Below are 60,948 nucleotides of genomic sequence, written 5' to 3' on the forward strand. Positions count from 1 at the left end.
GGCGGGGTGGGGGGTGTCTGAACTATCTTAAAAGCTCTTAAAAAGATTGTTCTTTTATGACACCATTAAATGCTGCCAGGGGCCTTCCCCCACCAATACCACCATCCAGCTAAATAAAGGCCACTGTACTTTTTATGCATCAAATTACGTTTTACAAAGGCATTTGGTCTGAACACCTTCATATATTTAAGCCAATATTTCACTTGGTTTTGCCCTCACCTGCTGTAATCAGTGAAGGGCAAATTCAACATTTAACCCTCCTATGCAATTATACATTCTGTTTAAAGTTGTCCTTTCAGTCTAATTCTCACAAGTGACTGTTTTCAACAGTTAAGAGCTCCCAGCCCTTATAAAGCAGGATTGACTGGCTGTGACTGTTTATGTAACTTGATACAGCTTTACTTTGACTGTAGATGATTGATAAGACAGCTGTGCCTACTTCCTGCCTGCTGTTGTCTGATGACTGAGTTTGACTAGTCACTTGCTAGCTTGCTTGAAATATGATCTGACTGTTGGTGACTAGCTTAGGTAAAAAGCATGGCAGAGGAAGAGGATTTGTTTTTTACTGTCTGTGACCGTTGAAACAGTAGGAGGGTTAAAATTGAGAAAGCGTGTCATTGTGAAAAACCTTACATTAAAATTACACCAACCTGACGCAATTTCCATCAAAAGTCTCTACTACGTAAACTATCAATTAAAAGGAATTCATCACAATGAAAAGTGACCACAAAAATATACAATTGCTAAAATTATAACAGCTTTTAAATGCTTTGTTTCATAAAGTAGAAAAAGCAATACATTTAAATGTTGCTGGATCAAATATTAAACTGTCACTTTCAAGAATCTAAATTTTTCGTTCTAATTAACAATGGATGAATTATGCATATCATGTGATACTTCAGTCTCAAACGACAGTATGGATTACGCCTTCACCGACAGCCAGATACTGATACCCCACTGTCACCCTGATGTTGGGTTATTCCAAGGATCAGGCACCTCCTGTTTTTAACTCTATGCTGATTACAAGCATCTCGCCTTTATGCCACTGCATTGCTTAAGGGTCTCGATCCAGCCGAGTCTCTGTACTGCTGAAGAGCTCATCAGAAAATATCACTATCAGAGCTGAATCCTTGATCATCTATGCCAAGTTCTGCTGCAAAGTTTCAGGTTCGGCAAATTTATGCAGAGTGACCAACAGCTCAAACTAACCCAGGACATACACAAAGCTGCTGTATTAGATGTCCCGCTGCAATACTTGAGAATAATGAGCCGAGTCACTGCCATGCAAACGAGCTCAGAAAACATTATCAGAACAAAATCATCGACATGCAGGTATTCCATGTTCTGCTGCAAAGTTTCCAGCTTTAAGCAGAGTCTCTGCAACATCTCTACGGCTCAAGAAAACATGTCCACGTACAGTTCTTATTGAGCTACTTCAATGGCAGAATCTCTGATGTACAAGCACAGCTGCGATTTACATCATCTCTGGCTTTGAAGTACATGTATCCTAGGATACAGACATCTTTAAACGGCCAACTAGATGCTTATCGGTTACACCGTTAGTGGAGGTTCGGCAGGATTACCGATGTGACAACTCGGGGAAAAACAACCATCTCACTAGGTGTATGTACAGTTTGGTCTACCCAATTAGCTGTAAGCAAGGGGCAGCTTGTACTACTTGCAATCACTTCAGGCCTAGTTGAGTCTGCAGGTGTTTATGCCAAGTTTCTTGCATATAAGATTTATCCTGGATTTCTAATACTGCAGGTGTTCTGCTGCATAATACGGGTAAAAGTCGACCAGGATCTGATGAGCTGTCACTGTCATTTCCCTGCTAACTTAAACTGTACGTGAACAGCTCTGCTGTGTTTCTTTAGAGACAAATATTCCACCGTGCATCAATGCCTCGTGTTGATCAGGGATGGCGCAAAGTTCACCTATGATCGTTTCCACTGCACTGTAAACTTGTCACCCTGAGATCGAGACCCTTTTTATTATCAGGTACTAGCGACTGAGTCAGTTGGACCTGGGGATCGGCACGGGAAGGGTCCAAACTCCCTGAAGAAGCAATTGCAATGACACAGCTGCATTCACTGCTTATTAAATTACTCTTTAGAATCCTTGCCGGATCATACATGTTCACATTTGCATTTATTTATAAATCTGATAAATTTGGCTTTAACAAGGGTAAAGTTTTTACACCGAAATAAACGCACAGTCATATCATGTCTTGGCACCAAGATGCAGGAAGTAGTGGCTTACTTTTGGCACAAAAGCCATCTTGCCAATAAATAAATAAATGTACGGCATTGCACATCAATAATGTGTAATAATTGTATCTTGCACACACCAAGGAGGTCATCCTCTTAAATATGACTTGGGTGCCAATGCTATCCCACTTTTATTTTCAATGTACCCTGCATTGATCACGGTATAACGTGTACAAGCAGTGAATGGGCAGATGGCCTCTGGTACAAAATTGGATCAATATTGTAAGACTCCTGTTGTGTGGGGCGTGGTGTTTTACCAAGACCAAGTGCTCCATGGTACCTTCAGCTTTGTGTTTGAGTGCCATGCATCTTGAGCAATAAATGCCCCACATGAGTAAATACACAGTATGGCATTGACATGCTGAGCTATACTGGTCAACATACAGTTTGAACAATTTCCCTATTTGTAAAAGCAGACTACTGTATGTTTGCATACTTTTCATTGAAGAGTTTTGTCATTACTTTTTGTCCTGTAAAACTGACACCAGGAATTCTGGTGCAATCCACTTCTAACATTCTAACTGCAACATACCCAAGGGCTGTTACAATTACAAGACCATACTCTTACACCAAGCCACTACAATTGCAAACATGTTGGCTCTCTTTCCATTCATCATTAGAAAAATTACACTTTGTCAGTATTTGACTTTTGATGGAATTTGCATCAGGATAATTTATATTTACAAATAATGAATGTTTCACGTTCGTGCAATGGTAAGAATAATTCCATTCGGTGACAGATGAAAAGTTCCATTCCACTATTGAAATTATTCTTACCATTGCACTCACAAACATTCATTATTTGTATACTATAATTACTGGCACTGTATAATCAGTGCTTTTCAACAGAAATTAAAACCAAGAGCAAAAGCTATCTTGAAAGGCCAATAGTATCATTTGCAATTACAGAAATGTAAATAAAATGGCTGACTTTTCAGCTCAAGTGTCATGTATCTTTTAAAGATCATGAACACAATTTGTGCTTTTATTAACAGGTTATTTCAAAAGGCAGATTTTTGAGTACTTGCAAATGATCCTGTCAAGCCATGTTACTTCCAACCTACATGTAGGCCAATGAGGCCTTTACTTTTAAAAGATATGCCAGGCCTGTACAGAGCATTTTCAAATGAGTGTCATGTACCGTTTCTATCAGAGAGTGTTCATATCAAGTAGCAAAGACTATTCATAAGATAGAATTTGCATCAATATTAGGTTTTGTCCTTCATCGACGAACAAACACTGTATACTCAGTGTGTTCAACCTGAGTGAAAGTCAGCAAAAGCACTCGGGTGGGAATCGAACCCACAACCTTCTGCTTTGTTGAGCAGACGTCTTACCACTCGACCACCAAGCACGTGAGGTTGTTTAACTTTCACTCGGGTGTAACACACCGAGTAGACAGTGGTTATATGTCGGTGAAGGGCAAAACCTAATTATTGCAAATTGTAAAGACTTAAATTGTGAAAGCAAAATGTATGCAAAATATAAATCACACAACAAAAATATGATTTAGCTAAATAACACTTTTCAAAGGTACATGTATTAGCACCCATCTCTGGTGCAGGCCTGCATATTTTATTTTAACTTTTAGTCACTGTAGCGCCCAAAACTGCCCTGCCTGTTACTCACTGTAGCACCAAAACTGCCCTAGCACTCTTAGGGTACATTCGAGTACAATGTACATGTAGCTCACCCGGATCGATGTCTCAGGTTAACCCCTTGCTGTTCAATTCGCTCCAACGTCTCGAGTCAGCCACCACAGAAACTGCTCAAGGACCAAACTCAGTGGTGGAAACAGGTCCCATGCATACAAGTGTTGTTCATTTCAAGAAACGAACAAATTTGGCGGCTAGACAGTGAAAATGTCGAGCGGACCCAAAAATCAACTTATTTCAAGCAAAAGGGTAATTATTTATTTAGTTAATTTCAACTTTAGAGGCTGTAATTCCAGCCCAACATTTTACTTTTGCAACTCTCTAAAAAGCAGTAAATCTCAAACTTAACACCCAGTCTGAAATGGGCATTTTGTACGGACATCACGTGAGGATCGTGATGGCCCATGGTTGAATGTTTGATTAGTCCGGCTGTCATAGCTAACGTCTCCCTTTACAGAGTCGATCCCAGTGAGCTACTTAAAGGCACCCTATGATTAATTTTTTCAGTGAATAAATACACTGTAATAAAATACAGACCAAGATGCTAATGGGTTAATTATATTGAATGACAGATATAAAAATCATCAGTTAAAAAAAGATTGCTCAGCCATTCGGAAGAACATAAATTGCAATTGGTCTCAAATTAAAGCTGATGGTCAAGTGCATTACACACTACCAAAGCTTGTATCATCATAGTTCCTTGATTGTTTATTTAAGCACAGTTTTGTAACTGATGCATTTTTTATGCACACCCTGTGTAACAGCTATTTAAAGTGCTTTTGGGCAGCCAGGGGAGAGTAGGATTCTCAAAGGGAAGAAAATGGCGTATATCGCATTTTGGAAATACACTCTTCATATGTTCATACACCACACAACAAACATTTCATATTACAGCTTTAGCTAGAAAAATATTCTCACTAATAGGAAATTAGATCTTCATCATTCAATCCTAACTATGAGGTGTTTTACGTGAAAAATAGGGAGGGGGACTTCCACAAATGACTTCTTTTATCAAGTGGTACTAACTTTTCTTTCTTTTTGTTTTTAAGTTGTGCACCATGTTACACAATTGTTAAAAACCCGATTAAAAACTCTTTTCTTTTTACATTCTTGCAATGGTTGACATGTACATAGAACTCTCTGAGAAGTTGCAGTTGTATAAAAGAGAAGAGATATAAGCCACAGAAAAATCACTATCTGATAATGCTTGTCCAGTAACTTTACAGAAAACGTTGTTGCTGACCAAGATTTGGTCAGTGACGGATGACATAGTTTGGTTTGAATTAGCATTTTAAAGAGATTTTACACTTCAGATCAAACGTTTGTTTGAAAGTGATATTTATGGGAGTATGCACTCTGTATGCCTAACAGCAACAGTGACACCTTCCCTTGAATATGGCCACATTTGGTCATTTTGTCAGGCAACACAACCTACATAATGACACACTAGCAGGGCAAATTCATCAAGGCAACAGAAAGGGACACAGGGGAAAAAGTGGCCTGAGTGAATCAAAGAGGACCAAACTCTCGGTGAAAGATTGATTCAAACAGGAAAGAGGTACAAGCATATAAGGGCAGCCAGCTTCCAGACTGGACAAAGTGCTGGGTGGAAAGGTACATAGTTTACGATGGAAAAAATATCATGTTTTCACTGTTAACATGCCAACTTAGTTGGCAGGAAAATGAACGAACATAGATATTGACTAGATGCATATTGTGATTTGCAATGTTTCAAAGTCACGACAAGTAATCCACAGGACCAAGACAATTAATCCACAGGACAAAAACAACTTTACATGAGGGCATTCAAAAGTAGAGGCCAACAAGCACTGTGTTATTCAGATAAGTTGTCACCATGGGAATTACACATTTTTCTTGCGAGATATTTTCTTTTAAGAATGATTAAAAAGTATGGCACAGTCTTACCTAGCAACTGCAATTGGGACAAGTTCGTGTTTCCATGACTCCTGGTCTCCATTCTGTGCATCATCAGTGACAGGAGATGCTAATGAGACGAGAGAAGCTGGGGCTATCCTTGAGGGCTGGATGACTCCTGACTCCTTGGCTATGGAGATGCTCCTCACAGAGTACAGTCAATCATTACTGCTCCTCCAGTGAAGGTAAACGAAGCAGGTCTATTGTCCCTGGGCCCAGCACAGGAGTAAGATGCCATGGGTATAGAAGACCCGTAGGCTTGCTAAAGTCAGGACACATTGCTATGGGTGCCGAGTCCTTGGGTATAGGTGACCCATCGGACTGTCCAGTGAGGATGGGCTAAAACATGTCACCACCAGATGTCGATATCTTAGTGGTGGCTCAGCCATAGGAACCAGTGTCAGCTTGCTGCCAATAGATCCTTGCTGGTGCCAGGTTGGGCAGTTTATCACTATCCCATATTTGCCAAGGGATCTTTATTCACCGAGTCCCGTAGGTGATGTCTTGCACTTCACCACATTCGCAGCAGATTCTCCAAGTCTGCACTTCAGGTCCTGCTTGTCCTTGTGGGATTGTAAAAGGCTGTGAATACTGATTAGTGTGCCCTTGTAAAATAATATAGCAACCGCCAAACAACTGGCCAGTGGTAAGGTGGTCTTCCAACTGACATTCAATTTGGCGTTTGGCACTATGCTGAAGTTTCATTGGAGTCAACATTGATTTGAATTTGTTGACTCTCAAGCAATTTGATCGTCAGAGAAAGCAAATCCCAACTTAAGTGTCCTACATGTATATATTAAGACCTGTTCTGTATACCAATACTCTAATATAGTAAAATGCCATTTTTAATATATTTTCAAAGAGTATGGTGGCATATTGATCTCATCTAATCAATGCTCGCAGTAGCGTTAATCCTTCATCATTACCTTCAGTATTATTCCCATGCAATATTCACATGCAACTAAACTTTCAAAGTTAAGCTGATGAGTATAAAGTATTGACTCGGACATATTCAAGTTGACTATGAAAGGACAATAAATATTACCATATTATGCTATGAATTATCAATAACATATATGCGTACGAGTAATAACTTGAGTACTATATTATTCAAACATTTCCAGAGTTTTCTAATTTAAAAGAATAATTTCATATTTTACTGGTATTTTCAATGGTTTTTGATAGTCGGTAATTGAAGAAAGTAAAATATTTATGGTTAGAAAGTTGGCACATGATCCATATGTGAGAAGAATTAGATTACCATTTTTATTTGTCAAGGTAGGTCTATATCGTGTTTAAATGAAATAATCAGAGAACAGTTTCCAAATTACATTTTGATGAAACACTGAGGCACACAGAGTATGGTGGCATTAATGTTAAATCTATTTTTGCAGTAACATTACCCCCCCCCCTTCATTGCCAAAGGAATTATTCCAACGAAATTTTTACATCCATTTGTTTTATTTGCAAAGTTAAGCTGGTGAGTATACAGTATACATGTAGATTCCGACATATTAGAGTTGACAACTACATATAAAGCATGTGAAGTGCTGCTATGAAGCGCGTCACCTTTTCAGTTTGGTAGCGCACGATCATTGAGGGCGTACTTGTGGGAAAAAGAGGCGTTGCGCATTAGTCTGTTGCTAGCCAGGGAACAGAGTGCTGCATAGACTCAAATCGGGGTAATAGCACACCAGGCCCGTCATTTTTAATCCTTGTTCTGTTCTTTCAGTAAATTTTACTTTATCAAGAATGTGGTGATTTTGTGATGTGAACATGTTTTTTTTTCTTGTTTTGTTTTGTATTATAGTGCAATATTGTGGCACATGTATCTTCTGTGCATAGTTCTTATAATTTACTATTTCACTGTATTGATGTCCTTTATATTATTATATTGTTATTGTTACGTGTGTGTCACTATTTATAGCTATAGCTTCCTATGGTTGTGAGTCCAAGGGCAGACTAGCGTAGAGTGGATGCCTTTGAGATCTGGGCATACAGACGCGTTCTCCGAGTGTCGTGGATGGAGAGGAGGACCAACCGCTGGGTATTGGATACCACAGGGAGTGAGTTGATGCTGAGACAACAGATGGCTGTGCGGAAGATGCATTTCTTTGGCCACGTCATGCGCCGCGAAGGAATCGACAAAGAAATAATCCAGGGATTGGTCTATGGGAAGGGATGTCATCCAACAACATCATGGAACCAACATAAAGCAGTGGACCAGACAGGGACTTGCAGCAGCATCAAGATCAGCAGTGGATCAAGATTGTTGGCGTAGACTAGTAATGGCCACTGAGCGCAAATTGCGCCATCGGACTGAAGAGAGAGGGAGGTACTTGACCGTGATTCATTCATGTGGTATCCCCCATTCAACATGTGGTATCCCCCCTTCGGCCACTACGTTCACTGTTTAACCAAGAAGAATCGTGATTTCATATGGGACGAGTAGTGTGACAGCTCTTTCAACACCCTCAAGACAGGATTGCAGGAGGTCACTATCCTGGGTTACTCTCAACTGGAGGGCCAATACATACTCGATCTGATGCCAGCAGGGATGGGATCAGTCAGTTCTCTCGCAAATTTAGGAAGGGAAAGAAAGAGTTATCACCTATGCAAGTCTGGCATTGTCCGAACCTGGTGCCTACCTATGTTGCCCAATACCTACATGTTCCACAACCCTATCCCTGGAAGCATCTGCATCTGAGGCCTTTACTTTTAAAAGATATGCCAGGCCTGTACAGAGGATTTTCAAATGAGTGTCATGTATCGTTTCTATCGGGGAGTGTTCATATCAAGTAGCAAAGACTATTCATAAGATAGAATTTGCATCAATATTAGGTTTTGTCCTTCATCGACGTACAAACGCTGTATACTCAGTGTGTTCAACCCGAGTGAAAGTCAGCAAAAGCACTCGGGTGGGAATCGAACCCACAACCTTCTGCTTTGTTGAGCAGACGTCTTACCACTCGACCACCAAGCACGTGAGGTTGTTTAACTTTTACTCGGGTGTAACACACCGAGTAGACAGTGGTTATATGTCGGTGAAGGGCAAAACCTAATTATTGCAAATTGTAAAGACTTAAATTGTGGAAGCAAAGTGTCTGCAAGATATAAATCACACAACAAAAATATGATTTAGCTAAATAACACTTTTCAACGGTACATGTATTAGTACCCGTCTCTGGTGCAGGCCTGCAATGGTGATTCATTCATGTGGTATCCCCCATTCAACTACTATAGTGGCATGGTGGCAACGTTGGAAACATTTCCATGCACTTTTCAGCTCATAAAAGGACTGGTCACAACAAACCGCCGACTTTGAGTGCTACATTTGGACTTCCGACCCGGTGCATCATTCACATACAGGTGAACAGCTAGCCAGCTGATACTACAGCTGCGTAATAACACTAACTTTCAGTTTTTACCAACAAGAGTGTCCTTACCCTTCCAATCACCATGGCCAGTTCACATCGAGCAACAAAACAATGGTGTTTGGACAAGAATGAAACTGTCAACTCCTTCGACATCTGGAAACACAACCTACAATACATATCATTTCAAATATTTCAAGCTTCCTTGTAAAGTTCACATGGAACTCCACCGAGTAAATAAAACCCAATCCTGAGCTTATTTGGCCAAAAACAAAAACAATGAACACGTTATATTCAACCTATCATAAGCTATCCATCTCCACATCAGAGAAAACAGCCCTGAGTAAAGATTTAAACTTTGTTCCCACTCCGGCCAAACCACTACCAAAGACGAATGAGAATTGCATACCTCATGCAAAACAAACCCTTCAAACATACAAAGACCATTCAAACCTTTGTGAGGAACTTTTCAAAGTCTTCTTCCTACTGGAAGAACGAGATACACTCACTACAAGCACGGCCACTACGTTCACTGTTTAACCAAGAAGAATCGTGATTTCATATGGGACGAGTAGTGTGACAGCTCTTTCAACACCCTCAAGACAGGATTGCAGGAGGCCACTATCCTGGGTTACTCTCAACTGGAGAGCCAATACATACTCGATCTGATGCCAGCAGGGATGGGATCAGTCAGTTCTCTCGCAAATTTAGGAAGGGAAAGAAAGAGTTATCACCTATGCAAGTCTGGCATTGTCCGAACCAAGTGCCTACCTATGTTGCCCAATACCTACATGTTCCACAACCCTTACCCTGGAAGCATCTGCATGTAACCCTAAGCATCTAACCCTAAGCATCTAGCCCTAAGCATCTAACCCTGAGCATCTAACCCTAAGCATCTAACCCTAAGCATCTAACCCTAACCTAAACCTAACCATCTAACCCTAAGCATCTAACCCTAAGCATCTAACCCTAACCTAAACCCTAACCATCTAAACCTAACCCTAACCCTAAGCCTAACCCTGAGGATTTTGGGGAACATATATAGGTATTGGGGAACAGGTATTGGGGAACATCGGGTAGACCCCGTCCAAACCCAAACCTAATTACTGTGTAACAAGGCGTAATTGCGAGCTGTTGTCCAGCTTCCTCAAGCATCGAACGCAACACCTCTAGGGCTGAGTCACCAGTAGAAGAAGCCATGCAGGCGGGATGTGTAGAGCCAATCAAAACATGCAGAGCCAATCAAAACAAGTGAGGCCCAACTAAAGAACGACACCATAACCTGGGTTCTGAAGGAGAAAAATGCAGCAGTCGACCATACCAGAGTGCCGTATCAATAAATGGTCCAGCATCAAAAACTTACTGGTCCAACTGGGACCAGTTCGGGTGAGCTGGTGCCAGACATCGATCTTGAGGAGACATTGAGCTGGACTGCTACCAAGATGACAAAAACCTTCATCGTCACCAAGTTTCAGCCAGCATAGCAACCAAGATCAGAAAAGGATGTGGATGTTTGACATCATCTTCAATGCCAAGCTTAAGAAGAAATGAACCATTAGGTCCCAAATTATTCTTTCTGAGTACCGCTCCCATTAGAGACGTCCCATAATTTAAAAGTGTTATTAAAGTGCTCTTAAAATATTGTGTATAAGCTTTCAGGTCGGGACACCCTGGCTTAATTAAAGAGGGCCCATTGTAATGCAAATCATACATCGCTACGAGTGTTGCTATGAAGCACGTCACGTGAACAGTTGCATAGTGCGCTTTCATTGAGGGCATACTTGCATGAAGAGGCGCAGCACATCAGTCTGTTGCTAGCCAAGGCACGGAGCACACGAACAGTTTACCCGATGGTAAGTCTACACTACACTATGCTACTGTCAGAATTCCCCTTAGATTTGAAGTGTTTTATATATTTCCAAATGTGCTTGTAGACTTCTTCATGTTTATTCATTAACTTCTGACTCTTATTTACACAGGGCCATGGATTTCTTTGCCAACATGTAAATAACCTACTATTTTGTTTAGCAATACAGGACTGACAGGAGCAGTAGAATTCTCTTCCTTTGTGTTACCCATACCAATAGCATGTAATGCCTTTTGTGTTTAATTGAATAAGCTTATCCAATTCGTCCTCAATCTTTGTGTTTGAATTCCTTGAGGTTGTAATGAATGAAGCGGAATGTTAGGTATCACGGTTGGTTTGCAGTGATTGCTGGTATAAGAGAGATTTTTGGGTGTGCCACGGCAGAGCACATTTGATTTTTGATAGACATGGATGTCAATGTCATGCTTTGATCCTCTGAGCCGCGCGCTTTCTTGCAAGCCGGTATAGCTGCCGCATTTGCTGCAACTTGCAGAAGCAGATATTACAGACTGCTTAAGGGCAAATAGTGGTGTGGAGCTGAGACCAAGAGCGGCTGGATCAGCGAATCCAAGATCGTGAATGACAAGGAAACCATGGCCCTTGGCCCTTGTAGCCTGTAGTGCAAATTTGAGGTAGATGGTTGATGAGCCGGGATGCTCAAGACGTGGATTAAGCAGTAGCAACCGTCGAGTTTGAGGTAGAGTCGCAGAGACGACAGAGGACACCGGAAGGGCTGTCATCTCTAGTGTAACACCACTGAGAGGCTGAAATCAGCAGCAGAACACCAAAGTTTTAAAATACGGTGAACTGTATTATTTCTTATTATTTGCAATAACATTTAATTGTTATTGAAATCTATTTAGATAGATTTGTTTGATCATCTTGATTTACAAGACATGTTTTTTTTGTGATTTATAAATTGAAGAGGTATTTTTTTGGCAAATTTGACTGGAAATTGAATTTGGAAGTAGTAGTTAACTGGTCATTGTTGTTTTTTAATAGATCCTTTGGAAAACATCCAAAGTTAGTATACATTGCTTTTTTTATGACTTAGTGGACAAACGTAGAAGTGGTTTTGAAAGTATCCACACCTAGCGTTCTTGTTTGAGTTTAATTTGTTCAGAAAGTAAAAACAGATATTCCTTTAATTACTATTTTTTTGGTTGAGTTGTGTTTCAAGTTAAGAGTTTAAAACTGAGAAGAAAGAATACTTATAGTTTATTTTGTGAGATATTTTTGTTGTTTTCCGCATTAATCATCCATTTTATGACTTAAGAGAAATTTATAATCCTTTTTATGACTTAAGGAGAAATATTGTAAATACTGCAAGAAGAAGTGGACCTATAAATTAAATTGTAAATAATAATTGTGTAAATAGAACTGATCTTGTCCATTGTTGTGATTATTTGGTGTTTGCAATCTAATCATTTTATCTTTCCAGCCACAGTCCCTAAAACAAAAGGGTAACTGTGACAGCTACGAGTCATACGCTGCACTGTGTACAGCTGGAGGTCCAGACTGCACCGCCATATCAGTGTGACGAGCCGACATGCTTATTGGTTGGGCCTGTGACTACACATTTTCATTATTTAATGCGTGGCTTGGATGCGCTGCATAGCGAGCGCTGCATTGACTCAAACTAGGGTAGAAGCACATACTGTGGAGGCATGCAATCGTTTTTTTAGCGTTCATTATTAATAAATGTGTTGAATCGAGTAACTGCTGTCACTGTCTCTTTACTGCATTGTCCACTGACTCATTCAGTTTTCTTGCCTATAGATGGGGATATGTTTTCTCTAAACGGTGAGGATTACTGGTGAAAACACCATCATTCTTGTTACATGTGGATGGGTTTGCCTTCTCTGACCCCAAATTCTTTAAAAGATCAAGAAATGTCAAATGACACCAACAAATTGCCTATCAAAAAGAATCAACAACAAAAAGTAACACAAATTTGAAGTTATAACAAAAAAGGATTGAAAACGTTGAATGTATTTAAAAAGTAGAAGTAATTTTTTATCAAGTATCAAAGATTGAACAAGTGTTGCCATGCTGAGTCACAAAGTCATTGGTTAGGATAAGGGTAGGGGTGTTTTGGGGGAGGGGGGTTTCATAGACTTTTTTTTTTTTTTTTTCAAACAATTTCTAATTCAAGGGCTCTGGTGAACATGTTTTCAAAGGAAGTGACAAAATTAAGTGGTTACTCACCATATGCATGCATGTGCATTACGTGTGTGGTCGTCCACATAAAAGACAACTGGTGCCAATGGTTTGGCTTTGCATGATTTACCTAATGTGGGTGATGACCTGCTTGCAACAGCAATACTAGCATCCAGTACAATTAATTGAAATAAAATAACGTAAAGGGCTGTGGCTTTCAGTGTGAACTTTTACCCAATTTTCTGTATGACTAAACAAATTAGCAAGGGATTACTTTGAATTAATCTTAACCTAAAAAAACCTAATGAACTAGACCTTCAATCCAGCCATTGACTTGAAGTTGAAGGCAACTAACTGAGGTTAGAACTAGAATTGTGTGTCTAGAATGGGAGTGTACATGCCTGGCAAGGAGGGTTGATGCATGGCAGCTTTGATTGGAATAACATTTTGCACGTAGGACAGTATCGGTAAAGAAGGGATGTAATTATGGCAAGTGATGGCAATAGGCCTAGAGACATTAGACAACATGGCAAGAATTATCACTTTAGGCAAGAATTAATTGGCACTTTAGGCGAGAATTGGCACTTGAGGCAAGAGTTAGCACTTTAGGCGAGAGATGGCACTTTAGGCGAGAGATGGCACTTGAGGCAAGAGATGGCACTTCAGGCTAGAGATGGCACTTTAGGCAAGAGATGGCACTTTAGACAAGGATTGGCACTTTAGGCAAGAATTAATTGGCACTTTAGGCAAGAATTAATTGGCACTTTTGGCAAGAAATAGTTGGCACTTTAGGTAAGAATTAAGTGGCACTTTAGGCAAATATTGGCACTTTAGGCAAGAAAGTGGCAGGCAAGACAGGACAATTAACATAAGGCAAGAAAGGGCAATTTTTGTTCACTATAGAATGTCAAGTGAGTACATGTACATGAATGTTACTTACAGAGCTGAGTTTTGAGGACAGACACCCACAGACAAGCTAAAAGGGGAACTAGATGTTAACTATTGGTGGAGTGAGTATTGGAGGCCTGTGGAATATTGAGATGCTAGCACAGCAAAGGACTCCAGATATCACTGATGATGGAACTGATGTCCTGCAGAAAAATCCTGTGCCAGACATCCAAGGCCTTTCAGACTCGGCAAGGATTGTGGCACTCAATACTTATGATGAGGTGCTACCGATCGGTAAAATGCTGAATTATCAAAAATTTCCTGCAATCTCCCCAAAGAACCATGCGCCTTGTGTTCATGGAGTCCAGCGCTAAGATCCTCACCGATGTACCCAATGCAGACCTTTCTGTATTCACAGGTGTTACATCAGGTTAGGTCTCAGAGTCTTACTCATCCTTGTAGGCTATTGCAGATCATGTTAGGCATGGAAAACCTAGATGCCAGTGTCATTCAGGAAGGACTAAATGCAATAAGAGCTGCCTATGAAGGGAAGTGTAATGGACCAGATGAACCTGATGGGTAGACTTTGAGTATACGAAACACTTTAGTCAGTGAAAGACTTCGGATCAAGTGTCTCAACTTGATGTACCCCAAATCGGTCGTGTTGGATTGTTGCCTTGACATAGCAAAGTTGTCGCAGCAAAGGATCGTGGTCAATGATGAAGGATTGCCAGACAAGGGTGCCAATGACTGATGAATAGATCCCAGGGCACTGGACAGATTGATTGTGGAGATGCCTATCAATGTGTGGCTCTCTGATAGACAAAAGGGCTGAGAATACTGCCAGACTGCCTGGAGGCCTCAATATCCAGGAAGAAGATTCGATCCAAGGTGAGCCAGATGCTGCTGTGTGTGAACCAGCTGAAGTGTCTCAGGAACTGCTGGAGGTACTGTGCTGTGTGATAAAATGATGAAAGTGTCATCCACAAACTGAAGATAACTGTTGCTCTCAAATCCACGAAAGCTGTACAGAACTATATGATGATATTGGCCAGAACTGGAGATGGGGTTAATCCTGTGGAAGTTCCAGCTGACTGCTTGAAGAATTGACCTGTCCACTGGATGAAGGACGGCAGGATGTAGATGGGTAGGAGATCACAAACCTAATCCAGAGAGAGGGTTTCACACTCACACAGCTTGTCTTCATGAAGGTTTCCTGACCGAGACCTTGAGACATGCCTCACCCATGGGATTGGTGATGAATACCTGGAGTCTCCACTGAAGCTGCACATGGCTTTGTTGGGATCACAAGTAAAGGTTTTCGCAGCAGCAGCAGCAGCAGCAGCAGCGCAGCGCAGCGCAGCGCAGTGCAGCAGCAGCAGCATGATGATGATGGTGATGGTGGTGGTGAGGGTGAGGGGGGTGGTGGCGGCCGCCAGTGGGGGTGATGGGGATGGTGAGGGTGATGATCCCAATGACACCATGAGCGCAACCTCACAGTGTTCCCAACGACACCATGGTCAACCCCGATGAAGGCTACCAGATATTCACTGCCATCCCCACAGGCTACTCATGCCTCGGTGCCAAGGGGGACTCCGACTTGACTACGCCCTGCAGAAATATGAAGCCCCACACTCCAAACCAGGTTCATGATCTGCGACCCACCTACATCCTGCTGTCTTTCTTCCAATGAACAGCCAGTTGTCCAAGCAGCCTTCTGGAACTTCCACAGGATCAACTCTATCCCCAGTTTTAGTCAATGCCTTCATATAGGAGTACTGCCTTCGTAGATCTGAGACCAAGAGTTTGTCTTCAGTACATGGATGAGACTCTCATCACTTCATCATACAGCATGGGACCTCCAGCAGGTCCTGAAAGACTTCAACTGGATTTACAGCAGCATCTGGCGCAGTGAGGATCAGGCGCCTTGAATCTCATCCCCGGATGCTAAGGTCTGAAAACAGTCTGACAACACCCTCGACCCCTGAGTCTATTAGAGATGACCGACAGACACTGACTGGCAACATCGACAACCAATCCTTCCTGCACCCGGAAATCCAAACACCAGTCAAAGAGCAACCTTGTCCGGGAAGCCTGCATCAGCAACCACAATCCTGGCCGGCAACAACTTTACCATATCAAGACAGCACTACAACACAACAGATTCAAGGCTCATCCAGTCAAGACGCAAGATCCAAAGTCTTTCACCTACCAAAGGGTCCCCTACACCCAAGGTCGAACCCACTAGGCTCACCCCGCCTATTACACAGCCCAACACAGGCAGTTCTCATCACATCCAGTACTTCCTAAATGACAAAGGTATCCGGGCTTTCCACACCCACAAGATCCACAATAGCCCACAGGACAAGCAAGCCTCCAAGACCGAACCTGATGCATCCCCTGCGAATGCAGAAGGTGTACACTGGGTACACCAGCAAGAGAACTCAACGCCAGACAGCACAAACACAGAGCACATGGCAGATGGGGAGAATTACAGGAAATCAATGAACACCCAGCACTCACCAAAAGGGACACCATCATCATGAGTATCAAGCAGCTACATCCATGCTCTGTCCGTCTAGCAATGAAGGTCAGCAAACAGACGATAGCTCTGCAAAACTTCAGCATCACCATCAGAGACATCTGTTACCCTCTACATGTACGTAGTAGCTCAAACATCCACAGACCTCCAATTGCCTTCCTCCTCCAATTTCTTAGACCTCCTCCTCCAATGTCTTCTAAGGATGTGACGTTTCATTTTGTAAATGTTTAGCAAACATTTAAAGAACCATCTCAATGTTGAGCCCTTTCACAAAGACTGACGACTGCCCATTGTGCAGACCAACATGATCGACACAACAAATAATAAATGAGTAACATAATAAAAAGAGGGCTGTCATTGAAAACAATAAAAAGATGAGCACGTAGCCTGAAAGTAATCTAGTACTGCAGTTCTCCTTAGCTTTTAGCAAATTGAATAGGTTTGGATTATTTTTGTTATGCATGCTCAACTCAAAGGAAGATAGCGGAAAATAGGTTCCTGTTTTTAAAATTTGAGTTTTGTTAAAACTTTTGGAAAAATACGATTTAGAATTTTGTTTATTATTTTAAATGTTTAAATGTGTAAATGTCACATCCATAATTTCCTCACTCCACCAATACATAGTTCCCCTTTTGCCTGTGGATTTCAGTTTAATGTTTACACTCAGCCTGCAGAGGACAAAAATACTTTTTGATATCAGATTTTATATATTTATTGAATTTGTTAAAAGCACAAGTAAATTAATATGCACAGTTTAAGTAGCTAAATTAAATTTATGATATACATCTTTTTTCAAAGTGGATTTTTGTTAATTTTCACCTACTGCTTCTAATTGTTTCAGCTTCTTTTCAAAAAATTAAATGTACCCACTGACACCCTATAGTGAACATAGTTAAACAGTACAACTGCCAATGCATCAACCTTACGCTAGAATCATTCGTGGGTTTATCTCTATCCTAAATGCTGGAGATAGTTTATCATGAATTTCTTCCCGCATGTACACTCCCAGCAAGTTTTTATTAAAAAGGGGCCTATGGGTCATTCTTCAGTATCAAGTGTCTACTTTCATGTCCCGACACTTTAAGGCACTATAATTCGAAAAAATATAGAATGAAAATTAGATTTTTGAGCAGTGAAATTAACTTTAACACGACTCCTATTATGTGCAGTGTTAAAAACTCTTTAACATAATGGACAAGATGCTCATTCTTTACAATACTCCCTCAAAACCCCCTCAAAATGCATGTCCCCGTGTATTTCTCAATATGTACCTACTGCCATAATTTGTAAAGTAAACAACTTGAAAAGGTAATTATACTTCCAAAAGCCAAGTAATATAATAATTGTCATTTCCGTCACAAAAGGTGTGACGGATATGACTTTTGCATTCTTTTCACAATCAATATTTCTTTGGGTCCTATTGAAAATAAAGGAACCCAGCATTAATTAGTTCCTGTAGAAAACTACTTCACATCACCACTCCAATACAATAGAGACTAAAATAACAGAGAGAGAGATATGTTGCAAGGATGAATGAAGTCCCTGAAAGCCATCAGCCCTGTTTTTGGTACATAATAATTGTCAATTATCAGATTGATCTTCGATCAGGCCAATTAAATATGTTGAACACTTCAAGTTATTCAACATGGGAAAATGCACATGACGAACGTGAGAAACCACTAGCTTAACTGTCACTTCCTTAACATGCTCAAAATCCAAAATGTTTAAATAGGATTATGTGAAAATTTTAGATCTACGGTTTACGGAAAATTGTACGTTGATTCGATTGCAAACCCCGCGCTTTGTGAATGCACATCGCCATGATCGCAACCTTGGTAATACGATTCTTTCCCCGTTAAATACTCACGACCAGGCCATGAACTTCTTGCAGTTTTTCAGGGGTTAAGAAAATCGAGTTGACGGCGGACACACTGAACCAAGTACCTCACAAATTAGCAGAGAAACAACCATAAAAACATCCGGAGAAAGTGACCCAACATGGCGACGACACTTGCGAGACGGGCTTGAGTACAGGGTCTTTTCATTGTGACATGTGCATGCAGCACTGACATGACAACAAACCGCCACGTGTGAATTCTAACCATTCATTTTGCACCTGTCAGTGTCACAAAACAACACCACCTGTATGCGCCCTCACGTGGGCAATACGTCATACCTTGGGAATTTTCGTAAACATTGGTTTCGTTTGAAAGATTTAGCTTTGACTTCCAGCGATGTTATTTTGTCACTTTCGGGATATACTGGTATCGGTCTTTGTTTTGCTTTGAACATTTCTTGTTGTTGACAGCCCAAATGTTATGACATGCTTGTATCGGACATGTAATTAGTTGTGGAAATGATTACGACACTGAGCCGAAGCTAGTCCGAAATTTCAAAAACGCCACTCTCAAAGATTTGTTTAGAGGGCGCTGTTAAAGTTACCGGTAGAAACTTTTTAACATAGACTTGGTGGCAGGATTACCCCCAGAGAGATTGACCCCTGAATACCAAAAATGCTACCTCAAAATGAAAAGAGTTCGAACAAAGTTCCTTAAGAACGGTGTAAAGATTATGTATGTTTTTTTGTGTTTACTTATAATATATGTATAATATCCTGGGCAAATGGCAGAGCTGCAGCTCAGTTCATTATTTTTTACCAGATTGGGGTAAACGCAAGAAATGTGGCCTACTGAACCGAGATGGGCTAAGAGTCATTTGAGGGTACTCACCCTCAGATGCAATTCTACCGGGGGGGGGGGGGGGCAGGAGCGCCCAAACTTTTGACGAGACCCCCCCCCCCCATTAAAAAAAAAGAAATTCCTTACAAAAAAAAAACGGTAGCAAATGTTAGAATTAAGGTGATGTCACATTCGAACGGTCTCCCCCCCCCCCCCCTAAAAGAAATAGTTGTGAGCAGGGGCCATGAATTGTACCGTACACTATTAGGTAATGTGCACGATTGTAGGATTTTATCAACACTCCCCTGGGCACTCCCCATTGAATATATGTACAAGCAAAGGAAGATACTTATTATTAAATTTGGGTTTGATTATTTTGCTTGAGTATTTTCCATTAGCCATGATATCTACTTGGAAAACATTGGGATTCTGTAACCAAGAAATTAAGCGTAACACAATGAAATAAGCCAGAGGAAAAAAATGGTCAATCTTTCACACACAATAATTTGACTAATTAATTAAGTAAATTCGGTCAGATCTACATGTATTTAATATAAAATTTGCCAATGAAAATACAATTTTATTAAAAGTTCAAAAGAGTTAATTTCTAACATCATGTTGCCAGAAAACTAGAACATTTACAAAATAAAAAGTCTGATTCACTTTAAACACCGCATCCACTTTAATAATTTGCCATTGGAAATATAGTTTTTTGAAATATGAAAGAAGTGACGGTTAATTTTTAAAGCAAGTCACAAAAATCCAAAATTTACAGCACAGTTTAATAACTATATGGTGTACATGTATTATAAATGACAAACACAATTACATGTACATTAAAGTAGGTGAATCCTATCCACATCATCTACGTTCATACCAACATCCATGACAGAAAACCTTATCGCATTTGCATAAATAATCTCAACAAGGCAAATTTGCACTTCACTGTAACACACATTGTTTTGATGTTCAAATGTATTTCACTCTCGAAGGTTATACGAAATGACAAAAACACTTCTAAATTGTATATAAATTCTTTGGAAGATTTGGCAACTTAAAACAAAGGGAATACAAATTCATCTTGATGTTTTCTAATTACACATTGCACTCAGATGAATACATGCCTTTCATGATTGCATGTGCTGTCCAAATCTGGTCTCAGATTATCATGATCATGACTAATCCTACACATGCAAGAGTCATTTGACTATTCAAAATGTTCACATTTGATGTTTCCCATTTACCATCAGAAGCAATGAAATACACTTCTTGTATAATCCTAATGACTGCAACTTTCTTAAAAGGTACATATGATTATTTGCTTCTTGTGCCTTTACTTTCGTTTGAAGCAACAAAATTGCTAAAAGTCTGAAGCAGGGTGCATGACAACTAACCTGTTGAAGGCTGATTGGATAGTATACATTTAAGAAAACCGAGGAAATACATTCACTTTTTTGGGTGTCTTGTAACTGGATTCCATTGCTAATGCATAATGTTAAAATGTGCCGTGGACACCCTCTTTCAACACCACCTCAGTTTTCATCCACACGAAACAATTTCAGCTGGAATATTTTCAAAGGGTATTTGGTACCACTCCTATCTTGACTTTGAGCAGAGTTTTGTCATTAAATCAATGCTTCTCCAGGTCATTGCAAATGATGCACATGGCTTTGAGTTAACAGTGTTTCAATTTTATCTGTGAATGTACATTGGTCCAGTAAAATAATACTTTCAGGTACTGTTGTCCACAAAATTTTCACACAAAATTTGAGCCCTGCTAACGAACTCATTGCACACAGTAAGATGTGACAATAGCTTGTAGATTGACAACTAGTCTCTGTGGTTTCAGTAAAATATATAAAAAACATGTTTACATAATAAAATATGTATATTGCATTATTAATTTAGAGCACAAAATTGCATCATGACAAGAATTTAAGAGTACCGATTTCAACAATGAATTAATCATTATTTTTTTTAAATATAACACTGTCTCGTTATTTTGTTACAATTGTTATATTATAATAATGCAATATATTTCATAATGCACTAATCATCGGTTTCCCTTTTTGGTTTATTGGAACATTTGTTTGTTTATTTGAACAATCCTTTGTACTGATCCAGTGTAACCGGCACAAATTTGGACACCATGTATTGGTTCAGTTGAGCTTGCCATTTGGGGTCGAGATGCATGTTGAGAAGATGCCTGGTGATAGATGTCTTGAGATCCTATGAGGAAAAAAAAAGAATATTCAAAATGAGACGAGCAAAATGGTGGTTAATCTAAACGCAGACTCAAAACGGCAGGTTCTTGCAGGCCGTTTAAAGTCTGATACTGGCAAGCGCGTAGATTGTCAGATCGACCTATGATGCAGGGTTCAACAATATTTAAATATCTACAAGCGTACTAAATATCAGAATCATGAGGCCCTTGTATGTCCTCATGTACACGTGTCAGGTCAGATCTTCTGTTTAAACGGTGGTCTGACTGTCTGAGGTACTTTCCTCTTCCACACAACAAATATCTTTACGCAAAGTATGTACATGTGTATCACTAATTTTATTCAGTATTCATAAGATGGAATTTTGCGTCGGGGTGATGTAAATCAAATTAGGTTTTGCCCTTCACCGACGTATAAACGGTTGGTATAAACGGTCAGTGTGTTACCTCCCGAGTGAAAGTTGGAAAAAAATCACTCGGGTGGGACTCGAACCCAAGACCTCCTACTTTCTAGTGCAGATGTCTTACCACTCAACTTGAATCGAATCTGATGTACATAGCAGCAGGTATAGCATTAACTATTCATAAGATGGAATTTTAGTTGGGGTTATGTAAATCAATTTAGGTTTTGCCCCTCGCCAACGTTTTTTTCCCAATTTCACTTAGGAGGTAACACACTCATACAGTGTTTATACGTCAGTGTTTATACGTCGGTTATTTGATTAGAGTTTTATTCAGCATGCAGAGTCCTGTGGTCAAAAGGTTCCTGTGTTTGACTCATGCACGATGTTATGTTGAGTCAATCTTGACAGGGGACACGGTGCTGGTGTTCTTGGGCAAGATACATTACTACAATTGCCTACATGAGTGCTATATGAACACTGCACTATGATCATCAAATATCTTAACATCAGCACAAGGTGTTGGGCGACAATGCGTTCAAGAGTTCCACCTAAACCTTTTCTTAAGAGGGATTACTGGGCAGTGTTGTAGGACTCGAGTCTAGGACTCGGACTTGAGTTGGACTCTAGTCACATTGGAAAATGACTCGGACTTGACCATGACTCCTCGAACTCGATGACTCGCGACTCGAGTCACGTAATTTCATCAAAAGTAAAAACCTAACGTAGGGATGGGAAAGGATCATTGAGGAATACTGTTTGGATGATCAAACATGGAGGGAAGGGTTGGAGGAAGATTTTTTAGGGATGGGAATTAAAAAGAAAACACATTTTGGCTCTAAACAACATGTATCACACAACTATATACACGGGATTTACTTAAAAGGCAGAATGGAGGATTAAAAAATAATTTTAAAAAACGATTAGTTCGGTGAACAACTAAGAACAAGTGACTTGTGACTCGGACTCGGACTCGAGGCTTGTGACTCGAGACTTGGACTCGGACTCGGACTCGACGTTGGTAACTCGACTACAACACTGGTACTTGGTCACAGAGTCCACTGTACCTACCAGGTAATTCTGAGTTGACCACCCCAGGGTAGACAGGCAAAGGCCCCCAAGAGGTGACGACATGAAGCTTGTCCCTCAGCTCAGGATGGCCCTTCATCTGTAAGGCCAGGGTGTTGGAGTTGATGCCTGTACCGTCTGCTGTCTTATTAAGGATCATCTGGATGGACTTCAGATGGGAACCTGGGCAGGAAAAAAAAAATTTATGAGATGTAAATTAACCTTTTTTATATTTGATTTTTGTTTGCCCTTCGCTGACATATTTTGTAAACACTGTGCACTTAGTGTTGTCCGAAGGCTTAGGTGGGACTCAAACTAATGACCTCCTACACAAACAAAGTTGGGTTAAGCGCTGCTTCATCAGACTCCAAACGGCCAGCTTGCCACAGCAAGCTCAGTGGTCGAGTGGTTAATGTGTCTGCACTAGGAAGCAGAAGGTTGGGGGTTCGTGTCCAACCAGAAGTAAGCTTGTTGATTTTTTTCTTGCAAACCCTCGGAAAAAACTCAATGTTTACAGTGTTTGTAAAATACTTCAGGGAAGGGCAACAAAAAAAATACATATATGAAAAAGAAGATCAAATATTATATGGATGAAATCGAATACAGTTGATTCCTACTTTCTAATTCACAATTTCGAATTTCACAACTATGATCTATCCATATAGATTTGAGATGCAGACCAATGCAAATGAGTCTTCACAGATGTTTGTCTTACCTGACTGGATAATTTTACCGAAGAAACTGGCCTTGTTCTCTCCTATCTTTTCGAGTCCTCGATGGGTAATCCCAAATCCGCTCAGTGAATGGACGTAGTTGTAGGCCCAAACAGATCCAGGTAGGTCCTCAAACATTTGATATCTATCATTGAAATATCATCAATACAATTATGATTAGCATTGAAATATTTACATAGAATCAGGGGCGGGGGGGGGGGGGGGGAGGGATGTCAGGGGAAGAAAAGGGGTTGGGGATTATATTCCCCCCCCCCAAACAAAAATGGACAAACACACTTTCCCCTTCCCAATTGTCACATTTATGGAAGACAGTGTTCTAGTGAAGGTTTGCAGTTTGCAGTAACACCATGTAGGCATGCAGAGTCTCTTTTGGGAAGATGTGTGGATCTGAAAAGAACCACACATCTTCCCAAAAGAGACTTCTACATGGTGGCATCGCAAACCTTTACTAAACCATGCCACTACGTAGTTAAACCAAGTAGTTAGCTCTTGCAAATTGTCTTGCAAAGATGTTCCATCAACACAACTGAGAATATGACAACATCAACTTGATCGTCAGGCAAGGCAGAGACTGATTGCGAATGACAACCCCAGAAAGTGAAGAAGAAACTCTGATCAGATGACAACCAACATTTGCCCAGGAAAGAAAAAAAAGGCAACTGATGAACAGAAATCAAATTGTGATTTGTGAATAAAAACTTCCATTTGACATCATTCCTTATCAGATCAAATTGAATATCAAACAGAAGGGAAGTACAGAATTGTTGTATGGGTAAATAAATCAACATCCAGGGGAAGAACACAATTCATTTTGGGGAAAAAAATAACAAGGATTGATAGAAAAGAAAATCTCCTCTTTTTTTGCTGTTGTTTACATCTACATATACCTTTGTACAAAGTAATATTAGTGCTTAAAGATGATTTGAGTGAATGTTACTTTCCGTCTTCAGTAACATGACCAAATTGAAACCAACTACATGTACCAACTACCTGCTCCTCCTTCCAATCACATCCATATACTGTCACTATCCCCAAAGGCATTTTCAGGATGTATTCATCAAGTTTATTCCCACGTGACCGGTTGAACCAACTACAGGATGAGTCAAAAAGAAAGTGACCGAATTTGAAAAAAATGTTTAAAATATTTGGCTCGTTCTATCTTAATAAAAAAAAGAAGATAAAGTACATCTAATCAGACTTGTATGACTCGTGACTCGGACTCGAGTCCGACTCGAGTCACATTTTTAATGACTCGGACTGGGACTCGAGTCACTTTGACTTACGACTCGGACTCAGACTCGGGGCTACGGACTCGGACTTGGACTTGAACTGACTTGTGACTCGACGGAAATTACCGCACTGCACACACGCACATACCGGTATATAATTCGATCGTTTTCTTTACTGTGCAATACATGTACAGGGCGCTCGATGTGGTGCGTGCGTGGCCGTGGCCGGTTACCGATATACAATGTACATGTATTGACTTATAGAAATCAATGTACTGAAACTTGTACCCTGCCATCAACACGCAATACTGCATGGTGCAAGATTGATAGGATAAGGTACCAGACTTTTCTTGTCAGACGTCCTGTCGTTCACACGCATATTGCTGTCGCATCGCGATAACGCGATATGAATAGTCTGCTGATCTGCCCGTTTCGGTAACGTTACATGAAGGTCCGTCTACATGAAGGTCCGTCTAGCAATGAAGGTCAGCAAACAGACGATAGCTCCGCAAAACTTCAGCATCACCATCAGAGACATCTGTTACCCTCTACATGTACGTAGTAGCTCAAACATCCACAGACCTCCAATTGCCTTCCTCCTCCAATTTCTTAGACCTCCTCCTCCAATGTCTTCTAAGGATGTGACGTTTCATTTTGTAAATGTTTAGCAAACATTTAAAGAACCATCTCAATGTTGAGCCCTTTCACAAAGACTGACGACTGCCCATTGTGCAGACCAACATGATCGACACAACAAATAATAAATGAGTAACATAATAAAAAGAGGGCTGTCATTGAAAACAATAAAAAGATGAGCACGTAGCCTGAAAGTAATCTAGTACTGCAGTTCTCCTTAGCTTTTAGCAAATTGAATAGGTTTGGATTATTTTTGTTATGCATGCTCAACTCAAAGGAAGATAGCGGAAAATAGGTTCCTGTTTTTAAAATTTGAGTTTTGTTAAAACTTTTGGAAAAATACGATTTAGAATTTTGTTTATTATTTTAAATGTTTAAATGTGTAAATGTCACATCCACAATTTCCTCACTCCACCAATACATAGTTCCCCTTTTGCCTGTGGATTTCAGTTTAATGTTTACACTCAGCCTGCAGAGGACAAAAATACTTTTTGATATCAGATTTTATATATTTATTGAATTTGTTAAAAGCACAAGTAAATTAATGTGCACAGTTTAACTAGCTAAATTAAATTTATGATATACATCTTTTTTCAAAGTGGATTTTTGTTAATTTTCACCTACTGCTTCTAATTGTTTCAGCTTCTTTTCAAAAAATTCAATGTACCCACTGACACCCTATAGTGAACAAAGTTAAACAGTACAACTGCCAATGCATCAACCTTACGCTAGAATCATTCGTGGGTTTATCTCTATCCTAAATGCTGGAGATGTTTATCGTGAACTTCTTCCTGCATGTACACTCCCAGCAAGTTCTTATTAAAAAGGGGCCTATGGGTCATTCTTCAGTATCAAGTGTCTACTTTCATGTCCCGACACTTTAAGGCACTATAAATCGAAAAATATAGAATGAAAATTAGATTTTTGAGCAGTGAAATTAACTTCAACACGACTCCTATTATGTGCAGTGTTAAAAACTCTTTAACATAATGGACAAGATGCTCATTCTTTACAATACTCCCTCAAAACCCCCTCAAAATGCATGTCCCCGTGTATTTCTCAATATGTACCTACTGCCATAATTTGTAAAGTAAACAACTTGAAAAGGTAATTATACCTCCAAAAGCCAAGTACTATAATAATTGTCATTTCCGTCACAAAAGGTGTGACGGATATTACTTTTGCATTCTTTTCACAATCAATATTTCTTTGGGCCCTATTGAAAATAAAGGAACCCAGCATTATTTCCTGTAGAAAACTACTTCACATCACCACTTCAATACAATAGAGACTTAAATAACAGAGAGAGAGATATGTTGCAAGGATGAATGAAGTCCCTGAAAGCCATCAGCCCTGTTTTTGGTACATAATAATTGTCAATTATCAGATTGATCTTCGATCAGGCCAATTAAATATGTTGAACACTTTCAAGTGCTTCAACATGGGGGGGATGCACATATTGTGACGTACGTGAGTAACCACTAGCTTAATTGTCACTTCCTAACATGCTCAAAATCCAAAATGTTTAAATAGGATTATGTGAAAATCTTAGATCTGCGGTTTATGCAACAGGATTGGCACAATTGCGAATCCCACGCTTTGTGAATGCAAATCGCCATGATCGCAACCTTGGTATAGGCCTATGATTCTTTCCCTGCTAAATACTCACGACCGGACCATGAACGTCTTGCAGTTTTTCAGGTTTTTAAGAAAATCGAGTTGACGACGGACACACTGAAACCACCTCACAAGTAGAGATACAACACGTTCCTCGACAACGAATCTGGAGAAAGTTGCATGACCCAACATGGCAACGACATCATAGGGCAAGGGACACACCAACTTTTGCGAGACGGGCATTGTTACATTTTTGTAACACGCAGACAACAAACCACCACGTGTGAATATTATCCATCCATTTTGCACCTGTCAGTATCACAAAACACCACCACCTGTGCGCGCCATCACGTGGGCATACGTCATACCAAGCGCATACCTTGGGATTTTTGTCAATTTTTGTATATATTGGTAACGGTATTGTTCTGCATTGAAAACATCGATTGTCAACAGATCTAATGTTACAGTTGTTATGCTTGCATTAGACTGTTTAATTAGTTGTTAAAATGATTACGTAGACAGTTATGACTCTAAGGCGAAGCTTAATCCGAAATTTCAGAAACGTCACTGTCAAAAAATTTGTTTAGAGGGCGCTGTACCGGCGGCAGATCCAAGAATCAAGATGACGTCCCATGTCACCGATGTTCTGCTCGCAAACACGGGTAAAACTCAGCTGTTTTCCAATAATACTAACCTTTCAGACAAAGGTTCTCTCAAAAAAGTTCCAGAGATTATTGTAGGAAAAATAAAAAACTTAGTGCATTTAATTCCTATGTAGGCCGAGTATTTGAAACGCTTTTTGGTTGGTAAGTATTCGATCTTTATCGTTGCATCGGTTGCGTGATACAACGTATGAGAACGGGTGTCGGTCACTAAGCTTCGCCCGGTAATCCTTACTAGTATTATGACTACTCCAAGAACTATGAGGCTCTCCAGTGAGCCTCATAGACACAGAACCCCGCAAAATTGTTGTCAGCACAAAACACTAATTAAGTACAAAAACGTCCATCCCAACCAAGCTTTTTCCCACAGAACCGCTGCACAGTTTGCCCCTAAACTCCGTACAGTACCTCATGACATACATGTACTCACGTTATGTGCACCCAACAAACATCGGTGGATTCTGTCTGTTTTCGGCAAAAATGATGAAAAATATGCCCTTTCCGCACTGAGCCAACCTAACACTTGAAACGAGCACGCGCCCTGAATGATCGCAGTCATTTTCGGTTCGATCGCTCGGAGCTCGCCGCGGGGGTATGGTGTAGGAGCGGAACGATAGTATGCGCATGCGTACAACTTCAAGTGCAAGTACGTACCCCCCGCGGCGCGCTCCTAGCGATTGAACCCGAAAATGACTGCGATCATTCTGCGCGCGTGCTCGTTTCAAGTGTTAGGTTGGCTCAGTGCAGAAAGGGCATATTTTTCATCATTTTTGCCGAAAACAGACAGAATCCATCGATGTTTGTTGGGTGCACATAACGTGAGTATGTCATGAGGTATTGTACGGAGTGTAGGGGCAAACTGAGCAGCGGTTCTGTGGGAAAAAGCTTGGTTGGGATGGACGTTTTTGTACTTAATTAGTGTTTTGTGCTGACAACAATTTTGCGGGGTTCTGACTCTATGAGTATATTATGACCCTGTTCCTACGTAAGGAGGGAAAGACTCACCAAAACAGTTGACTAAATCATGACACTCAAAATTGACATTCTGATATTTCTTGACCCATCTGAACAATTGGCATTGAATGACCAATGACATACTTAGTCCGAGTAACTTGGACCAAACTTATCGCCTTTTTAACATTCGGACATGGTCTGGTGATAGTAAGGTCCAAGCTAATAGTGCGAGCTGGACAACATCATCCTGTCACTGTCCCAGAAACCAACATTTTCCAACAAAAAAACATCAGATTTCACCCTCAAAACGGCCTCCAAATTACTAGATATGCCACCTGAGGTACAAGTAGACATCAATGATTAAGATGACTGAAGTTTACTTACGATCCGAAAGAAAAGTGAAATTTCCCGTTCAATTCTGAGAGCTCCCCTTGCGATCTTGAACACGTTAAATTTCTGACTCGTGTTAATGTTTGAGCGACGCGATTTTTTCTTCATGCCCAGCGTACATTCGATGGTCCCCGTATCCCGAGTGCGATTCCGATACCGAGCGCGTGCCATGCATTGATTATGATAATTGTCACGTTTGTAAACACAAGTGCATTTCGAACTGTAAAAGGAAATCGGGAACCAGCTTGAACTGGTATCCGCCATAAAAGCTGCGCTAGAGTTCACGACTCCCTATTATCGTTCGAAATGCACATGTGTTTACAAACCTGATCCAGCCTACTCATTATCATAATCGATGCATCGCGCGCGCTCGGTAACGGAATCGCACTCGGGATACGGGGACCATCGAATGTACGCTGGGCATGAAGAAGAAATCGCGTCGTTCAAACATTAACAACACGAGTCAGAAATTTAACGTGTTCAAGATCGCGAGGGGAGCTCTCAGAATTGAACGGGAAATTTCAAAGATATAAATTGTCTCTACAGTGTCTCTCTACAATTGTCTCTACCTTTTCAAATATATAAAAAAAAACCAATAATTATGGACAAAAAACGTACAAAATGAAAAGGAAAAAACATCGTTCGCCTTTGAGTTTGGTTCACACATTTGGACAATTTGCCGGGTTTACCTTAGATCAGCCGTAGTTCCATCGGAAAGGATGATAGATTATTTTCATTTTACATGTGATTTAATGTAAGAGGAAACCTGTAGCTTATAAAAATCGTCATTTTTCGAGTAAACCCATTTTGAAAGCTTCGTGCCCTCTATGATTGTACTTAACTGCATTTCTGGGCCGGGAACCAGTCAGTTGTAAATCGTTTCAGTTAAATGTATACATTTCCAACGCATCGAAAGATTACAAATGGAGCGCCGCAGCACGTGGCGCGTGGCTAGCCATGTTAACGGGCCAAATTCCAGGGTCTGTGTACAGGTACGTGCACACTAACGTTACATTCAACAACAAAAACGTATAACGTGAGACCTTACTTTTCTCATTGAAACGGTTTCCGACTTAAATGATATTTAAACTTTTCGTGGCATTCTTGACCATTTTCAGTGAAGACAAGTTTACAATTACTCGGCAAAACTGCAAAAATTATCCCCTAAACTGTCGCCTGTTTTGAATTTGTGACCCAATACTTTCCTACTACACGACACGGAAAAACAAAAAAAATGCAACAAATACTCTCTGTTTTTTAGCGCTAAGGTTTGCAAAAGTGACTTTGATTGCCTTAAATTCCTGTCTACGTGGAAAGACAAATTTATTTAAGTACTTTGAGCGTGATGTTGACCGATACTTCAGTGGCTCAAACTGCCACTGCAGGCATCCATGTTTGCTGATTATCAGTATTTCATATTTTGAGTGCACATGCGCGCAAACTAAATGAGCGGCTGAAACATACGTGCCTTATTAACCCTTACAAGTCCACTAGCTTATTGATTGGGTTTTTATATCCTAGAGTTTAAAAGTGCTACAGGCAAAACTTCATTCGAAAGTTGGTCCTGCTATTTGGGTTTTGGTGTTTTTTACTCACCCAATATTTTGTAATTCTTTGCCCAGATCTGTTGGAAAAGGAAGACCTTGGGACGCGCATCGGCAAATTATCAACTCACATTGATGAGATCAAGGGTGAAATCTACCACGCCGTACACGAGAAGTATGCCAACTACAGACCCACCAGGGACATTTGTAGTGAATTCGTAGAGAATAGATTTCCACCACGAATGAGCTACAAATCTCCAAGAGTATGTACGAATAGCTACAAATAACACTACGAATTAGTACGGTTGTTCTATGGATGTCCCCGGGTTTCACTGCGCATTGATTTTCATGACGATTCACCACGGACGTTTGGAACAGTTTAAAAGTTCCGTAGCGCCTCCACGAATACCAAAGGAAGATGACGGATAACCACGCAGATATTTAGGATGAATACAGTACTCCCACGGTTATCACAATTCTCAACTGTGGAAAGCTGTAGCTCCAAACAGTGAATGTATGACTGAGGCTTAACGGCTAGACATTGTTATGGTTTGATATGCAATAACCTGCTGCAGTGATAAACCCACACCCACTGACCAACCAATATCACCCACGAACCCGTCGGAACAACGTATAGGCCAATTCCTACTGGTTGTGTAATGTGCGCGCACCTTTGGCCTAATATATGCAGCGCGCATTCAAAAACAATTCACAGTAGTTCCCAAGAAAACTTTCAAATTTCTTCAAGTAACGTAAAAGATGCAGCAAGACGTTTGTGCAACTTCACTGGTCAGCACTTTTGTTATGTGTAGTTTGTGTGGGACTGAAAATGAACAGTAATTGCCTGCGGAAGTAGCGCATGCGCACTTCCCCCATTTTTTTTGGGGGGGGAGAGATTTTATGAGTTGGCCTAGATGTTCCGATGGTGGGGGATATTGGTTGGTTTTGATAGCCACCTCTTGCGACGGCGGGTCATTGCTGTAGCAGGTAATTGCGTATCCGACCATAACATCGTCTAGCCCCTAGACTACATGTAGGTATGTAAGTCTGTGTCTGATGGGACGGGCATTGTTGTCTGTGGCAATGGCTTTTGACTTAATGCACCATTGGTAAAAATCTAGCCTATTCTATGGCCACGCACTGGAGTAAACTCCTTGCTAAGGGCCATACAAATGTGAGCACAAAAATTGGTATAATAGTGGTATTTTTTCATGGAAATATTTCGGCCTGATACTTGGCGTGGGGGTTCTTTTACCCAAGAATCCATTTTTTCCACAAAAACTAGGACTTTTTAATGGTTCCTTCATGTGAAATTGGTCTCTTTATTTGCTGACAGAAGTTGAAGGAATGCACAAAATTTGACAAATACAAATTAAGAGAGCTAAATTAAGAAAACATTTTTACCAAAAGAAACCATTGGAAAGTCCTCAGTTTGGTAAAAAAAAAAAAGGACATTTCACAGACTTTGTGTGTGTGTACAAAAAGCAAAAGGGATTAATGTGTTTAGACGTCACCCGAAGGCAAGTTGTGGCAATTTTGACATCTTAATCTATCAGCCCTGCCTGTGTATAAAACAACCAGTGGGTGTTATCACGTCATCCGACACGAGCTGGTTAAGATGTTACTTTTTATTGTCAAAAGAAGTCAATTTGGTATCTTTCTTTGTTTGTTGGTATGAATTCAGGGAGACATCAGTTCCCAGCTCAACAGCTCCACCAGTGATCTTCATGACCTCACCAGACAGTTGGAGAAAACTAACGCTATCATTGAGGTGCTACAGTCACTATGCAAAGTAATGATCAACCCCGTATGGCAAGACAGGTGATTGTGTTCTTGGGCAAGACACTTTACCGCAGTTGTCTCTCTCCAGGTGTACAAATGGTTACCTGTGAGGGTTGAGACCATATTTGATGCGATCAAGCTAAATGAGTCGTTTGTCAGGAACTTTCATTTGGAGATACAGGCCAAAATAGGGCCACATCATCACATCACTTCATCACCTCTCTTGGTGTTCCGACTTCCATAATTTTTGAACTAAATATGCTACCAGCATGCGGTTTTTCACAGCAGATTGTGCTCTTTTCAAATCTGTAAAAAAAAATCATTTATTTTGCTCTAAATTTAGTTAGGCACCATTTGCAGACGGTGTTGTAAGTTTGTAATTGTGCATCTGGAAGCCAGACAGAGGGAGCGAAGGCCATGTATATCAGACCTGTAAACGCTTTTTAATTAGCGCAATGAGTAAGGGACAAGATTAATGACCAGCCTGCCAGCTCAATGCCAATGCCGCTGTATGGTCTGACGTTACCATTTTCTCTGTTTTTTGTTTGACTGTCCAAATTTCTCAAAGAAAGTTCGTGTCGGTCGAGATTGTAAGTGGTTGCAGAATTCTCAAGCCTTGTGGCCTTACATAGGTCACCTCAAGCTCCATTCTGAAAGACATATTTGAGAGTTTAAGGGTGATCACAGCATCATCTGCAACATCAGCCGACATTTTAAGAAAAAAAAAGTTGGGAGGGAAAAAATTGTGTCGCTGCACCACTTTTGGGGCAAGCTCCATACCAGAAACCGGAGCCTTTCTTTTGGCCTTAGGTTGCAGAAGTCATTTGGAAATGACCAAAATACTCGACTCTAAGGCCCGTTCTAGACGCCGTTCTACTTCGGCATCGAACTTTATTAAAATGATTGCAGCACTAGCTCGTCTACAGCACGGCAGTAACTCTAAATGCCAAACCTAATAGTTGAACCTGAATGAACCTAGAGTAACTGGCCAGGTTAAAGCACTTCAAAGAACATTTAAATTGTTTGTGCCAATTTCACCCAATATGAGCGGACAGGAGAGAGGGTATTGTGAGCGTGTGCATTCCTAAAATGTTTGCCCCAACTTACAGGTCAATTGAGGTCTGCATGGCAATGGCTTGGCGTTTAGAACAGTACCGTGCAGCTGCCACATGGAACGACAACATCGCAGCAGCCCTATTGAGCCAAAAGGATAGTGACGTGCCAAAGTCAATTTGCCGAACCAAATGGTGCTTAACGCCGTGTTATAGCCGGGCCGTATTTAAAGAAGTCAAATTACTTGAGTTCAGCACGGCAATAGCACTGTGTCCAGAACGGGCCTTACTTGACCTAAACCACAACACAATCGCCGTTATAAGCACCACCTTTTTATCTTGTGATTCCATGGTGTAGACTCAATTTAGAGGATGAAATTACGGTCAGACGTAAAAAATCATTATTAACAAGTCAGTTTGTTCATCTTAATTTCATTCACCCTCTTCATGTCAAGAAACCACGCTTTCCTGACAACTAATGATTTGTCTGTCCATTTTGTTTGACAGGTTAACAGTTTACTGACAGACTTTCAGAGCTTCGTCCAGAATAGTGAGTTCCTGCAAGCAGCCGATGCCATCAATGAATTGGTAAGAGACAAATGAAAGTATCTGTCCAATCAATTTAAGATGTGACTTGGTTTCTATTTTCCAAATTAATTTTGTTTGAAAAGGATGCAAAGTTCTTTCCTGTAAGAAGTTTACTTTAAAACTAGACATATGTTTGTGGACAAACATAGGGCTGTTTCGGCATTATGATTTTTTATTATACGTCCCTGACTATGTGCGTGCATGAACATAAAATCTGTCAAAGTTAGCCGAAAATCGGCTAAAACGGTCACTGTGATGTGGACAGGATTTGACCTCGGCAACACGTGCTCTGCAGGCTGACTGACATACGATGTATGTGCGTAACGTACATGTATGTACATGTACACATTTTTAAAGAAAACGCTTTCTTCGTAATATCATACAGTTAAAATAATACAGTTGATGTTTCTGTAAGATAACATTGACTAATGTTGATCTGGAATCTTCAAATTTAGGCACCCAAATAGCACTGTTAGCAGGCGGAGCCGAATGAAGACTGAGTTTTGGAGAATCTCGATAACGGTCAATTCAAAATTGTACATGACGCAGCAAAAAGTTCGCCCATACAATCCTAGTATATTTGATGCACAAAATCGTCGTTGAATTTCAAGCTTTCTCTAAATGAAAGCAATGAATATGAATTATCAACTCATTTAAAATAAAATTAATAAGCAGTTAGCAGTTAATTAAATTATATTATATACTTGGAAATACTCGGGCACTATCCGATTGTCGACAAAACTTCAGAAATATTCGGAAAAAGGAGGAATTCCTCCCGTTTTAGTCACGTGACGTAAATTGTAGTACAATGTATTACCGGAGGCTACCGGACCTAAGATTCATCAGGAATAGTCAGAAAGCTTTTGGTCTGGGAACCAGACTAATATCGAGCCACATTCGGAGCCGCCTCAACCTCCTCCTCATGGGTTTCGAACTCGCAGTTGCATTTTGTCCAAACATTGCCTTGCGCGATATCCATTGAGACGAGGTTGAGACGGCTCCAAATGCGGCTCAATAAGCACAGACCTGTCAACCTTTAGGGTCGAAAAACTGTATTCTGAATCTCCAAAAGTTGTATTTTTAATTACAAAACTGTATTTTTCAAAAATATACATAGACGGGCTATACGAACAAATAAATGTGGCTGCAATGCTCGATTTTTAATACATCTTTAATAATTAAAGTTTTTAAAAAAATGACCAGAGGGTCTCCCTGTGGGTGGTAAACCCAATCAAACAATTTGCATGAATAAGGATATTGATCATATACCTTACTCATAAACAAACTGCTTTAAAAACTATTCAATGCAAGTCTACTTAAACATTAACTAAAGACTAGACTTCCTCATGTTTGAAATAAATAAACCTTTACTGCAGGTGAAACATTCATTTGGCCATGTTCAGGCACCGTGTTAGCTAAAACGGTAAAAGTTAAAACGGTTGCTCGCCACGGGAGGTCCGGCCGTCGTAAAAAATAAAACTACCGAGCGTCCAGACATCGTTTTAAGTATAGCAAGTTCAACTCGAAGCAGTTTATCTTAGTTTCTAAGGTCACGTACAACATCCGCCTCAGCAAAAACCGCGCGATAAAGAGAGCCTTCACTCTTCCATTTTGACAGTTCGCTACACGTGGTTTGAGCCTCTCACCGTGTGATGCGTGTTGCCATGCCGTATTTGACATCGCAGCCCCGGCCGGTCATGTAGCGTGGCACGCGGTAAACATGACGACAGTCACTTGTCCACCATTTTTTAAGTATCGTGTCGGCCTTACACCATTTGTGTTAAAATTTGGGGGCTATTTTCTGTACCTTTCATGGTGCTGAAAGACATAAAAATGTTCTAAAAAGTTGATTGAAAACAAACACGTCATTAAACAGATTTCACTGCACTCATCAACTTGACAACTTGCCCGCACAATATGTCAGTCACGTGAAAATACAGGTGATATTAACGTTGCAATATTGACCAATCAACGCCAAGGTTTTCCTGGTAGTTAAATAGTGTATTATGATAATTACGCTCCGGTTAGCGGTTGTTGTGTTGGCATATATGCATAATGTACATCGTACAGTAGCACCGCGTCGTATGTTGGGCCGTAGCCGGGAGATCGGAAAGGGCTGTGTGCCAGGGTATGGTGTATGAGATGACCCGCGTGTGTACGGACGTACAAACACAACAACGATAATCATAAAAAGACGTGTATTATTTTCGTCGCGACTAGACGTTTGTTGAATGGTAATTGTATGCACAGATCCTCTACACAATATCCGTGATGTATGATTGTCATGACGGGACATGCAGAGGTAAAATACAAACATGACAAAAGGGCAAGCTGGCCAAGTTGGCCGCGACATGTGTATTTTTTGAAGGGGCATTGCGGCCAAGTTGGAAGGGCATGCGGCCATTGGCCGCGGTGGCTGCGGTAAAGATCGAGGCCTGATAGCGATGACTTTTTGGTTATGCACCCAGCAACTTCTTGTTATTTCTTGCCCTGTTTCTTCGTCGGTTCGTTCTGTTACTTCCAGACTCGTAGATTGAGCTAGATAGCCCTATGAACAAGAACAATACAAGCACTATAAAACTAATCCTAGCGCAAGTGCGTTTGTGAGGGGAGATTCCAGAAATACCTAACTTACGCAACAACAGCTTGATTCCATGTGACTTAGTGCGCGTTACATAATAGCCAACATGACATGACAATCTGTCAATAGGCATCGCAATTTGGGCTTCTCAATGCACGCTGCCCAGCAAGGGCTTCCATAAACCACCTTGAACATCTATCCTGTATAACCACACACATTTCCCGGACGAGCCCCCATTTGTCACATTCCCTGGTTTGCTCCTCCCCAAGAAATATAACCCTCAGTAGTCTGGTACACCGTCACACAAAATAAACTGTCGAGTGAATTGACAACTTATTTTGTGTGACAATTTATTTTGTGTGACGGGTGTACCAGACTTCTGAGGGTCATACATGTATTTCTTGGGGAGGGGCAAACCAGGGAATGTGACACTGACAGTTGGTTGCAATCTGTTCTGGGCCTGCACATTACTGATGACACAGGAAGTATTGACAATTCCCTACTTTAAAGTAAAATACGTTTCTATTCTTGATAATATGCTGTGAATGTTTCTTGTTACCAGTAAGGTGTTTTACAGTAATATGCGCCGATCACAAGATGGAATTTTTGCAGATGAAAATCAAATTAGGTTTCGCCCTTCTCCGACGTATATACACTGTTTACTCAGTGTGTTAAGGCGTAGCCTTGGTCAATGCTCTCGTCGTTATTCGTCCCGTATGCAGTCAATCGTCGGCATATATCCTCACGCGATATGCACATGCAAAAATACAGCGCGAACAGCGACCTCATGCGGCCACTATTTTTTTATGCAAATCAGTTGGGGACGATCGAGAGCCTTGGTTCAATTGTCGGCAAAAGCTTATGTTTTTCTTTACTTTGCACTAGATTTCCAGCGCACGACCTCGTATGCGAATACAGATAATGTAGGCGGGGCTAATATGTGGAGTGTCCAATCACACCTTGGTAAATCCGAACGTCATCAAATTATTTGCAGCTATTCCGCCTTTTGCGGACATGACAGGAACCACAGTTTTTGTGCATTGGTGCCGTGTGCAGAGACACACACTGTGTACGTGTATGGATTGTGTACGGTGCCACGTTTCACTATGCAAGTTTCCACGCAACGATCGACCAATAAGAAAACGACATTTAAGGTCAGCTAAGGCTATTAACATAATGAGCACCACCCCCAAAACTTCACATGGACGATTGAACCAAGGCACTAGATCAGGTCCAACTGATTTGCATAAAAAATAGTGGCCGCGTGAGGTCGCTGTTCGCGCTGTATTTTTAATGCACTGCATGCATAGACATACTGTATGACTGCTTGCATAGCGCTAGCAAAGATATCTTTTACTGCGCTATGGCCGGATGAATAACAACTAGCACCTTGACCAAGGCTAGTTAAGGGCCTGTCACATTATATGCGATCTCATAGGAGACCTTACGGCGACCAAAAATATTTCAGAAATTTAACAATCGCAGCGAGGACGCAAGAAAATGACAACTTTCTGTATCAAATAAGCTCAAGCTACGCTCATACTGTGCTCTTCCCATGCTTACGATGCACTCAACTCGCTCTCTATGCGCCCCTGTCAAGCTCAATTACTCGATCTAGTCACTGCCGCTGCGCTGTCACTGTGCTCACACTACGCTCTGCTCGCTGTTGATACATCCTAGTTGCTCGCTTCGCGCTCTCTATTCGACCAAAATACGCTCATGTGACGTCACTTGCGCTGTATAAATACCACGACAAAACGGTCAATACACAGTCCAGTTTCAAAATTATTCTACAAGTTCATCGCACTCGAGTTCCTTTCTCATGGAGACTACATCGACTGTCTTGCGCCTAGGCTGCCTCAATGCCACTTCAATGTCGCACGATTCACGCTCGCACAGCGCCCGAGTTGCGTCATTGCGGTGCCCTGGCCAGAGCACAGAGGTGTTGCGATTGTTTTGGGCATGTTCAAAGACCTTGGCGCTCATCGGAGACCATTAAGACCCTCCGGAGCCCATCTGGCACCCATCTGGCAACCTATGTAGTTGTCGCTGCGATCTAGTAGTGGGCAATTCCACACCAAAGTGGACATGACACCAAAAAATTCAAATACAAGTGACTTAAACAAATTTGGCATCAAATGAAAGCTAAAAGTCTATATTTTCAAGACTTGAAGTCGGAATTTTATTTTTTATACATTTCGGTACCAAAAAATAGGATTATGTAATAATCCTGTTTTAATCCTAAAAATGTGATTAATAGTGATATGAAAGTATTCTACCAATAGACACACAAAAATATTTACTAATGCCATCAGTTTCTGTCATAAGAAAGTATTGGTCTTGAAAAACTGACTAAAACTTGTTTTTAACATTTTGCGTAACTTGTTTCGCTTCAGTGACTTCTAATATTTCAGCCTTCGAAAATGTCCTTCCGTTACCGAAAAAATACATATTTTTTATTTATTTTTAAAACTTGCAGTATGAATGCATTGAAAGTTATTGTGCAAAGCAAGTTTAGGTAGGCCTTCAATATGACATTATAACTGACACTGCTGTACTTCTCGTGTTTTAATTACAATTAATTAAATCATGTCCTTCCGTTACCAAATTGGTAACGGAAGGACGGTAACGGAAGGACAAATCGTATTTTTATCAAATGTTACAACATTTGCGCTCATGTTTGAAAAATGAAAATCACTGCAAATACATGCATGTGTAATGAGCATTGAAAGGACATTCATGTGACCCACCTTCACAAAAGCGGGATAAGCAGGGCAAGGTGTTTATTACAAAGGAAGGCACAGGCATGTACAACATGTACAATGTACATGTACATATATGCCGATGTACCAGTACTTGTACATGTATGGAGTTGTTGCAGAAAATCAAATCATAAAGTTGCTGCCATCAGCATTCATGGACAACAGAGAAAGATACGAATTCTGTGAAGCCATTCCAGAAGCAAATTAAGTCAAAAATGAGATGGCAGAAAGTACCGGTACTTTGGGGCACTTTCATTCAATTTACATGTGTAAGACATGTGAGGTGCAATCTTTGACAAATTATTCCCAAGTTAACAATTTCAGTTTGGATGTTTATAAATTAATTGTTACTACTCTAAATCATTGTAATTTGATTTCAAACATTGATTTTAGAGTTCAATTAAAAGCAACACCTAACTGAAGCCATCAGTTCTACCGGTAGATGTTTTTACCTTAAATGTACATGTAGGCTGGTCGCCCCCCCCCCCCCCCCCCCCCCCCACCCTTTAGGTAAACCTTTGAACCTACCGGTATTATTATTAAAAGTTGTTGGTGAACATGTAACCAATATACTCAAGAGTTCAAATACTGTGTATTTAAACTTTTAAGGATTGAGGTGATGGGTTTGAAGTCTATTTCTGTAGTAGTCCTGTGTTCGTGAATTATGTGTTTTGGGTTGTTTTCGTTTTTCTTTTGTTATCATTAATTAGCAGGCTTCTATCTTTATCTCAATAGTTTCTTGGGTATAATTATTTATGCCAGGTCTGCATATTGTTGATTTCACATTCAGTTACACATTTCAGCAATTTGTTTCACTTGTATAATTAGTGTAAATTCACATTTTGTTCATGCTATAATTGAGTAAACCTTTTGTCCTTCCGTTACCGTCCTTCCGTTACCAAATTATAATCTGCTTAAAACGTTGTAATTATATTACCGAAACACTTAAAGTCAAATGAAAGGCGGTATAGTATAGATAAAGCTTCAGGGATTCCATTTCCTACCTTTAAAATATAATTGCCCCATAAAATTCACAGAGTTTACGCAAAACGCGAGTAAGTTGGAAAACCCTTGTCCGTTTTACCGTCCTTCCGTTACCGACCTCATTAATATTCATAATTCATAAACGGGAGGCATTCATGCCCCCCAAAAGTGTGGAAAATGAAAGTAGCATTATAGCAATACAATTGTGACATTTGTTTGCTGTAACTATGAACAGTGTCTGTAACACACACATTTGAAATTTTGTTTAATGAGTGAAAACGTCCTTCCGTTACCGTGGAATTGCCCTAGTTGTTTTTGCGCTCCAGCTATTTTTCAAGGACGCAGTAAGAGCGCACATAAGATCGCAGACCGTGTGACAGGGGCTTCACCTCCTGAGAGAAAGTTGCCTCATACACGAATATCAATGCGTTGTGTACCACGTGTGCAAGCACTGAGAAAAAGGAACATTGTTCTTGACAGCTGTCCAGTGACTGCTGACTCGCTGTGTGTTGTGCATGCCCTTGGCTTGGTGGCTTGCTGTTGCTTAGCCTGGCAGCATTGCGCTCTTGGTAATTTTCTGCCTGCATGTGGAATCACATGAAGCTCAATCTGCTTCCCTGGCTGCAATGGTCGGCTGGGATTCCGTCTTGGGAAGCAACGACAGCACAGTTGGAGGAATGAGAAAGCCTTGACTACAGCTGCACAATAGTCAGTGTTAGTCAGCACTGTAGACGAGGGAATTAATTGAGCTATTGATAAGTCTGAAGATTTTCTGCAAGTTCTAGATATTCAATAGCTTGGGCAGGCAAAGTATAAGTTGTTCCCAGAGTATAAATAATTGCAGCTGAAACGTTCAGTGAGTTCAGAATGAAAAAAAAATGGCAGTATTGATGATAACCGTACAGAGGAGCTTGCCTGCTCACTTGGGACAATTTGGCAACTGTGCTGATTGCTTGCACACTTTAACTACTACCAAGATGTACAAAGCAAGAGTGGCTACTAAACAGGTGGTGTTGGTAACAAAATTAATCCAAAAAATGATGTTTTTAAAGACGGAATCGGAATCACACCAACAACAATTGTTGGCACCCAGAGTCCTGCTGATATCTTTGCTGCTCGAGATTTAGAGGCTTTTTCCTTGAATGTCAGAGGATTGCGCACTGCAAAGAATCTCTCAGCTGCTATGATCACTACAAAATAACTAGAAACAGCAACAAACATGTATTTGAATCCCAGGACATACCTTATTTTGTTTTACCGTTTTGGATTTCCTCAAAAACAAAAACCGTGAACGAACTATTGACCGTTTTGTCGTTTTACAGTTTTGTAAAATGGTCAAACGGTATTAAGTCACACACAAAAAATACTTTTTGTTGTTGTTTTTAATTGTAGAAAGCATTAAACGGTTAGTTGCTTTATTTTTAGAGTGTTGTTTTACAAAATCATGACTATGACAAAACGGTCAATAGTCTTGCCGACCAATTTTTGATTTAGGTTAGGCAATTAAGCAATGCACCTAGAAATGTTAATACGTCCTTGGGATCGAGTCATTGCCTGGGCCCTCCTTACATTTTCGTTCTCACGACAGAATTTGCGAATTACCTTTTGAAGAGCCGCGTCGACTTAAACTCCAATTTCCTTCAAAATATCTGCAACTTCATCAAACGTCTTACCATCCTGTATCCATTGTGAAAAGTAATGACCTCCCTTGCAGTTTTCCAGCGCCATTTTTGCTTGCAACTCTTTAAGCCCCACCAACTGAATGGCATGAGAAGGGGGTCAGGGTCCGCGCCAGGAATCACACCACGCATTAATTATGCCGAGCCAACACTCGTGTAAAGCAGGGTCCCCCTCCAACCCCTTGCCCACCGCCACAAAATGCACCACGGACTGTTAACTATGACACTAAAATAAAAAAACTGTGTATTCAATACTGACCGTTTTGCTGTTTTTCTAAGTTATTTGTGTAAAACTGTAAAACAAAAATAATCAATTGTTATGCTATAATGAATTTTACTAAACTTATAAAACGGAGAAACCGTATTTATCTTAATACTGTTTGTCGTTTAATAAAACTGTAAAACAACAAAACGGTCAATGGTTCGTTTACTGTTTTTGTTTTTGAGGAAATCCATAACGGTATTAAAACGAAATAACGGTATGTCCCAGGATTTATTTGACACTCTGGAATGCTTTGTACACTTTGGATGAACACAATACAAATATATATTGAGTCATAAGGAAGAGCAAGTCAGCCACAGCCAGATTGGACAAGTAGATGTTGATGATTATACGCATTGAATGACTGTGAAGAGAAAGACCAAGTTTAAGAGGAGGCCGATTGGTGCAATGATTTCAGCACTTAACCATTGTATTTGTTAATTTCTTTTGTGAGTCTTGATAAAGTTCTCAAGGTGCTTTTCACCTTCATCGTTCTCCATATCCAACATTTTATTCAGATGCAGCAAAGAGTGTTCTGTCCTATTTCAAGATCACTCCAGTTTTATACTAACAGCGAATATAAGACCTGGAGCAATGTGTAGTTGAAACAAAAAGCTTCTGCATTTTTTCCCCTTAGTGTTTTTTTATCTCTAAGATTTGTAAGGATTAGTTCTTTGTTCCTTGTTTTGAATGCATACTAAACCAAAGTAGACAATAGAGTTTCACAGTTGACTTTGGCATAGATGTGCTTCAGAATAACTTTTTATTTTCTCTTCAAGACTTTTTTACATGTACATTGTGTAATCCGTCACTAAGGTTTTGCTCATATCTAGCTTACTTAAAAAAAAGTGAAATGGCACTCTGCACTTTTTACAGAGTTTTACAGCTCATAAAAGATCACAGACATAATGTAACGCTTGAATTATCTATAACTGAATAAAATTAGATGCAGATCAAAAAATGACACAAAATCTTTCAGGTCGTTCACTACATTTTGCTTACAACATATTTATTTATATCTCACATATAGAAACTTGACACAAGCTTTAGATTTGGTGTTTGGATAATCAAGAAAGACATTTAAAATACAGATACAAATAGTCACTGCATCGACAAAGATTTGAAACCATGGAATTCCTACACTCTCTTGCTTGAAATTGAAAGTGTACTTTGAATTCTGCTATCAAATGTTATACTAAGAAATTACCCATGAACTTTTCTTTTTGTTCTTGGCCCAAACTGATGACCAGCTTTGCCAACAGATTGGCTCCCGTCCGTACATTATTGATACTGATTGTGGGGGGGGGGGGGGGGGGGGGGTACCAGCCTATCCAGCAAGAACAGAAATTATGTTTGGCAGCCAATAATTTGGAATTGTAAAGTAATAATTCAATAACTGAACGTGAGCTTTTTTGTGTTTGGTGTTTCATTCAAAAGTGAATAACTTTTGCATTGCTTGAAAAATAGCAGATTGGTAAAGAAATCTGTTTATCGGGATGAAACTCGAAAATAGCACGGAACTTTAAGTAAATTTAGTACTTCATCCGGCATTTGTTGAGTAAAACTGTTATGTGGACAGTTTTCCTTGTTTTTTTCCTAGAAGGTACAGCATTAAAGGTTGCATGTCTATGTAGAGTGTGTGCGATTCACAGTTTCAGATGATTCTTATTTTATCTGATAAACTGTCTAAGTTGAACACATTACCCTCATTGTTTCAAGCTTAATCTTTAATTTGCTCATGCACTACCAGAACTATGAACTGTAGTTAGGAGAATGGATGTATGTAGAAAGATAACAAGTTCCACACACAATCCATTACCCTTTGGAGATACGGTGGACACAATACGAGGGCGCTATTTGGTTTAGGTCTAGTCTTTTGCATAAGTTACCCCAGTATACCCAAATCAAATAACACCCTTGTATTGTGTCTGCCATATCGCAAAAGGCTTAGAGCAGTTGAGCTATGCACTTTTTCGAAAATTTGTTAAGACTCTGGAATACTGAATGTGCTTTTCACATCTTTTCCCAATCTACAGGTTAAACAACATGGTGACTCCACTGTGGAACCAGCCGTATGAGGACCAGCTGTCCACCAAACAGACCAACACCAGGGAGTTTCTGAGGAATTTATCCAAGATGCTGCAACGGAACATTGGGGAGATGTCTCCCTGGCTGAAGCAACAAAGGTGAGCTACCCGCCAAAGACACGGGATGGTTGTGATGTTCCTTGACAAAAAAACTGTTTCCAGACACAGTTTTCTGGGGGGGGGGGGGGAGTTGGTAAAAAAATGTTTACAAACAAAAAGCAGAAAAATGAACACACAACCAAAACTTCACAATTCATAAGCAGCTCGAGTGAGACTCGCACCAACAATCTCCTGCTTCCTAGTGCAGATGTCTCAACTACTTGACCATCAGGCTTGCTGGGGTTGGCTGGCTGGTCCCAATCTGATATAGCAGGTGCCACAATCAATGAGTTTAATTAATTGTTTACATAGGGGAGTTGTGAATGTGAATACCTGGTTTTGACCTTCACCAATGTAAATTTGAATTTGAATGCACTGTATATTCAGTGCTGTCTGAGAGCTTACGAGCAAAGATTCTGCAAGCTTGCTTGGGTGGGATATATGAACCCATGACCTCCTGCTTACTAGTGCAGACATCTTCACTACTCAATAACAGAGCTTGCAAAGGTTAGTGGGCCAGTTTGAATCTTGTGCATATATAGCTTTGGTTACCACAAGAAATTCACAAGCCTGTTGGAGTGGGATTCGAACCCACACCCTCATGTTTAATAGCGCACTCTTCATTTGATTGACAGGAAGAACCACAGTGGGATGGAATGTGAGTTGCAGCCAATTAAGCCATCGGTGACTAAGCTAGGTGACAAATATTTGTTGATAAAAATATAGAATTTATTTAAATTTATTTGTAGTATTGTGAATGATTTTATGAATTATAATCTCAATGATAGTTCACATTGGCACATAGTGTTAGGTTAGCTTGACTGGTGTGATCTTTGAACTCGGGTAGATAGATAGAGTCACCTTACTTGTACTAAATTTATATTTCAACCTGGATTTCTTGTTAGATAAACTATACAGCATGTGAATCTTTTGTGGGTTAAATATTCCTGACATTGGAGATGTCTGATTTGTTCCTTTCATTTTCATTGTTTGTTTGCACACTTACAGCCAGTATTAGAGAGTTATGACAACAAGTGTGAGTTTACCATCGGCAAGAGTGTAGATGGCATCGGTGAGTGAAACTGGCATTTATTTTTATTTATGCAATCTCTTCATTTTTTTGTATGTATGCGCTCCGTTCACAAGTACCCCCTCGCCTGGATATAAAGTGTGCACACATGTACTTAATGCACCTGTTATGAAAGCTGAACAGAAAGTTCCAGGATTTTTTCTCAGTTATTCCCCTAATTTTTTTTGTCAGGTCTTCATGAAACTTGGCCCTGGATAAATTGTGCAAAAAGTTTCAGTTTCATGTCTTCTTATTTTCATTGACAGATAACACTGTTGGTTTCCGGCTTGGCGCTTACAAAGGTAAGTATTTCCTCTGAAGTTTCATTTTGGTAAAAGACGTAGATCAGCTTTCATGTTTGATTAGATCGGCTGTCGAGGGGCGTGGCCTATTAGTAGCTAATGCTGATCAACTCCAACCAATCAGAATGCAACACACAGAAAGATTGACAGGTGTACATATTGTGCATTCTCTATTATGTCTGTCAGGAATTAATTATTGAAAAGAAAGAAACAAGCCACAAAAGACTTAAACCCTTGTCATCCCCTTTGCTAACCAATATGTTGACTTACTTTTGTGGCATGAATATTGCGGGTATATGTTTGTACTTTCAACATTGACCAGCAAGCTCTTTTACTCAGTAGGGATTTTTCAACAATTACATTTGTACAAGCAAGAATTAGGTTTAAATACAAAATTCAGGAAAATCACTGTTTGTTTAAATGTTGCTAGTGTACACTTTTATTTATTTTAACACTGCTCTTGCTTTTACACGCAAATTTGTTTGTCCTATAAAATGTATGTGACTTTTAGAAACATGGTTTGCCCTGCAATTTGTTTTTTCAAATATTACTAGGTATCAGAAAGATGTAAGAGCTCAAACACCGATTTGGTGATAGTACATTTCTGTATTATTTGTGTTTAGAGTGTTAAATTACACAAGGAAATACATGTAGCAGCTTTAATGAACATATAAAAAGCAGCAATTCCTCGGATACTGTGCAAATTAAGATACATCTTGTATGATGCTAACTTTACAACGACATTCATATTTTACAGCATTGATTTTTCAATTACCCAAATTCGAGGTACCCTTGAGTCCATCTAAAAGAAATATTAGAATATTGCTTTGCATTTAAACATCATACAGACATGGAGCTCATAATGTAATACAACAGACTAGTGGTGCTACACAGATTATGTACAATTATAGAGCATGCAAGTCTCGCCAGTTCACATTCACTTTTCATGTGAACATCTTGGTACCAAACACTGACTAGTCTAGCCACAGACTCCCGTCTTTGAATAATTCACCCAATTCACCCAATGAACGGAAGTGGAGGTCAACATTTTTTTAAAATTTACTATAGTAATCAACTTGCAATATTTTTTGAATGTGTTGTAAATTGGAATGATTTTTTTCTTGTTCAGAACCCATTCTTTGCCCTTGACTGGATAAACCTAGTAAAATCACCTAGGTTTTTGAGGTCAACTTGCACGCTCTATTGACAGAAGTGGAGTACAAATTGCTGACTTTAACTATCAACTACATTTTTTTCCAGCTAGTAGCTGTGATGACACCTTTAATACACCAGACCTAAATCCCATACTGTACATCTAAAGCCTACAATTGTCTCATATTAGATCTGTGCTCTGCAACAAAAAAGTCTATACCCTGGATTTCTCCTTGCTAAAGGATGTTTCAAGATACTTCAAATAAAAAAACTGCACTTTATTTGGTCTTCAAAAAAAGTTATCCACATTGTGCAACATGTATGCACAAAGATTGGTATACATTTGGAATCAGATGCTCCTAATGCATAACTTGCAACTTTGTTGATCTGTTACTTAGGCTGTGTCTGAAACGCGTTTCTAGAGCTATGGCTACGGCTATTGTCAGATTGTTCCCATGTAACTGTTTTGGGTGAAGACCTAGACAATATAGCTCTAGCCATATCAATTTTTTTAATCTGTTCATTTGTCCATCAGGTCTTGACCCACAAGATAACCATTCCACCAGCACCTCTGACGTACCGGTGACTGGCGCTGCCATAACGGATCCTTATCACTATCTGACACAACAGCTTTTCACCTCAGAGATCTTCAAGATTGAGATCCAAAACCTCCCAAGACATTTTGGATTTGTGGTGAGTTTGCTCCCTTAACATTGAACCCTCAATAACAATAACCATACAGTTTGTGCCTTTTTAGGAGTATGTATGTATTGTGCTCCACGCTTGGGATTTGTCAAGGTCTGTTAATAACAGAATCAAAAGGCTGTAAAGTGAATTTCACTAAAACATGAAATATCCTAGCCCTGTGTTTGTATGAAAGTAACGACCACATTTTACGCACACTTTTTCGCAATGCCCGTGCACATGTTCACAATTGTTTCTAATGTTGCTGTGATGTTGATTTAGGTATTTTACACTTGACAGCTTTGGGATTTTCTGTATAATTTATGAACCTAAAATTCATTGCATTGTACATGTGTAAAAGTTTGTACATTTAAGTATCTCACTGGCTGCATCGTACATGTATACGTGCTAATGAACGTAACAGTCACATCAAACTTGATCAAAACACTTCTCTTAACATTATTTTCCCCTCAAACAGCAGTGACACTGAAGTTCCAGCTCATGACATCACTGTATTGCTCATGAATATGGAACTTCATACAAATTTTTAAAGCCTGAAACATCCAAAGACTTGGAATATAGTTCCTAAAATAAAAACCTCAAAATCTGTTTCAAAGGCACTTTAAAAAAACCTTTATTTACAGTGAACAATTTCAGGGTTATCCATATGTTAGTACCAACACATGTACATTGTCACACTGAAAAAAGTAACCAACAAGCTCATTAAAAGGAAGGGTAGATCATTTTGTCATTTGTGCATTTTTTTTTAGTTTGAAACAACGAAAGTGCTCAAAATCTAAAAACGGGTGCTTAAGGCCAAAAAAAAAAGTCTCCGGTTTCTGGTATGCGCGCCCGTCGCCGTAGCCATGCGCGTCGGCAAAATGAAAACGTTTTTTTTTTCAATGAAAGATGATGTCTCAAAACCGCCAAACTCACTGGTTTGACTGGAATTCTGCTGCTGCACAATTTTAACGTGTTTTTAAATGGGGTTATGATCGAGAATAAGCTTTATATAGCCTCTCTGAACTCCCATATATTTGCACTAAGTTTAGTCGGGCACCATTTGCAGTCATCCAGTCGACATTTGAAGCAAAAAAGTCAAGTAAAAAAAAAAAAGTTGCCGCACCACTTTTTGGACAAGCTCCATACCAGAAACCGGAGATTTTTTTTTTTTTGGCCTAACAACTAACACGATGAATTTTTAGCTCTGTGAATGCAGTATATTCCAAACATATACTCTAGGATCTCAGGTTCAATTCAAAAGTTGCTGAGTCATGTTTTGTATTGCATCCGAATTCAGCCCCAGGGACACATTCTCATTCAGTCAATTGCAGCTACGCGATGTCATGCACTGAACTGACGAATAATAGCAACCTAGTGTGCGTGTGCGTCGTGTCGACGCTTGCGCGCACATATTCATGGATTCACCGAATTTACTAACCAACTACATGAACTAACATGATGCATCGTTGGAAATTGCTTTTTTTCATTGTTTCCTTCATAATGACAGCATGCCAGAAAGAATGATTTCACAGGGAGTTTAGTGCCATTAAAACCAAAAGCCTTTTAACAATAATTTTGTCAGTTACTTTTTGGATAGCTGCAAATGATCTACTCTACCTTTAAACACGAACAAAAGTTTGATTCAAATTATTAAACTATTTGGGATTTGTTAATTTCTGAACCTTTTACATACATACATTGCATGAATACCAGCTGTTCCCTTTACTGATAGTTGGTTGCAATCTGCTCTGGGCGGGCCTGCACATTACTGATGTCATGGTGCGTACATGTATTGGCAATTCGCTGAAGTAAAACACATTTCAACTCCAGCATATTGTGTTGTTGATGTTTCTCGATGTCAAATCTACTTAATTGGCATTCCAATGAAGAAGATGTATGAAACGGCCTTAAATCTGCTCTACACTTTGAACGCAGCAAGTTCAAAAGCAGCACTCACTCTACACACTGCTGCCCTTAAAGACAGCTTGCACTTATCAGGTACCAGTGAACATTGTTCTTGACAACTTTCCAAAGATTAAATCCCTTCTGGTTCTGGATGTGCATACTGCTGCCCTTGTGCTGATGGCTCGGTGCCAGTCAGCCCAGGACATTGTTCCTGAGTACTTGCAAGTGACTGCTGGCTCTCTGCTGGTTCTGGATGTACACACTGTTCCCCTTGCATGGATGGCTTGCAGTCAGTCAGACTAGAGCATTGTTCCTGATGAGAACTTGCAAGCGCTGGGGTCCCTGCTGGTTCTGCATGTACCTCAACATGCACTTGAAGATGCTGCTGACTGTGCATGGATGCCTTGCTGTCGCATTGCATGCAACATTGTTCTTGACAGCTGTCCAGTGACTGCTGACTCGCTGTGTGTTGTGCATGCCCTTGGCTTGGTGGCTTGCTTGGCCTGGCAGCACGGTGCTCTTGGTCATTTTCTGCCTGTGGAATCACATGAAGCTCAATCTGCTTCCCTGGCTGCGATGGTCGGCTGGAATTCCGTCTTGGGCAGCAACGACAGCACAGTTTGAGGAATGAGAAAGCCTTGACTACAGCTTTACGAAAGTCAGCGTTTGTGACACTGTAGACTAGGGAATTGATTGAGCTATTGATTAGTTGCAAAATTTCAATGCATTTAGTCAGAATATGTATTGTCTCTCCAAGTTCCAGATAGGCAACAATCTGAGCAGGTGAAGTAAACTTTGATGCCACTACAAGTCCATGAATGGTCATAATTGCAGCTGCAGTGTACAGTGAGTACAGAATGAAGAAAACAGCAGTGTTGATGATAACCATGCAGAGGACCTTGCCTGCTCGCTTGGGACGGTTCGGAAACAGGGCTGATTGCTTGCACACTTTCAGTACTACATAGATGTACAAAGTAAGAGTTGCTATCAAAGAGGCAATGTTGATAATGGAAAGAATCCCAAAGTAGACTTTAGTGAAGACAGCATATGTTAATGGTAAGAAAATCATAATCACACCAACAATAATTGTTGGCACCCAGAGTCCTGCTGATATCTTTGCTGCCCGAGATTTAGAGGCTTTTTCCTTGAATGTCAAAGGATTGCGTACTGCCGAGAATCTCTCAGCCGCTATGGTAACCACAAAGAAATTAGAAGTAGCAAGGAACGTGCATCGGACACTTGATATTGCCTTTTTGACCAATAAGTTGGTCTTTATAGGTGAAAACAGTGCATATATGAAGTAAGTTATAAGGTGGAGGGAGTCAGCCACAGCCAGATTGGATAAGTAGATGTTGATAATTGTACGCATGGACTTCACTCGAATGACTGTGAAGAGAAAGACAAAGTTTAAGCAGAGGCCGATTGGTGCAATGATTTCAGCACTTAACCATGATATTTGCTTAATTCTTTCTCTAGTCATGTAATAGTTCTCAAGATGCTTTTCAATTTCAGTATTCCACCCAGTTGATGGAGTGGAGCTGTTTTGGTAGCCATCACCCATAGTTCATGCACAATGTAGCATTGAGCTCCGTGAGCTACATTCTATTCAGATGCAGCAAAGAATGTTCTTTTCTATTTCAAGATCACTCAGATTTTTACTTACAGGGATTGTAAGACCTTGAGCAAAGTGTAATTGAAACAGAAAGTTCCTTGTTATTTTCCTCCCCCCCCCAACATTTCTGTTAGATTTTAATGCATGTGACTATCTTGTGGTATCAGTTCCTGTAACCAAAGCAGATGCATGTAAGTCAGTTTCACTACTTGCACTGACATGAAATCTGAGAATTAAATTTGTTTCACTTTTAATTATTTTCTCCAGATTAAACATGCATATTGTGTACATGTAATTGGTTTTTTTTATGCAAGTCGGCCCTTCACAAGGCATAACTGCCACTCAATGTGAGGGCTACCGCACAAGAAGAAGAGACAGGAAAAAAAGGGGATGATAGAAAATGAAGACAATTAAGTTTAGTGTGTATGAGAGATGCATGTTCACATTGTGTTTATACAGGGTGATTAAAAAAAAAAGGTGAACCGCACTCAAGATTTTTTTTTTTACTTTAAGCAATCAAATTAGATACACCGAAGAAATATGTCTTAAAAGAGCATGTTCTTCCACTCATCTGAAAAAACCCAATCACTAAATTTGATCATGCCATCCAAAGTTATGCATGTTTTACTAAAAAGAACCCGTTTGTGTAGCTGTCCAAGGAATGCGATAATATTGAAAGCTAAATGAGCTAAGTGAGAATTACAGATTACACACAAGTATTCAAATACAAATGAGATTTTAATAATTGAAATCAAGAGAATTTTTACTGTCAGGTTGTGTGTTTTGCATATGAGAAGCAAGTTAAAGGGAATGTACATCATTGGCTTTTGCTGTAATTTTCAGAAATGAACTATTTGGGGGTTAGTATAATAGATCAAATATTGTTGCACTGACATGTTTGACGTTTTGTGTTCGAAAATGCTGGAAAAACCATGAAAAACAAAAATATTCAAGTAGTCTGGTTCCCTGACTCCACTAAAGATGAAATGGATCAAAAATACTGGAAAATTGTAAGGTAAGGGAACCAGTCTAGCTGGCCTGCACCCGTTCATGAACATGGAACAATAGCTAGCAAAACAAAATTTAGACTAAAAAGAATTGGTAAATTTGGAGCAGTAATTGAAAAATAGTTAGGTTTTTTCAACGGTGGTTGGCCGACCAGCGTTGGAAATGTATACAAATATACCATTTTCTTGAAAATGGCTTCACACCAGGTGCCATAATTTTACAGGATGCTTTAGCATGTCATTTACCAACATCCTAGTAAGGTATTTCGTAACAACTTGGTAATTTTATTTTTCGATGTTTGCAAATGTTGTATTTTCCCTTTAACTCTCTTTTTTCTTCGAAATATCGATGGTGATTTTGTATCTTTTCCTTTGCAAGTTCTCGTTCATTCATGGAGGTGGGAAAACAATTGATGTTTCATTATCCTCATTGGGAGATGTATTATCAGTTCGTAGCACGGTAATTGATAAGTGGTGGACAACCAAGTTTTGTGATCGTTTTATTGAAATAGACATGAATTGGGAATAGAGTTTGCAATTTAAGTGAAATTTTCACAGTTAATAGTCAATAAGATGCAGTCTTGTATTCGAGTCACAAAACATCGAGTCCGAGTCCGAGTCACATTTCTAGAGTCTAAGTCCGAGTCCCGAGTCCTCCAGGTCAAGTCCGAGTCAGAGAGTCACAAAGGTTGAGTCCAAGCCCGAGTCACGAGTCACCTCTTTGTATCAAAAAACGTACATTTTAGGAAATTCAGAGATTCAGAGTCACCTTTGATATAGTATGGAAATACGTACATTTCAGGTGCTGTAAATTTTCATTTTTCCCCACAGCTTTTCTCTAATTTTCTCTGGAAATGAGGAGTTCATTTAGTTATAAACAGTTTTAAAGGCAATTCAGACAAAACTAGTATTGACTTAACTTTTGCATTTAAAGTTCAGGCATTTCAAATATTCCTTTTAGACTTCTATATACGTGAAAGGTGGCGATTGAAGTTGGACGTAGTGCCGGTTTTCTCCTCTATTTTCTTCCTGCAGAACTTGCATTCTGCACTTGATCTTCCATTGGCATTTCTCTTGAAGTTAAGATATCCAAAATTGACAATTTTTGGAGTGGATCATGATCATGGTCGTGATTTACGTACGTTGCAACTTGCATGTAACGTTACCGAAACGGGCAGATCAGCAGACTATTCATATCGCGTTATCGCGATGCGACAGCAATACACGTGTGAACGACAGGACGTCTGACAAGAAGAGTCTGGTACTTTTCCCTATCAATCTTGCACCAATGCAGTATTGCGTGTTGATGGCGGGGTACAAGTTTCAGTACATTGATTTCTATAAGTCAATATATCGGTAACAGGCCACGGCCACGCACGCACCACATCGAGCGCCCTGCACATGTATTGCACAGTAAAGAAAACGATCGAATTATATATGTGCGCGTGTGCAGTGCGGTAATTTCCATCGAGTCACAAGTCAGTTCAAGTCCAAGTCCGAGTCCGTAGCCCCGAGTCCGAGTCCCAGTCGTAAGTCAAAGTGACTCGAGTCCCAGTCCGAGTCATTAAAATTGTTACTCGAGTAGGACTCGAGTCCGAGTCCGAGTCACGAGTCATACAAGTCTGATAAGATGTACTTTATCCGTGTTTTTTTATTAACATAGAACGAGCCAAATATTTTAAACATTTTTTTCAAATTCGGTCACTTTCTTTTTGACTCATCCTGTAGTTAGTTCAACCGGTCACGTGGGAATAAACTTGATGAATACATCCTGAAAATGGCTTTGGGGATAATGACAGTATATGGATGTGATTGGACGGAGGAGCAGGTAGTTGGTAGTTGGTTTCAATTTGGTCATGTTACTGATGATGGAAAGTAACATTCACTCAAAACATCTTTAAGCACTAATATTACTTTGTACAAAGGTATATGTAGATGTAGACAACAGCAAAAAAAAAGAGGAGATTTTCTTTTCTATCAAGCCTTGTATTTTTTCCCAAAATGAATTGTGTTCTTCCCCTGGATGTTGATTTATTTACCCATACAACAATTCTCTGCTTCCCTTCTGTTTGATATTCAATTTGATCTGATAAGGAATGAAGTCAAATGGAAGTTTTTATTCGCAAATCACAATTTGATTTCTGTTCATCAGTTGCCTTTTTTTTCTTTCCTGGGCAAATGTTGGTTGTCATCTGATCAGAGTTTCTTCTTCCCTTTCTGGGTTGTTGTCATTTGAAATCAGTCTCTGCCTTGCCTAACAATCAAGTTGATGTTGTCATATTTTCAGTTTTGTTGATGGAACTTCTTTGCAAGACAATTTGCAAGGGCTAACTGCTTGGTTTAACTACCTTTTGGCATGATTTAGTAAAGCTTTGCGGTACCACTATGTAGAAGGAAGATATGTGGCTCTGAAAAGAACCAGTTGGTTCTTTTCAGAGCCACATTTCTTCCTAAAAGAGACTCTACATGGTGTTACTGCAAACTGCAAACCTTCACTAGAACACTGTCTTCCACAAATGTGACAATTGGGAAGGGGAAAGTGTGTTTGTCTAAAAAAAATCCCCAATCCCTTTCCTTCCCCTGACATCCCCCCTCCCCCCCCCCCCCCCCCCCCCCCCCGCCCCTGATTCTATGTAAATATTTCAATGCTAATCATAATTGTATTGATGATATTTCAGTGATAGATGTAAAGTGTTTGAGGACCTACGTGGATCTGTTTGGGCCTACAACTACATGTACGTCCATTCACTGAGCGGATTCGGGATTACCCACCGAGAACTCGAAAAGATAGGAGAGACCAAGGCCAGTTTCTTCGGTAAAATTATCCAGTCAGGTAAGACAAACATCTGTGAAGACTCATTTGCATTGGTCCGCATCTCAATTCTGTTTGGATAATTGTGAAATTTGAAATTGTGAATCAGAAAGTAGGAATCAACTTTAGTACAATTGGTTTTTCGATTTCATCCATATAATTATTGATCTTCTTTTTCATATATGTAAATTTTTTGTTGCCCTTTGCTTAAGTATTTTACAAACACTGTATACTCAAGTGCAGAGATGAAACTTTTCCGATTTTAATTGGAAATCCGAATTTTTGAATTTTCCAACGAAATTTCCGATTTTCTTACAATGTGTCCCACAAATTTGATTTTATAACCATTTTTTTCACAAAATGTCATTTTATTTCCATCATAATTTCCAAGGAAAGTTGAAAAGTCGATGAAAATGGCACGTTGAAATCATCGTGAACGTAGTTTTAATCTCTTTCACCAGTCGCTATTGGAATGTTTCAATGGTAGAAACACAGGCCATAACACTGATCGGAGCATTTTCCGGCTGGACAAAAGGTTAAACATTGACAGGCGACATGGAAAAATCACTGTGTCGCACTTGTAAGCATTAAGATTTATGCAGTGGTATCAGCGTAACGCACCGTCTGCTAGCACATGGCCAGTCGGGAACGGGTAGCCTCGTGTCTTTCGTGAACGAACCAGTGGATAAAATCATTGTGTTGTGTGATTTTTGAAGGTTTCAGATTTAGTTGTACAAAATGCAATGCTTTAGAAATCATGATGATTATCTCGAGGATGGCGAAGAGAGCATTAGCGAAACATTTCACTGGCATATGTTGGAAGAGAAAGACGATTATGCCTGATTTTTCCCTTCGTACGAATGCAAGTGGAGTTGTGGAGTTGTGTGGTTGAATGGTTGAATCATGGACATGAAATTTGAAGCACCATGAACATGAATGGTGCCCTTGTCTTTCGGACTTTTTCCTCGACTTTCTCAAGTAAGAAGTGAACTTCTTTGTTGATGACTCCATTACTCCAACCGTAATTCAGGCGTTTTATGGAATGAAAACACTGACCATTTTTTTTCATCGTAAAATTTTGTTTGAATCGAAAATAAAGCAGGAGTTGGTGTCCGGAAATTGGGCATGAAGTGTATTGTACATGCATATCTACATGTGTGTAACTGCAGCGCGGCCCCGATTTCCGACTCGTATTTTTGTTCGGCCTATTTTCCGATTTTTTTGCCATATGCCAGTTTCATCTCTGCTCGAGTGTTGTCTGAGGGCTTGCAAAAAAAAAAAACAAGCTTTCTTTGGGTTGGACACGAACCCACAATCTTCTGCTTCCTAGTGCAGACACATTAACCACTCGACCACTGAGCTTGCTGTGGCCAGCTGGCCATTTGGAGTCTGATGTAGCAGTGCTTAACCCAACTTTGTTTGTGTAGGAGGTCATTAGTTTGAGTCCCACCTAAGCTTTCGGACAACACTAACTGTACAGTGTTTACAAAATATGTCGGCGAAGGGCAAACAAAAATCCAATATAAAAAAGGATCATTTCCATCTCGTAATTTTTTTTTAATCCTGCCCAAGTTCCCATCTGAAGTCCATCCAGATGATCCTTAATAAGACAGCAGACGGTACAGGCATCAACTCCAACACCCTGGCCTTACAGATGAAGGGCCATCCTGAGCTGAGGGACAAGCTTCATGTCGTCACCTCTTGGGGGCCTTTGCCTGTCTACCCTGGGGTGGCCAACTCAGAATTACCTGGTAGGTGCAGTGGACTCTGTGACCAAGTACCAGTGTTGTAGTCGGGTCACCAACGTCGAGTTTGAGTCCGAGTCCCGAGTCACAAGCCTCGAGTCCAAGTCCAAGTTCGAGTCACAAGCCTCGAGTCCTCGAGTCACTTGTTCTTAGTTGCTCACCAAACTAATTATTTTTCAATCATCCATTCTGTCTTTTATGTAAATCCCAGTGTATATAGTTGTGTGTACATGTTGTTTAGACCCAAAATGTGTTTTCCTTTTAATTCCCATCCCTAAAAAATCTTCCTCCAACCCTTCCCTCCATGTTTTATCATCCAAACATTATTCCTCAATGATCCTTTCCCATCCCTACGTTAGGTTTTTTCTTTTGATGAAATTACGTGACTCGAGTCATAAGTCACCAAGCTCGAGTTTGAGGAGTCATGGTCGAGTCCGAGTCCGAGTCATTTTCCAATGTGACTAAATTGAGATGCGCTTGCAGATCTCGGCAACTTTAGTGGTAAAAGGAGTGTTGAGTGCACTAGGGGCAAGTTGGATCTAGGACCAATGGTTGAATAGTGGTTGGTTGGTGACGTACGTAGCACATGCGCACTGAAATTAAAGTGGGTACAACTCTAGTCAAACTATTGACATGTCAACAGCCATGAGAAGATGGTGCTCGCACATTCGCTGAAGATTTGTTCAACACTTGATGTTTCTGTTTTATTTACACAAATAATAGCTTTTAAGCTCGGTGGTGAATGGTAAGACATCTGCACTAGAAAGCAGGAGGTCGTTGGTTCGAGTCCCACCCGAATGATTTTTTCACTTTCGCTGGGGGGGGGGGGGGGACACACTGAGTAAACAGTGTTTATACGTCGATGGAGGGCAGAGCCTAATATTGAAATAGTGATTGCATATTTTATTATTTTATTGTACAATGGTGACAGTAGTGACAGAATCCTAAACTAACAAAGAAAAACTATGCCATGAAAGTGGAATTTAGTACTCACAATTTTTGTTTTTCTGCCGTTTTGTTTGATATCGTAGTTGATCCCCTCTGCCCAATGTTATGACAAATTGCTATTGATAACCAGCTATAAATCGTGGCCCGACCAGCCGCGGTAGGCTGGTCCTGAATAGTCTACTAGACTAGTCCAACCATCTTCGATTAGTCCAACCATCTTCGACTAGTCCAACCATCTTCGACTAGTGTGTGTTCCATCAGAGTTAGTCAAACTATAATTAATTATAAAACCTCACCCAGAGATTCTGTGTCTTTATTGGCCGAAAGCGAGTCACATGGTACTTTCTATTTTTGCTATCTTTCAGAGCACAGCCAAAAGTACTATACCCATAGCAACCAAAGTACTATACCACTAGCAACCAAAGTACTATACCCATGGTGCGGTTTTTGTGTGCAAATGCATGCTGGCGTGCGCGTAGCGCGTATTGTATCCAAGAGAGCGCGCCACAGAGTTGGATTCAAGCGTTTTGTGAAGGGGTGGTTTGGAAGAGTACCCACCAATTTTGTATTGAAATAGAAGTTCATTTTAACTGTGTTCAGATTTATGTAATTTAAGGTATTAAAAACCTAGCAGAATCTGTGGGTGAAGTGTTATGAAACAAATATTGAATGCCTTATCTCGTGGCGAAGTAAAACTAGCCTCCGTCGATGATCCGTGGAGCATTCAATTTTCCCTTTGCTTCCCCTCAGGAAAATAGAATGTCCATTGATAACCTGAGGCGGCTAGGTTTACTACACCACTCCAAGCATTCCATATTTGTATACTATGGTCCTTGATTGAACCTGGTTCCATCTAACGGCCCCCAGTTTAGCCACATTTGTGCGTACTGAATATTTCTTGTATTTATTCCCTCCACAGAGGAAGTACGGTACCTGTCTTCACGGAGGCTACGGTCTCGGACTGGACGATTTTTGACCTGGATCCTACACCGCATGCATATCAGGGACGTCTGCTTCTACCCACGCTTCATAAAACGATGCATGCCATAGATGCGTCAACATGTGCCTTCAATTCTTGATTCTAAGCATTGCTTAATATTTAGTGTGGGAAATCAAGATAAATAAGGGGTGGGGCTAGGTTGATCAAGTGGGGGGGGGTTGGTGATTGTATGCCCTAAGACCAAATTTCTAGAGATAATTATGCCATTGTATTGTAAGGTATTTCTTCAAGGTGCAGTTTTAAACTTTCTTCACAGTTCGCTCTTTTAGTTTCAAGTAGTTTTGGTTTTTTTTTACCAAAACTCATAACAAATTGCAAGGGTTCAACCTAACATTTCTTATGAAATTTGGCCAAATCAGGACTTGCCTCCAAATGACTCGGAAATTCCCTACGATGTAAGATGAGTTTCAATCAGTGTTCAAAAATCCATTTTTATGAAGATTTGAGCAAAAATTACCGGTTTATTGATTGGAAAGAAGTTATCTTTTGTGACCACAATTTCTCCCACATTTCTGATGTGATTATCTGTTGCATGGAATATCTGACCAGAAATCGTGTTGGAATTGGGCCTCAAGTACTTTAGGCCCCCCCCCCCCCCCCCAAAAGGCTCCAGTTTCTGGTATGCGCGCGTGTCACTGTAGCCATGCGCGACAGCCAACTTAAAAAGTGTTTTCATTGTAAGATTATGTCTCAAAACCGCCCAACTCACTGGTTTGACTGGAATCCTGCTGCTACACAAGTTTAATGTGTTTTTAGATGGGGTTACTATCGAGCAAAAGCTTTATGTGGCCTCTGCAGGCTCACATATATTTTGCACTAAATTTAGTCGGTCACCATTTGCAGTCATCACCGACATTTGAAGAAAATTTTTTTTTTTTAAATGCTGCGTCGCTGCACCAATTTTTGGGCAAGCTCCGTACCAGAAACCGAAGACTTATTTTTTTGGCCTCAGACAAGTATCCTGTAAGTTTAAAGCAATTTAAACAATTTTGCCAGAATTAAAATAGAATACATTTTTAATAAAATTTTCCCAAAAGACGATTTCTCTAAAACAAAAGTCCTTTCTTAGAACTTTATCATGTTTTGTTAAGAAATCCTTCTAAAATATCCTCAATAACATGTACTTGTAATCAAGTGCTGAATAGTTACTTTCATTTCTCATTAAGCTGCACTATTTGTCAAATATTATCATATATCACTTCAAGTATCTTTCTTTCCTTTCAACTGGGTATGTAACTGTCTAAAACAAAAACATTCAAATGCAAAACATGTTTTTCTCCTCATAATGAAAAGAAAATTGAAAAATTATGTTCAAATTATCCGTTATTTCCCCACTGATAAAAATCCATGTTCAAAGATTTAGAGACATATTTTTTATTTCAGTACTCAGAATTGACATTGTTGACCTGCTTTTTCAGAAATGTCTACCAGCCTGCGGTTTATTGATGCAACATGTACTCTTAAACTGGACTTGAAAAATACAAGTAGACGAGAAATCTATTGGAACAGACTTGCCATGCGTCCGATTTAGTAACTGCAAAACTTAGACGTTATTGCCCTCTTTAATATCAATAGATCTGCTCAAAGTATGTACAAGTATGTTCAGTCAAAGTTACGAAAGGAAATTTGAACTGCATGTGACAGTATAATTTGTTTTAACATTGTTTCATTTTGTCTAACAAATATTGGTGTCCAAATTCACGCTCTGGTTTTTGGAAATGATTGCATTTTCTCAGTGATTGTTACAAGGTTAACACTGGATTTCTTTGTCTTGTTGTTTTATTTCTTGCTATGATTCAAATGATTTTCTAGTTTAAGGTTTCTGGAATGAATAGATTGAATAAAATTGCAGAGTGCAACTACTAAGCTCTGTGTATAAGGTGTGACATTTGAAATATTTAACTTTTATTATTTTGTTTCTCTCAAATGCGTGGCCAAAAAAAAGAAAGACTTTTCTCCAAACGACTCCGAAACCTCTTTCGATATCAGATGAGTATCTATCAACATT

General features: G+C 40.0%; 2 protein-coding genes and 1 long non-coding RNA gene across 4 annotated transcripts; 2 read left to right on the forward strand and 1 right to left on the reverse strand.

Annotated features, from left to right (window-relative positions):
* Nucleotides 1–21,508: 21,508 nt before the first annotated feature.
* On the reverse strand, nucleotides 21,509–23,123 carry LOC119742511. Its single transcript, XR_005272864.1, has 2 exons — nucleotides 23,063–23,123; nucleotides 21,509–21,598 (listed from the first exon to the last, which is right to left on the reverse strand). It is a non-coding gene; the product is annotated as an uncharacterized LOC119742511 (long non-coding RNA).
* A 9,379-nt stretch (nucleotides 23,124–32,502) lies between these two features.
* On the forward strand, nucleotides 32,503–46,407 carry LOC119743442 (tRNA (uracil-5-)-methyltransferase homolog A-like). Of its 2 annotated transcripts, none has more exons than XM_038219845.1 (6): nucleotides 32,503–32,646; nucleotides 34,167–34,247; nucleotides 44,552–44,701; nucleotides 45,337–45,385; nucleotides 45,710–45,773; nucleotides 46,037–46,407. In XM_038219845.1, exons 2-6 carry the CDS (start codon nucleotides 34,231–34,233, stop codon nucleotides 46,087–46,089), a joined length of 333 nt encoding a protein of 110 aa, XP_038075773.1. In that variant the 5' UTR covers nucleotides 32,503–32,646; nucleotides 34,167–34,230; the 3' UTR covers nucleotides 46,090–46,407. The 2 variants fall into 2 exon arrangements, with proteins under 2 accessions (XP_038075773.1, XP_038075772.1); XM_038219844.1 differs by having other exon boundaries at nucleotides 32,503–32,617.
* A 1,474-nt stretch (nucleotides 46,408–47,881) lies between these two features.
* Nucleotides 47,882–59,538, forward strand: LOC119743506. Its single transcript, XM_038219924.1, has 4 exons — nucleotides 47,882–47,917; nucleotides 55,114–55,268; nucleotides 56,819–56,998; nucleotides 58,860–59,538. Exons 2-4 carry the CDS (start codon nucleotides 55,169–55,171, stop codon nucleotides 58,988–58,990), a joined length of 411 nt encoding a protein of 136 aa, XP_038075852.1. The 5' UTR covers nucleotides 47,882–47,917; nucleotides 55,114–55,168; the 3' UTR covers nucleotides 58,991–59,538.
* Nucleotides 59,539–60,948: the final 1,410 nt, after the last annotated feature.

This window comes from Patiria miniata, unplaced genomic scaffold (assembly GCF_015706575.1).
Source record: "Patiria miniata isolate m_02_andy unplaced genomic scaffold, ASM1570657v1 HiC_scaffold_6, whole genome shotgun sequence".
In the NCBI taxonomy this organism is placed as follows: Eukaryota; Metazoa; Echinodermata; class Asteroidea; order Valvatida; family Asterinidae; genus Patiria; species Patiria miniata.

Bases quoted from the DNA above. Each gene is read 5' to 3' on its own strand.
- LOC119743442 (XM_038219845.1), top strand. The intron at 44,702-45,336 runs GTGAGCTACCCG...TTTGATTGACAG, and splicing joins CCCTGGCTGAAGCAACAAAG to GAAGAACCACAGTGGGATGG. The intron at 45,774-46,036 runs GTGAGTGAAACT...TTTCATTGACAG, and splicing joins CAAGAGTGTAGATGGCATCG to ATAACACTGTTGGTTTCCGG.
- LOC119743506 (XM_038219924.1), top strand. From the start codon at position 55,169: ATGTACGTCCATTCACTGAGCGGATTCGGGATTACCCACCGAGAACTC. The intron at 55,269-56,818 runs GTAAGACAAACA...AATCCTGCCCAA, and splicing joins CGGTAAAATTATCCAGTCAG to GTTCCCATCTGAAGTCCATC. The intron at 56,999-58,859 runs GTAGGTGCAGTG...TTCCCTCCACAG, and splicing joins GGCCAACTCAGAATTACCTG to AGGAAGTACGGTACCTGTCT.